Consider the following 66,345-nt stretch of genomic DNA (forward strand, 5'->3'; position numbering starts at 1 on the left):
GAACTTTGTCCCTCATTGGTGAGGGACAACTACATTTGTGTGTATAAATATAGGATCACTTCTTAGAGCTCTTAAAAGGAGTTGAAGAGAATGAAGCCTCGCGCCGTCGTCGTCGCTCGGCTCGGCTTCGGCTTCGGATTTGGATTTGAATTTGGATTTATCAAATGATCGATCGATGAGATTAATTTTTTGATAAAGTTTATTTAATTAATTATTTAGAATTAATTAAGTGCCAGTTAGTTCATTAACAGAATTAACTGGAATCCAAAACGCTAAGTACCAGTCAGTTCATTAACGGAATTATGAACGTTGGTTTTCCCTTTTGAACAAACACCTTCCTTTCTAATATCTGTTCATATTATGAACAGACACACCTCTTCCGACAATTGCCTATAAATTCCGAGGCATGGATTCCTTTTCATACACCGAAAAATACAGAACTTCCTTCCTTTTGAAACTCTTGCATTCTACTTCGTAGTTTCTCTTTCAAATTCGTAAGTGTGATTTTGCGCCGTTCTTTGAGTTCGTTGGTATCCTGCAGTTTGTATTGCCACTGCTGCAGGAAGGTTTATTCCGTTTCATCCTGGGAGGATTTAATCCATTACCTTGGCAACTTGTGAGGGGGTTAAAATTCCTTAAGGACGCACAAGAAAATTGTGGACTCGGAATACTTCTTATCATTTACAACTTTTTAATTTCTTCTAACAGTTTTTTCTAATTTCTGTTTTAACACAGTAGCGACAACAAGCTTAAGGATTTTTAATTAACGTTTCTGTGTTGAAATCTGTTTTAATTTCTATATACTGCTTTGGAGACTAAAGCCTTGGTGCTTTCTACTCCGATATATTTTTTACTTCGGTTTAAAGAACATAAAAACTTTACCGGGGTATTAAATTTGAATACGGTTTGAAGAATATAATAAACTTCACCGTTTATATTTTGAATGTTTGGTTTTGTATTCAGTTTGAAGATATAGAACCTTCACTGATTTTGAAAGTTCTGTTTGTTGCCAACTTTACAGAAAAAAATGGCAAATGAGGACCAAACTAATGCTAATGGAACGGGTGCTACTGTTACGAGTGCTGCTGCCTCGTCGAGCCGTTCAACTCCTGCTCATGCTATGGCACCAGCAGAAAAACCCGGAAAGTTTTCCGGTATTGACTTCAAACGTTGGCAAATGAAGATGCTCTTCTATCTAACTACGTTGAGTTTGCAGCGATTCATTAAGGAGGATCCTCCAGTCGTGGCTGAAGGTACACCGGATGACGAACGAATTGTTGTAAGTGAAGCATGGAAACATTCTGATTTCTTGTGCAAAAACTACATTTTGAGTTTTTTGGAAGATAGCTTGTACAATGTCTATAGTGTCACTGAAACTTCAAAAGCGTTATGGAATGCGCTTGAGAAGAAGTACAAGACTGAGGATGCCGGACTTAAGAAGTTCGTGGCTGCAAGGTTTTTGGATGGTTGACACCAGGTCGGTCATAACTCAAGTCCAAGAATTACAAGTCATTGTGCATGATCTCCTTGCTGAAGGTATGACCCAAATCAATAATTTTATTAATAAGATTTATCTTGTTATTAATTAGGAATTTATTATTGAAGGTATGGTCATAAATGAGGCATTTCAAGTCTCCGCTTTCATTGAGAAGTTACCTCCATTGTGGAAGGACTTTAAGAACTATCTAAAACACAAACGTAAGGAGATGACACTTGAAGATTTGATTGTTCGGTTGAGGATAGAAGAAGACAACAAAAATGCTGAAAAGAAGTCACGTGGAAACTCGACAATAATAAGGGCTAATATTGTTGAGGAGGCGCCACAAAATAAGAAGAGAAAGAAGGCTTCTGCACCAAAGAATTACCCAAGCAAGAAAAAGTTCAAGGGTAATTGCCACAACTGTGGAAAATCTGGACATAAGGCCGTGGACTGTCGTGCACCAAAGAATGATGTACAAAAGAAGAAGAAGAAGAATCAAGCTAACATGGTTGAAAATGTTGACAAAATGGAGGACTTGTGTGCCATGTTGTCTGAATGCAACTTGGTAGGAAATCCTAAAGAATGGTGGATAGATTCTGGAGCCACCCGCCAGTTTGTGCTAATAAGGAGTTATTTTCTTCTTATGTCCCCGCAGGACTCGACGAGACAATTTTCATGGGAAATTCGTCTACAGCCAAAATTGAAGGAGTTGGCAAGATTGCGTTGAAGATGACGTCGGGAAAAATTGTGACTCTAAACAAAGTTCTCCATGTTCCAGAAATTCGCAAGAATCTTGTGTCTACCTCACTTCTTGTCAAGAATGGATTCAAATGTATTTTTGTTTCTAATAGTGTTGTACTAAATAAGAATGATGTGTATGTAGGAAAAGGTTACCTGAATGAGGGCCTTTTTAGGCTAAATGTAATAGCAGTTCCTATCAATAAAGTTAATGCTTCTTCTTACTTACTTGAGTCAAACACTTTATAGCATGCACGCCTAGGTCACATCAACTTCAAAACATTGTGAAAAATGATAAATTTAGAAGTATTGCCAAAATTTGATTGCATTAATTCCAAATGTCAAATATTTGTGGAATCAAAGTATGCTAAGCATCCTTATAAGTCCGTTGAAAGGAATTCAAGCCCTTTAGACTTAATTCACACAGATATTTGCGACATGAAGTCAACACCATCTCGCGGTGGGAAAAAGTATTTTATTACTTTTATTGACGATAGTACGGATATGCTATGTTTATTTACTTAATAGTAAAGATGAAGCAATTGATGCTTTCAAGCAATACAAGAGTGAAGTTGAAACACAACTAAACAAAAAGATCAAAATGATAAGAAGTGATAGGGGTGGCGAATATGAATCTCCTTTTGAAGAAATATGTTTGGAAAATGGCATTATTCACCAAACAACTGCCCCTTACTCTCCACAATCTAATGGAATTGCGGAGAGAAAGAATCAAACGTTGAAAGAAATGATGAATGCGTTGTTAATAAGTTCTGGTTTACCACAGAACTTGTGGGGGGAAGCTATACTTACAGCTAACCGAATAATCAACCGTGTACCTCATAGTAAAACACAGTCCATTCCTTATGAAAAATGGAAAGGAAGGAAGCCCAGCTTGAAATACTTCAAAGTGTGGGGGTGTTTAGCTAAGGTACAAGTTCCTAAACCTAAAAGGGTTAAGATAGGTCCAAAAACGGTTGATTGTGTATTTATTGGATATGTAACCAATAGCAAGGCATATCGTTTTCTGGTTCATAAATCAGAAAATCCTGAGATTCACGTTAATACGATAATAGAATCAGATAATGCTGAATTCTTTGAAACTATTTATCCGTATAAAAAGGAAAGTGAATTGTCTTACCAAAAGTCAAAACGACCTCGGGAGGAAACAACAGATGGTATGCCTAATGAGGAAAATCCGAGAAGAAGTAAACGTCAAAGAACATCTACTTCATTCGGTCCAGATTTTCTGACTTTCCTGCTAGAAAATGAGCCTCGAACCTTCAAGGAAGCAATGTCTTCCTCAGAAGCACAATATTGGAAAGAGGTTGTCAATAGTGAAATAGAATCCATATTGAGCAACCACACCTGGGAATTGGTTGATCTTCCTCCAGGTAACAAAACTTTGGGTTCTAAATGGATTTTCAAGAAGAAAATGAAAGACGATGGTACTATTGACAAATATAAGGCAAGACTTGTTGTCAAAGGATTTAGACAACGAGAAGGTCTTGACTATTTTGACACATACTCGCCGGTAACAAGAATTACATCCATTCGGATGCTAATAGCGTTAGCCGCCTTGTATGGTCTTCAAATCCATCAAATTGATGTAAAAACCTCCTTCTTAAATGGTGATCTAGAGGAAGAAATTTACATGAACCAACCTGAAGGGTTTGTGGTTCCGGGAAAAGAAAAGAAGGTGTGTCGACTTATTAAGTCCCTTTATGGACTCAAACAAGCACCCGAGCAATGGCATGCGAAATTTGACCAAACAATGTTGTCAAATGGCTTTAAGATTAATGAATGTGATAAATGTGTTTACATTAATAACGTTCCAAATCATATAGTCATTGTTTGCTTATATGTTGATGATATGCTAATAATGAGCAAAGACATTGCCGACATTCAAGCTACAAAGCATATGCTTGCTAGTAAGTTTGATATGAAAGACTTAGGAGTTGCCGATGTAATTCTGGAAATTAAAATCCAGAGGACTCCTCAAGGTTTGGCTTTGTCTCAATCACATTACGTGAAAATGGTACTTGAAAAATTCAAACACTTGGAATTTAGAAGTGCAAGAACTCCAATTGACTTAAACCATCATCTTGAAATGAATAAAGGTGAAAGCACGTCTCAATTGGATTATGCTCGTGTGTTGGGAAGCTTAATGTATATCATGAACTGTACACGTCCTGATATAGCTTGTGCAATAAGTAAACTTAGTCGATTCACAAGTAATCCCAACAAACATCACTGGGTGGCAATGAAACGAGTTCTGGGATATTTGGAATATACCCAAGACTACGCTTTGCACGACAATAAGTATCCTGTGGTTATTGAAGGATATAGTGATGCAAATTGGATAACCGGCTCAACAGAAACAAAGTCCACAAGTGGATATGTTTTTACTGTTGGTGGAGGAGTAGTATCTTGGAAGTCTTCCAAACAGACGTGCATCGCTCGCTCTACAATGGAATCAGAGTTTATAGCTTTAGATAAGGCCGGCAAAGAAGCTGAATGGCTTCGGAATTTCTTAGAAGACATTCCGTTCTGGCCAAAACTTTTGGCTCCTATATGCATACATTGCGATAGTGAGGCTGCAATAGGACGGGCAGGGAGCGTTATGTATAACGGAAAGTCTCGTCATATACGACGAAGACATAAAACCGTTACACAACTACTTTCTAGTGGAATTATCACTATTGATTATGTAAGATCAAAGGATAATGTGGCGGATCTGCTTACAAAAGGCCTAACTAGAGAGGGAGTTGAGAAATTGTCACGACCCAAACTGGAGAGCCATGACTAGCACCCGGCCATACTTACCGAGCACCAACATACATTTTATCTAACCTTCTTTATTATCTTTTAGGGCTGACGAGATCAATATAAATGGTAGACATGGGTCGTGGACAACCAACAATAAAATATGATGGCATGAACATACATAACATGGGATGACTAGACAACCAAGAAACTATATATAAGGTACGAGCTACCACGCTACCATGAGAGACTATACAACAAAAACCAGCCGACAAGGCCTACCAAACTATATATGAGTCGACACCAGTCTATGAGCCTCTAAAGGAACATAAGTGTTGCAACATAGCCGGAACAGGGCCCCGACATACCCATAATGTCTATAACAAAAATGCATACCAAGACCACGGCAAGTCCGAAGAAGGGATCTCGCCAATCATCGCTGAACTGGACAGCCTACTTTTGGTGGGGGAGATGCGCCTGCCTGTCTATCAGGACCTGCAGCACGACATGCAACGTCCACAAATAAAAGGACGTCAGTACGAATAAAGTACTGAGTATGTAAGGCAGGGAAGCATAAGTACGAACAGTAATGTAAGCAGGGATAGAGAATAAACAACCTGTAACATCTAGGTACCTCTGAGGGCTACTAACATGAAATGCGTGATACATATATATATATACATAAACTTTTAAAACATACGCCTCTGTGGGCATCATCATCATCATATCGTACCCGGCCGTAATAGGCTCGGTAAAAACGTACCCGGCCATCATAAGGCTCGGTACCCGGCCATCATAAGGCTCGGTAGAATCGTACCCGGCCACGTGGAGCTTGGTAAAACCCAACTGATCAGTGGTTGCACAATAGGTGCCATACCCGGCCGTCTATAGCGCGGCTCGGTAGAGTAAAATAGATACATATATATAATGCATGCTCGACTCATGGACTCACGTTCTAAACCTTTCGGAGTGACGTAAGGTCGGTATCCTGTGTACACGTTATTAGGACTAACTCTTCACCATGAACCTTATAAGAATCAGGAAGTACCAATAACATTGATAACATAAGAATAAGAGAAGCAACATCAACATCAATCGTTCCATAAGAGGGGAAACAATGTAAGTACTGCTAGCTTCTATGAGTAGAGTATCTTTGGAAGCTCGTTCATTACATTATGTACAATCAGAGTCGTGCAAAGGAAGGAAAGGGATAGCCTCACATACCTTGTATATACTGCCCCAATCTCAATCTATGCAATTTTCACGACTCCTTAGTCTACAATAAGAGAAACGATACTATAGTTATCATTCAAGCGTCATAACTATTATGTATCGACCACAACCTATTTTACGATGAAACGGACAGCACCTCCCCTATATATATGACTTCACACAATTCCAAACAATCACCAAACAGCCTAAACAACATCAATAATAATCATATTGAGCCTCCCAAAACAGTCCACGCACAACCTAATCACTTCATACATACGACGGCCACCGTAGTCGTGTCAAACGACCCGGAAATGTTACGAAGAACTACCAGCCCACAACCCTACATCTATATGGTGTTTCTCCACACCCTTCCTCCTCCAAAACTCCACAAAACAGTAGTAAAACACGCAGCCCAACAGCAACACAAAACAGTCCACAAAACAGTCTGCTACAAGTGAATAACTCGAACTCACGGCTTCCGATCACCGTCCCGTGAGTTCTTACATGTATAGAACGAATTACCATGAATTCACAGCAGAATAAATGTATGAAAGATAGCAGTAAACTCACCTTACTTGTTGGATAACTCAGCCCTTATCTTGGTTCTTCAAACTCTAGGGTTTACCCCCAATTTGAACTTGAAAGAGAGGGAAAATCAATTAGGGTTTGTGGATAATTTTTGGGAGGAAGTTTGCAGGGGTTTAGGTCTGGTTATTTGTGAAATATAATGAGGGATATATTGCAGGAGATAAGCCTTTTAATGGGCTCTTTGTCTGACCCGAAATTGCCTCTTTTTGGGCTATCATTTAACCAAGTAAGTGACCCACCTACTTGTCACCTAGCAGCTTGTGCAGTCCCTCAAAAATGTCTATATCTCTCTACTCCAATGTCGTATTGATAAAAGGTTTAATGCGTTGGAAACTAGACTCATATATATTCAATTTGGTGGGTAGATCACCCCATAATTCCAAGTATATTGGGAGAAAAGCTTAATAACATTTGACCTAAAGTTTAAGTAAAACTATGAACCTAAGTTGCAACAACTCTTGTCGACTTTTGTTTCATAACTCGTTTGACTTCAAGACTATGATACGGATATTTTATGATTCATATACCTTAAAATACGACCTCTTGAGAGTATTAAGCACCCCTAGGTTTACCCAAAAATACGGCTGACAACATCCTTGATTCGTTTAACTTCTAATACTTGTTAACCACCCTTATACACCTTTGTATCATTTAAGACCAATAGGATTAACCTCTTATCATCTTAAAGATAATCTCTTCATGGATTTACGTCGACAACCTTATGGCATGAACTAACGTACGTGAATATGGGTTGTAACAGAAATTATCTAAGGGAATGGGACTATGGCCGAGGACAAGTCATCATGGCGGTAACTCTACCTAGAATTTTGGATATCACGAGATCTAGGTTCAAGGAGCTCAAACAAAGTTGTGATTGACCGGTTCAACATTGTCAAAGTAAAATCTTTGGTCCCTTCTTGTGATGAAGACAATGTTCATTAACAAGGATAGAACTTTACACGTTCTTTAATGATTACCTAAGTTTGATGTGGTATTTATCGAATAGTGTCAATCTAAAGGATTACACGTTTAGGAATCACCTATGTAAGTGTGAAGTGGAAGCCGCTTTAATGAGAATTCTGTAAGGCCAATTCTCTATGCACTTATGAAACCAGGCGGTGTTCATAGCTAAAACGAACACAACAATGAGAACCAAAAGACGGTTAAGGGTTGGTTGTGTGACATATGGTTGTGTAGGTATACACTAAAGTTCGACGGTTCAAAGATATCAAATCTACTGATTGACCGAGTATATCCGACATATGCTCACTACGGAAAGTTCAAAGGGAAACCTACTTATCCAGATGCAATTAATCCTTACTTGCAAATCACACAGCTTTCATCTAAGTTCATTCTTGTTACAGTCATTCCCATTCATGTGGGGGATTGTTGGACTTTAAGCCATTAGGCTTTAAAGATTAGAAGTGTGAATTGGGAATTGGTGGGAAATAAAATGGAGGGAAATGAAAATTTGGAAAATTTGAATCAAGTGAGCTTTGTCAAATGAACTTTGTTCCTCATTGGTGAGGGACAACTACATTTGTGTGTATAAATATAGGATCACTTCTTAGAGCTCTTAAAAGGAGTTAAAGAGAATGAAGCCTCGCGCTGTCGTCGTCGCTCGGCTCGGCTTCGGCTTCGGATTTGGATTTGGATTTGTCAAATGATCGATCGATGAGATTAATTTTTTCACAAAGTTTATTTAATTAATTATTTAAGAATTAATTAAGTGCCAGTTAGTTCATTAACAGAATTAACTGGAATCCAAAACGCTAAGTACCACTCAGTTCATTAACGGAATTATGAACGTTGGTTTTCCCTTTTGAACAGACACCTCTTCTTTTCAAATATCTGTTCACATTATGACAAGACACACATCTTCCGACAATTTCCTATAAATTCCGAGGCATGGCTTCCTTTTCATACACCAAAAGATACAGAACTTCCTTCCTTCTGAAACTCTTGCATTCTACTTCGTAGTTTCTCTTTCAAATTCGTAAGTGTGATTTTGCGCCGTTCTTTGAGTTCGTTGGTATCCTGCAGTTTGTATTGCCACTGTTGTAGGAAGGTTTATTCCGTTTCATCCTGGGAGGATTTAATCCATTACCTTGGCAACTTGTGAGGGGGTTAAAATTCCTTAACGACGCACAAGAAAATTGTGGACTCGGAATACTTCTTATCATTTACAGCTTTTTAATTTCTTCTAACAGTTTTTTCTAATTTCTGTTTTAACACAGTAGCGACAACATGAATCACTAAGTTAAACACAAAGATTCAATAAATTAAAAGTAGCTAAAATTTCCCAAAATAGCTGAAATTATGAAACCACGAGCGCAGCTCTTAACTGAATCTATCTGCCTTACCTAAAATGGAAAAGAAGCTATTTATACTAAGCTGACAATTCTGGACAAAAATACCCCTGCAGGGTTAGTGCGGACCGCACAAAATAGACCGCGATCCGCACAAGGGCTTTGGACTTGAAAAACTGCTCTCTGAACCTTGGCATCGCGAACCGCAGAGAATGGACTGTGGCCGCGAAGGCTTCTAGTGCGGTCCGCATAAAAAGGACCGCGGACCGCATTGGCGTGACATCTTGAAATACAGCTCTCTGATTCTCCTCACTGCGGACCGCAGAGAATGGACTGCGGCCGCGTTGATCTCAGTGCGGACCGCATAAAATGGTAGTGCGGCCGCACTGCCTCTTGGCCTGAAAATCCACCTCTTTGAATCTCCCAGTGCGGACTGCACAGAATGTAGTGCGGCTGCACTGGCCTTATTTAGCCTGAGCTTTGTCTTGTCTTTGGCGCTTGTGCAAGTTTCACTCCTTTTGAGCTGATTTTTGACATCTTGTCACTTTGTTGATCAAACCTGCAATCAAGCACAACTTGTGAGCCTTTTGGGACTATTTTGTATGAATTTCTAATCAAAGCATAAGCAAGAAGGAGTATAAGATGCGTCAAAATCCCTAGTTATCACTAGGCTGCAAATTTGGTTGAGTAACTAATGATCTGGTGAGGGAGGATTGGTTGGTTTGAGAAGAGCTAGGCTGCAAATTTGGTATGGAGTAAATATATTGCTTAAGATGTGAGGGATTTGTATGAGTTCTGGAGGATCTTTTCAAATGTGGAAGGTCTGATTGGTCAGTGAGGGTGGAATCATCATACTGTTGTTGTGTATGCCTTTTAGGTGAGGTAGTATCCTGACTTGTAGTGGTTGGGCTTTCAAAGGGTGAACTAGTAAAGGTAGGTGAATTGTTAGGTGAGTCAGTGGTGACAGAATCAAAAGGGTGTGCATTCCTATCAGACAGATGACTATCTCTTGAACTACAAGGATCAGAATCAATGCATGTAGGAGTGGAGTCTGGGAATGACCTAGGGAACCTAGAAGGACTTGACTCAGAATTAGTGGCAAAAGAAAATATATTTTCATGAAACTGGACATCCCTGGAAACATGTATTCTCTTAATGGCTATGTCTAGGACCTTTTACCCCTTTGTCCCAAAGGGATCCTATGAACACATGAGGTATGGATCTTGGTTCAAACTTATCCTTGTGACTTTTCAAGGTAGTGGGATAACACAGGCAACCAAAACTTTTAAGGTGTGAATAATTTGGTTTACTGTCATATAGAATTTCAAAAGGACATTTATTTTTAAGAGTTGTGGAAGGCAGTCTGTTTATCAGATATGTGGCAGTGAGGATGCACTCCCCCCAATGCCTCATGGGCAATTTGGACTGGTATAGTAAAGCCCTGGCTTTCTCAAGTAGATATTTATGTTTTCTCTCCACCATACCATTTTGCCGTGGTTGGTATGGACATGTTTTCTGGTGAACAATTCCTTTAGTTTGGAAGTATGACATTGACTCATTATTGATAAATTCTAGGCCATTGTCAGACCTAATGATCTTGACTGTGGTTTTTGTAGCACCCGTACATTCAGACTAGGTGTGGATGTGTTAAATGGGTATTAATCTGATATTATAGACATATGAAGTCCTAGCAGGATGAGTATGGGTGAAAATAGTTGTTTCAAAATCAAGATGGAAAGTGAGGTGCATAAGATTCGACAAAATCGACTAAGTTTGCAGAAGTTCCGTCTTCTAGCAGGGTTTAGTGAAAATGTGTAAGGCATTTGGGAAAACTCAAAGCACGAAAGTTTCAGGCCTTTGAAATAGATTTCCAACGATATATTGTGGAGCCGAAATGGAGCTCTGTGTAAAACGTTATGCCCGTTTTACAGAACAGTGTGCAACCACCGCGCCCGGACCGCTTTGTCACGCCCCGAACCTGGGCCTGGACGTAACACGACACTCAGTGCCTGACTACATGTCACCTAGCGAACCAACTAGTTGGATGAATCAACATGTGATATCATAACATAATGAATGCGGAAGATAAACTAACACATGCAGATATACTGAAAGTCTAAATGATATAAATCAAAGTGCAAAAATACTAATACAATTATGGAATATATTTGTAGCCAACATAGCTTAATATGAAAATCCGGCGACTCTGTCTAGCTGTTACTCTAGTCTATGAAGCCTCTAATGAAATACTGAAAACACTGACTGTCTGAAAATACTAAAGATTATAAGGTAATGATAATGCCCCGGAAGAACTAGGGATCACCAAATAGCTGGTACGAGAATCCTAGCGCTCTGAATCGTCAATCTGTAAATCATTACCTGCATCGTGAGATGCAGGCCCCAGGCAAAAGGGAAGTCAGTACATTTGAATTGCACTGGTATGTAAAGCAACTGAAAGAAAGAATTATAAATGCTGAAACTGAAACTAAGCTGATAACTGAGAATTGATAATTGATAACTGAAATGATAACTGATAACTGATAACTGAAATGATAACTGAACTGAAACTGATAACTGAACTGAACAAAGGAAGTAAGGATATGAATACCCTCTCTTTTGAATGATGAACAACCTGTTTATTTGAATAAGCTATGGCCTCGGGCCCAATATAAATGTGCACAAGCTACGGCCTCAAGCCCAAGTATACGTATACATAACTACGGCCTCAGGCCCGAAAATGCATAAAGCATAAACTATGGCCTCAGGCCCAAACATGCATAAAGCATAAACTACGACCTCAGGCCCAAGTATGCATAAAGCATATAAATCACGGCCTCAGGCCCAAATACAGGTGTTCAACATTCCGGAACTAAGAATCATACTAAAATATATGATACTGAAATATTGAACCATACTGAGTTACATGATACTTGAATGCTGAATAGAGCTAGACTGAGACATGTGTTCATGAACTGATTATGAAAATTGAAACTTCCACTGTTTATGACATGCTGAGTAATCTAGACTGAGACTCAAAGGCATCAAACCCAAGTCTATATTGATTACGCACTGATTTCACAATGTTCAGAATGAATGTCATGAATGAGTTACGAAGCTAGAGAATAGAAGTTCTGCAACTATTCAAGGAACTAGGCTTAACTATATTTCTGAGGCAATTGGTAACGTGGTAAAAGAAACATAGTGTAGGGAGAATCATTAACATTCCCAACATAGAGAGTTAGCCTCACATACCTTAACTTCCTGCTCTTGAGCGTAATACAACGTTTGTTAACCCTTTCAACTTTAATCTATAGCAATACAAGTAAAGGATTCCATATTAGCTATGATAGTCGTGTTTTGGTCACATCAGCATTTTCTCAAATACTTGATGACATAAAGCTTCATAGTCCTTATTAATGGTGTTTCAACACCCAACAAGCCATTCTCTTGATCCTATATAAATTCTAAAATCTCAAATTTCTTATAATCAATGTCATTCTTCTTCACCCATAAGATAAACAACACCCTTAACCAATAATCAACAATCAACAAGCCAAACCTATAATTGTTCATATCTCATGAATTTTTAGTCTAAAATCACTAATCCAACGCTATAATCAATTAGAGGGTGAAGATATTACCTTCTTGATGTTCAATCTTCTTCAATTCGAGTTCTAGGGTTCCTTCTCTCAACAATGATGTCCCAATCAAATATCTAATGATATGGAGGGTTTACCCATGTTAATAAGATGTTAGGAAATTGCAATTAACTTAGAATCACCATTAGAACTTACCTTGGGTGGTGGAGGGACCCTTAAGGAGTTAGGTTTTTGAGAGCTTTCCTTTTTAGAGCAAGTTTTTATGTTTTGGGGCTGTGGGGGACGAAATAGGGCGTAAAAAATGACTCCCAAGTCCGCCACTGCGCCCCTGTATGCTTGACCACGGTCCCGACCACGGTAAATAGCAGGAACACTGCCTCACGACGCGGACGCGGTTCGGGCCCGGTGGTTGCCCACTATTCTGTAAAACGGGCATAACTTTTTGCACAGAGCTCCATTTGGGATCTACAATATACCGTTGGAAAGATATTTAAATATCCTGAAACTTTTGTGCTTTGAGTTTTCCCAAGTTCCTTACACATTTTCACTAAACATTGCTGGAATTCGGACCTTCTGCAAACTTAGTCGATTTTGTCGAATCTTATGCACCTCACTTTCCATCTTGATTTTGAAACAACTATTTTCACCCATACTCATCCGCTAGGACTTAATATGTTATAATATCAGATTAATACCCATTTAACACATCCACACCTAGTCCAAATGTACGGGTGTTGCATTATCTCCCCCTTGGGATCATTCGTCCTTGAATGATTGTCCTGACTGTAACTTCTGGTAACTCCGGACCTTAAACGGGTATGGTGGAAATATGAACTTTCATTAACACTTGCATACTAAACGAAATGAATATATGATTACTGAACTTTTGAGATACTGAACTGAATGACTCTGAATATTGGTCTGCCATGGATATGTGAATACTGAACTAACATGGATATATGAATATTAAACTGGCACGAATATTCGAGAGAATTGAACTAACATCAATATCAGAATACTAAGCTAGCAATGAATATCTAAGTATTGGACTGACATGAGTAGCTGAGTATTGAACTGACATGAGCATCTGAGTACTGGAAACTTGAATGTTATAACATGATACGTGAAATACTGGTTGTACCACCGCTAATTCTGGTGGCAAACTCCAACTCATAAGCAATTTGACTGATCTTTTGTAAGATTCTATATGGCCCAATATAGTAGGGACTATGCTTCCCCTTCTTCCCAAATCTCATAACGCATTTCATAGGCGAAACTTTCAGAAACACACCATCATCAGCTTGAAACTCTAGGTCTCTATGCCGCACGCTCGAATAGGACTTTTGGTGGCTCTGAGTCGTCTTCAAATGCTCTTGAATCAACTTAACTTTCTCTATAGTCTGATAGACCAAATTTGGTCCCAACAACTCCCCTTCACCAACTTTGGACCAACCAATTGGCGATCTACACCTTCGCCCATACAGAGTCTCGCACGTGCCATCTCGATACTAGAATGGTAGGTTATTATTAGCAAGGTCAATGAGAGGTATGTGATCATCCCAATTACTTTAACATCAAGGACATATCCTCAACTGTTTGAATAATGCGCTCTGCCTGGCCATCTTTTTGAGGATGAAAAACTTGTGCCTAATCATTTCTGAGAGAACTTCTAAAAGTTCATTTTAAACTGAGCACCACAGTCCGAAATGATGGACAACGGAGTCCCATGCAATTAGGCGATTTCCTGAATGTACAACTTGGTATAATCTTCTACTGAATCTGTAGTTTTTACTGGCAAGAAGTGTGTGACTTGTTAAGTCGATTTACAATCTTCCAATCAAATCATGCTTTTAAAATGAGCAAGATAATCCTGTTATAAATTTCATATTTACCATCTACAATCAAAATATATGTATTATGTGATAAAAACTAGACTTTCTGCTGCTCGACTTTCACTTGCTAGCAATTCGGACAATTGGCCACAAAGTCCGCGACGTTCTTTTTCATGTCGTTCAACCAATAAATCTCCTTGGTCATGATGCATATATGGGGAACCTGGATGGAAAGAATACCTGGAATTATGGGCTTCTAACATGATCTTCCCTCGTTATGTCGAACTATGTCTGGAACACACAATCTGTCTTGGTACCTCAAAGTACCATCATCTCCCCCTTATTCAAAAGCCATCATCTTATACTTGTGAATCTCCTCTTTCAATTGCAACACATAGGGATCATCAAATTGTTTCCCCTTCTCTTTGGCTACTAAGGGGGGACAAGTCCTGTTCTAGACAACAACTCCGTCATCTTCGTAGTCCGAGATCGAACTCCTATCTTGGCTAAGTGTTCTTTCACCATAGTCCTCTTGTCTGCCTCAATCATGAGCTATACTTTCCATTCTTGATTATCTTTTTAAGGTACTTCCTGAAAACACTTATAGCATTGTTGCGAGCTAAGTCTTTGACTTGTGCTCCAAAATTGGAGTCTCATGCAATGGCACTACCCTCGTGATACAAACTTGGGCATGATTTTATAGCTTTCTGTGATCACTTTATCATTAATAACTAAATTCGGTGATCATTCTGCTCACTTTGTGTTTCTTACACATGCTAGACATAATCCCTGTGGTAATTATACAATTTCCCCTCATTAGCGAACTGATTTTCTTTTTCATATCCCATGCTAACTATTCGAGTTTCAAATCTCTAACTGGACTTACTAAAAGTTTTCACATCACCCCTTAGACCAAAGGTCTTATACATGTGGATCCTTCTCTTTCTGTTGGGATCCAAATAACTTCCCTTATTTTCTGTAATTCTTTGCACTCTACGTCAATGACGACTCATCTTCCAACTTACTTCTGAGAAATCTTTCTTACTAGGAAAAACTAAATTATTCACTTAACGGAAAACTAATGTATTCCCAACTATCATACACAATCTTAATAATTTAACTCTACTCACTCTGCCAATCTTGGAGAAACCACATTTCGATGATTCCTAAAGGCTATTCTTCTATAGTTTGCTCTCTCACTGCCTAGCTGATTTTTTTCCCCACTGTCACTGTACTTCAGGTTTAACTTAAACTCTTTGGGTTCTAACACGTATTCGGTATTTAAAATTTCATCCACTCATTAGAGTTAACCTGGCTAAGTGAATCAAATTGTACCTCTACTAGCTCTGCTGAAAGTGCTAATTCACTGTATCAACTCAAAACTTACTTATTATCCTTTTACTAACCACCTGCTAGCATCATATTCTCTTCTCCTTCTTTGAATAACTAAAGTGAAGCATAAGGTTACTCCTAACTTCCCTCATCATCTGACCATATTCTTTTGCCGCACAGTATCATTCTTTTTGAACTATGTACATGGATCACACTTAGGGAAATTTTACCTGTCTTAAACAAAATTGGAATATCTAACCCCTAACTTTCTATATACTTCAAAATCATATAAAATTATAAACATTTGGGGTAACCACTTAGTCACATAAATTAAGGGGAATTGTTGTATCTTTTATCTTACATCAATAGCTGCTTCTTATAGTAACTTACTAACGTGGTACTTCTAGTTCTGATTTGAATAAATCTAAACGACTTAAAATCATTCCCTGAAATTCAATATCAGCAGCTCTTGGTTCTCATTTTGTACAGCATGTCTTCTTAGTCATATACATGAGTCGTACGAAATCATATCTTTGGTAATAACAAACGTTTCTGACTCCTAGGTGTTTTACCCTTAGGCTCTTCTCAATACAAAACTATAGTGACCAATGTTAGGGTCTGACATCTGAACTATCATCATCCAACTTGTGGCTCCATATCCAAAAATTAAATGAAGTTGTTCTATGAGGCAAAACATATACGGATACACTACCACGCATAAACATGTCCTTCAGAGGATATCATTATCTGATAGATCACTTCATGCACCATCCGATGAGTCTTGGGTCTTAATCCAGACTAAAAACATGCGAAGATTTCACTATAATCACTGTTACTTACATTTCCTTTTAGCTACCATAGGCATTACTGTATACTCACCAGTCACCAGAAACTTTGATACACTGAAAACTGGATATCTGGTAAACATGTAACTGAATACCGGCGTAATGAATAACCATAAACTTGCTAACTGAAAGATTGTATAACTAGCAACTGAGGTAAGCTGATAACCATAAGACATGATAATTGCTTTTGTACTTTCTAATAAGGTTATGCTCTAATCTGTACTACTATCCATTGCATCCCACTTTTAACATCCTCTCAAGTCTCATATTTACCAACCTATACTCCATAATTATACCCCAATAGGCAATTATCCTCTCTAGGACCTTAGGTTTCTCCTGCACATTGCTTGGGCATTTAATACATTTGGAATTCGATAGGAAAAGAAGGTTAACTATAGCTCTAAGCTTCATGGCACGATCTAGAGTAGACAGAAATGAGACAATCCTGGATGTCTTGGTAGTTAACCGTTTATATGAGTGGCCGACACACATATATAAAGGAAACTCCGACTCCCTAGGATTCTTGAACCTAGTGCTCTGATACCAAGCTTTGTCACGCCCCGAACCTGGGCCTGGACGTAACACGGCACTAGGTGCCTGACTACATGTGACCGAGCGAACCAACTGGCTGGCTGAATCAACATGTGATATCATAACATAATGAATGCGGAAGATAAACTAACACATGCTGATATACTGAAAGTCTAAATGATATAAATCAAAGTGCGGAAATACTAATACAATTCTAGAATATATTTGTAGCCAGCATAGCTTAATATGAAAAGCCTGTGACTCTGTCTAGCTGTTACTCTAGTCTATGAAGCCTCTAATGAAATATTGAAAATACTGACTGTCTGAAAATACTGAAGACTGTAAGGTAATGATAATGGCCCGAAAGAACTGGGGACAACCAAATAGCTGGTACGAGAATCTTAGCGCTCTGAATCGTCAACCTGTAAATCATTACCTGCATCGGGAGATGTAGGCCCCGGGCAAAAGGGATGTCAGTACATTTGAATTGCACTGGTATGTAAAGCAACTGAAAGAAAGAATTATAAATGCTGAAACTGAAACTAAGCTGATAAATGAGAATTGATAATTGATAACTGAAATGATAACTGATAACTGATAACTGAAATGATAACTGAAATGATAATTGATAACTGAACTGAACAAAGGAAGTAAGGATATGAATACTTCCTCTTCTGAATGGTGAACAACCTGTTTATCTGAATAAGCTACGGCCTCGGGCCCAATATAAATGTTCACAAGCTACGGCCTCAGGCCCAAGTATACGTATACATAACTACGGCCTCAGGCCCAAAAATTCATAAAGCATAAACTACGGCCTCAGGCCCAGACATGCATAAAACATAAACTACGGCCTCAGGCCCAAGTATGCATAAAGCATATAAACCACGGCCTTAGGCCCAAATAAAGGTGTTCAACATTCAGGAACTGAGAATCATCTGAAATACATGATATTGAAATATTGAACCATACTGAGTTACATGATACTTGAATGCTGAATAGAGCTAGACTGAGACACGTGTTCATGAACTGATTATGAAAATTGAAACTTCCACTGCTTATGACATGCTGAGGAATCTAGACTGAGATTCAAAGGCATCAAACCCAAGTCTAACTTGATTAGGCATTGATTTCACAACATTCAGAATGAATGTCATGAATGAGTTACGAAGCTAGAGAATAGAAGTTCTGCAACTATTCATGGAACTAGGCTTAACTATATTTCTGAGGCAATAGGTAACGTGGTAAAAGAAACATAGTGTAGGGAGAATCATTAACATTCCCAAACATAGAGAGTTAGCCTCACATACCTTAACTTCCTGCTTTTGAGCGTAATACAATGTTTGTCAACCCTTTCAACTTTAATCTATAGCAATACAAGTCAAAGGGATTCCATATTAGCTATGATAGTCGTGTTTTGGTCACTTAAGCATTTTCTCAAACACTTGGTGAAATAAAGCTTCATAGTCCTTATTGATGGTGTTTCTACACCCAACAAGCCATTCTCTTGATCCTATATAAATGCTAAAATCTCAAATTTCTTATAATCAGCGTCATTCTTCTTCACCCATAAGACAAACAACGCCCTTAACCAATAATCAACAATCAACAAGCCAAACCTATAATTGTTCATGCTTTTCTATCAAACCCATCAACTCATATCTCATGAATTTGTAGTCTAAAATCACTAATCCAACGCTATAATCAATTAGAGGGTGAAGATATTACCTTCTTGATGTTCAATCTTCTTCAATTCGAGTTCTAGGGTTCCTTCTCTCAACAATAATGTCCCAATCAAATATCTAATGATATGGAGGGTTTACCCATGTTAATAAGATGTTAGGAAATTGAAATTAACTTAGAATCACCATTAGAACTTACCTTGGGTGGTGGAGGGACCCTTAAGGAGTTAGGTTTTTGAGAGCTTTCCTTTCTAGAGCAAGTTTTTATGTTTTGGGGTTGTGGGGGACGAAATAGGGCTTAAAAATGACTCACCAAGTCCGCAACCGCGCCCCTGTAGGCCTGACCGCGGTCCCGACCGCGGTCGCGGTCCGGACGCGGTGGTTGCGCACTATTCTATAAAACAGGCATAACATTTTGCACAGTGCTCCGTTTGGGCTCCATAATATATAGTTGGAAAACTATTTCAAAGGCCTACAACTTTTATGCTTTGAGTTTTCCCAAGTTCCTTACACATTTTAACTAAACTCTGCTGGAAGATGGACCTTCTGTAAACTTAGTCGATTTTGTTGAATCTTATGCACCTCACTTTTCATCTTGATTTTGAAACAACTATTTTCACCCATACTCATCCCGCTAGGACTTCATATGTATATAATATCATATTACTACCCATTTAACACATCTACACCTAGTCCGAATGTACGGGGTGTTACAGTTTTGAACTGATTTTCTATCATGGAAATGAAGGCCTTGATGATCTGGAGGACATTACTTTTACAGCTCAACAAATGAGTCCAGGTTGATCTACTAAAGTCATCAACCAAGGTTAGGAAGTATTTATAATTGTCATGTGTGTTTACATGATAAGGACCCCACAGATCGAAGTGTATTAGTTCAAAGATCTTGGTGGAAGTGGTAGTACTATGGGTAAATGGGAGTCTGGTTTGTCTAGCCATTGGGCAAATCTGGCAAAAGAAAGGCTGCCTGGGAGCAAAAGTGACAGGTATTGTGCACTATTATTCCTTACGTATATTTTCCTAGTTTTGTAAGTTACAATATTCTCTTTACCGGGACTTCATATTCATTTGAGTATTTCCTTCTTCCAGTCAAGAGAGCAGAGAGTCTATATATATAGTATTAAAGTATTTCATTATCATCGAGCGATAATCGATGGGCAGGCCCCTATTGGGCAACCTCTGATCAGATGGTATGTTATATGACGATCCTACTATGGCCGAGCGCATATGAGCGAGCCTAGTTGGTCGAGATACAGAGCCTAGTATGGCCGAGCGCTTATGAGCGAGCCTACTACGGCAGAGCAGATATATATATGTATACCGAGTCTTATAGGGTCGGACAGCTATTTTACTCACTATATTGAGAGAATTGAGTCAGTATCAGCAGATGAGCATATCTTCAGATTTTCTTTGACTCCCAGTTGTTCTCAGTTATTATGTTATTAGTTCCGTTTCAGCTTCAGTATATTGCCTTACATACTCGGTACATTATTTCGTACTGACGTCCCTTTATGGGGGCGCTGTATTTCATGCATGCAGGTTCAGACAGATAGGCGGGTAGACCTCCTCAGTAGGTGCTGCCCGAGATCAGCTTTATCGGTAAGCTCCCCTTCTTTCGGAGTTACCGGGTCTAGCAGTGTAGTATGTATCTTGTGTATATATGTAGATAGGTTATGGGTAGGTCGGGGCCCTCTTCTGATCATAGTACATCTATCAATAGAGGCTTGTAGATATGTCATGTCAGTTAGTACAGTATGTTGGGCTTGTAGGCCCTGTACGTATATTTTGTTCGCTTGTCAGTTGTAGTAATTATGATGGCCTTGCCGGCCCAGCTTTAGGTTGACGGTTAGTCAGCGTTAGTCTCTATTCAGTTTTATATTTTGCATCGCACATTATCTTGCAATGTGGCCCATGGCCAAAAATATGACATTACATGTTCAGAGTCTCTGAGTCACAAGTGATACGCAAGGATAGTTGAAGCACTGAGTGCCCGTCTCACCCCTAGGCGTTCGAATAATTCCTGAAACAGGTATGTTAAGGCTAAGCTCTTCCTTCATTTTGGCATGATCCTGTCATTACACAAGTTTGATAACGAGGTATAAAGAGAAATTCATATTCCATTGAGTATTTCCTTCTTCCAGTCAAGAGAGCAGAGAGTCTATATATATACAGTATTAAAAGTATTTTCATTACCATCGAGCTATAATCGATGGGCAGGCCCCTATTGGGCAACCTCTGATCAGATGGTAAGTTATATGATGATCCTACTGTGGCCGAGCGCATATGAGCGAGCCCAGTTGGTCGAGATACAGAGCCTAGTATGGCCGAGCGCCTATGAGCGAGCCTACTACGGCAGAGCAGTTATATATGTATACCGAGCCTTATAGGGCCGGACAACTATTTTACTTACTATTTTGAGAGAGTTGAGTCAGTATCAGCAGGTAAGCATATCTTCAGATTATCTTTGACTTCCAGCTACTTGCAGTTATTATATTATTAGTTCAGTTTCAGCTTTCAGTATATTGCCTTACATACTCAGTACATTATTTCGTACTGACGTCTTTTTGTTGGGGACGCTGCATTTCATGCCTGCAGGTCCTCATTGACAGTTGGACAGACCCTCCCAGCAGACAGAGTCAATTAGTTGGTAAGCTCCACTTCCTCGGAGTTGCCAGGTCTAGACCTTGGAGTCCATTTTATATATACAGATTTAATGGGTAGGTCGAGGTCCTGTCCCGACCATGGTACAGTTCAGTTATCTCTAGAGGCTTGTAGACGAATCCTGTATAGTTTCTATATCAGTAGATGTTCATGGCGGCCTCGTCAGGCTCTCTCTCTCTCTCTATATATATATATATATATGAGCTTTTGGGTATGTTTACCCCACAGATGAGAGAGATGTTATTTTCAGACGATTCAGAATATGGCCTCATTGGCCTAAGTTGAGGGTTACCCCTCCAGAGTTTACAGTTACAGAGTGGTACGCTCGGACCGAGTATGGCACTGAGTGCCGGCCATGCCTCGTCGAGTTTGGGGCGTGACAAATATCTACAAATGCAGATGTATGAAGGGGATGACTCTCAGCTTTACTTGCAGTATTTACAGATGTAGGAAGACATGAACTAAAGTTCTTGAAAAGATCAAAGTTTAAAGCAGAAATGAAATTTGATTTAGACTCTTGACTGAGGCACACTGAGCAGAGGAAGTATAGACCACTTCTTGCCTTACCAATCTCTAGAGGCCTCTTTATTGAAGGTGCCTGCATCAGATAGAGATATTTATTGAAGTTAACCATACAATTTAGATGCACAGTTAATGAATGAATTCAGATGAGATTAAACCTGAAACTGGGTACATATAATACTCTAAACAAAGTGAGGTTAGGACCAAGGAATGCATCTCCCATTTCTGTCACCTTGACTTTGTATCCATTAGGTAGGGTAACTAAAAAGGGATAGGGTAGTGTTTTAATGTTGGTTAAGAAGGATTTTATATAAGTCATGTAGTTTGAAGCTGCACTATCTAGGATCCATTAGTCAGCAATAGATTTAGAATATTTATAGATAGTTGTTTCTGCAATCTCCTTATAAGTAGAGCAAGCTAAAATACTTGCAAAGTTGGAAACTCCACAAGCAATGTTGTTTGGATTTCCCCCTGTATTTCCAGCTTGAAAAGTCTCGAGCATGTTCAGCAGCTGTCCATATTGTTCTTTTGTCAGACCTGGCACATTGGTTTGGATTCTTGTTCTCTTGTTCTTCAATACTTCCACCAAATGACTCTTCACAGCCTCCGTGAACATTTGCAGATACCCTGCATTTCTGCCCTTAGTGAACTTGAAATCTTGTGGAAATCCATGTATCCTACAACAATTTTCTCTTGTGTGTCCTGGCTTCTTGCAATAATCACAGAAATGTCTTTGACTTATTGTACTATGTGATTTTCATTTCCTCTGAATGAATTGTTCCCTGTACCACGTCTAAGTGGAGCATAGTTGGTTCTGAATGTATTTTGACTAGGTCCATTAACATTGAGTCATGCAAATTCCATGGACAATTGGTTACTCGGCCTGACTTCTCTTTGCTTCTCCTCTTGGATTAAAATGGAGAAGGCTTTTGCAATGCTAGGTAATGGATTCATCATTAAGATGCTACCCCTTAAAACCATATAAACTTCATTAAGTCCTATTACGAACTGAATAAGTCTGTGATCCTGTTCAGCTTTGTGCATGTTTTCCGTGGCTCCACAAGTACATTTACAATTGCATTGTGTATGGGCATTTAGAGTGTTTAGTTCCTCCCAAAGCTTCTTCATTTTTGTATATTATCCTGTTATGTCTAGATCACCTTGACTAAGGTCATTTATCTCCTTATGAAGCTGATAGAGTTTTGCCCCGTTGGTTTGATCGTATCGATCCTCCAATTCCTGCCATAACTCCTTGGCATCATTGACGTATTGCAAACTGTCTGTCAAGTCTTTTTGAGAGTGAATTAAGAATCCACGACGTCACCATGTCATTGCATCGAGGTCACTGGTCAAAGTTCGCATCATCGGTGCCCGGCTTCTTACATTTTCCAGTGATGAATCCGACTTTATTCTTTACAAAAAGTGCTCTGAGAACACCTGATGATAGGCTATAATTACGTATTTTAATCAATTATTACATTCCAATTCACTGCAATTGAGTTGAGTTTGCGCTTTAATCGCTAGTGTTTTGCACTAATTGTGTGTTTTATGCCTTGTAGGAGTGATTCCGAGCTATGTAGATGTTATGGAATGAATTCAAGTGATCTGGAGAATTGAAGTATGAGTAAAAGCCTAAGGAATTAATCCTAGATCGTGTTCGGGGATCAACAGATGATAGTTAAGAACGAACAAAGAATCGAGTAGGCATATTGCGCACTGTCTAGTAAAATGCACATAACTTTTCGCTCAGAATTCCATTTGGGCTCCACAATATATGGTTGGAAAGCTAATTCAAAGGGATAAACTTTTATGTTTTACATTTTTCCAAATTCCAAATGGTCCGCGTTCAGGTCCGCGGTCGATTCCGCGGCCGCGGACAGAACACTACGCAAATCCGCGGTCAGATCTGCGGCCGCGGCCGCCCTGACCTGGAAAAGTGTCTTTTTTCGCGTAGGAGAAGGTATAATAGTTTGGGCCCGACCCTACTTGGTATATATACATGGAAAAATAGTATTTTGAGAACCTTTGACATAATTTAGACCTAAGGAGGCTAAGGAGACGAGAGATTCGACCTAAGGAGGCAACACGCTAGGAGCAAGGCGGAGGATTCTTCTACGAGTTTTTCACTTCCTTCTTCCTATTTTCATTATTGGTTATGAATTCTACAATTGTAGTTATGCATACTATTATGAATAGCTAATTTGTTATCTAGGGTTTTGATGGAACCTATTGGAGGATGATTTTCCTGTTACTTTAATATAGATTTGTTGTAGTATTTTCTCTATTTGTTCAACTACGTTATTATTGTGGTTGGTTGAAGAGCTCTCAATCGACTGTGCCTATTTAGTGTGTATTAGTCGGGATAGAGTGCATATTTAGGTAGTTGTTGAACAACATCACTCCTAACGTATATGAGGGATCAATACGAAAGGTTTAAAGGTGGGATTAGGGATAACGAAACCTTGGGTGCGATCCGCGTGAGCCGTACTTAATACCACCTAGAGTAATTTGGGAGAATATGTCTAGTAGATTGTGGCAATTACTCGGGAGAAAGTTACAACAGTCAGAGCGCTCATGATCGGTAGAGAATACTTAGGAGAATTTATAGAAAACGTAGTGGGAAGGATTCCGACAATAGGGGAAATCATAACTCTAGACCTCCTTAATCTTGTCTCTAACCCTTAGTATCTTTAGTTGTTAATTTACTATTTTAATTTGTTAGTTAATTAGTTAAACACAAGAATCTTAATATTTATAACATAGGAATTATTCGAGCTTGTCTTCTTAGCAATATTGAAAAGCTGTAGCTAAGCCTTACTTCTCTGTGGGATCGACTCCGGACTTGTAAATCGGATTATATTTGCAACGAACGCTTAGTCCTTTTAATAAGTCATAGTTGGGCGTGATCAAATTTTGGCGTCATTGCCGGGGACTTGTAAACCGCATTATATTTGCAACGACTCCGGACTTGTAAATCGGATTATATTTGCATCGACCACTTAGTCCTTTTAATAAGGCATAATTGGGAGTGATCAAATTTTGGTGCCATTGCCGGAGAACTAACGGTGTAGCTGTAGGTGTACATATTGCTAGGTTTCAAGTTTGAACTTTTATTTTTATTTTTTGTATTTGATTTTTTTTATTTTTGTTTTATTTGTTGATTTTAAAAAAACATGGCATCTTGGAATTGTGAGAGTTTTAATGTTGGTAATTCTACTTTTGATCCTCCTCATGCATATTGTGAAGGAAACCACCCATTACAAAATTGTCAAAATATTCCCAAGAGCGAGTTGTGTGCACCAACTCAATCTTATGTGTGGAATATGTGTGATATGTGTGGTGGTCAAGATGGTCACTTTCTTGGTTGTGCTTATAATTCTTATCTTCCCCCTACCCCTTACTTTGATGGTTCTTTTTCTTGTGAGGATAACAGGAACAAAGAACCTTGGGAAGCTGACCGGAAGGAGATCAAAGATATGTTAAAGGGCCTCATGTAACAATATGATGAGAAATTACTGCAAATACAAAGGCAAGAGGCAACTATTCACAATTTGGAGGCTCGAGCGAATAAATTAATTGAACCTTGTAAAGCGCAACAAGTTGACAATGAATTGGCTGCAGAAATTGCCATTATACTGGAGGATTTAAAAAAATACGGGGATAAGCTAGAGGAGAAGGTCAGAGTAGAACACCAACAATCAATCGAACTAGATTTTGAGGATGTCGATGTCGTAGAAGAGATACTAGAGTCAACCAAGGATATTGAGGATACATATTTAGTTGACTCTAGTGTCATTAGTGTTGAGGATGTTGACAATCCCAATGTTTATGTAGTTGAGCGCATTGGTGCACACTCCAAGCATTTTTCCACATTGTGTTTAGATGATGATATGGAAATAGAGTCGTCCGAGCCACTTAAGGAGTCAAGGAGTAAGGAACAAGATGCCTACATTCTGGAATTCTTCGTGCCAGAAAGTCGGGAATACACATCTCATCCAAAGGCCAAGAAGAATACTACATTGTTTTATTAGGCCAGTGAGATTCGTTCTACCACCCCAGGAGCATGATCACAGAGCAGAATCAAAACTTAGGGTCCAATTTATAAGTTCAAAGTGGAGGCAGAAAGTGATTTGCGTCGTGCCGCGTTGTTAAATCAAGCGCTTGTTGGGAGGCAACCCAGCTTTATTGCTTTCTTTTATTTTTTATTAATTGTATTAGTTTTGTAGCGTCGATTTTTTATTTTCTAGGATCATGGAAAGAGAAGCTATTGGAAGGATGCAACAGCAAAACAGATGGTTGGAAGTAAGTGTGAGGTACCCGCACGAAGGACCAAGCCTGGGAGAAGTCTGAGTACCCCGTGAGTTGCTAGTGTTTTGGCTTTTGGCCTACCAGGGAGTTTCTTTTACCCTCTTATTAGTTATGGTGTGCGTTGGGGATAATGCACAATTTTAAGTATGGGGTGAGGAGATTGTCTGGGTGACTTTCTATGCTATTTTACCTGTGTTAGTTTAATTGAATAATGTTTTTTTTAGAAAAAAAAAAGATTGGACTTTTCCCGACGATGGATATCCTAGACAATTTTCTTGAGGGATTTAAGTCTAAAAAGAAAAGATTTTCTTTGTAGGTAGTACAGTAATTCTCCCTTGGTTTTTCTTTGTGTCGCGGTTCTTTTCCAAGGGTTTTGTTTGAACTGAGTGTAGTTAGTTTTTTTTAGGAGTAGGAGCCAGTGTGAGATTAATTGACTTGAAGCAATATCTCTTGACTTTGTTCTTGAGAATATTAAGTACATTAGTTGTGACGCTTAAGCTCAGTTTTTGACTCTTGTATAAGTACCTTAAATTATAAGCTTAACTTTGCTTAACTACTTTGACTAGAGTGTCTTGATGAGTCCAATCCTGAGTGAGTTATGTGCCATGTGTGTGCAAGATTTTGTGATATTCTATGCATTGCATTTGATGTCTAAAACTTGCCCCATGTGTTTGCAGAGCGAAATAGTAGTTTTGTTCAGTCTTGGAAGTGATGTAGGTGTTTCTTTGTTGAGCCATATATATATTTTACCCGCCTAATTGTTATGTATCGTAGTTAACCCCTTTGAGCCTGTAATCCTGTTTCTTTGGCAACTACATTACAAGCCTTACCCATTTTTTTGAATTAACCATCTATTTGAACCTTTTAACCTCTCATGAGCACTTGAATAGTTATGAACTTTGTAAAAGTTAAAGTGTGAGGTGGTTGGTTTGGCTTTTGAGTGGAACTAATGAAATAAGGAGAAAGGTGCACTGTGTTGAAAAGTGAGAACCACTTTAATTGAAAAAAAAATAGTTGTATTGTTGTGGAAAAAAAAATATTCCTTGCTAAGTGGTGGCTCTTGATGTAATTGTGCTTAAAGAAGTATGGAGTTAATATATATTGATGTGAAGGTGGAGTTATGGTTTGACATAAGTATGGGCTTGAATGTTAAAGTATATGTATTAAAGTGATTAGGGAGGTGTAGTCACTCTTATATCTAAATGTATCCTACCCGTCCCGCAGCCTACATTACAACCAAATAAAGTCCTACTTGATCCTAGACTGAATGAGCTCGATTAGTAGAGTAGTACACTACGGGCAAGCCTATGGTGCGTCTTTTGTGGCATATGAATGTTATTTCTGAGAGTGAGTGAATTCTTTCTATCTTGAGTTCCTAAGTGTTCCTAAATTTTATTGTGTGGAACTACTCTCGTTTGTTGTGTGAGGGCACTTGATTCATGAAGGAAAGGTAATGTCAGTGACCTCTACGTTAGAGTAAGTGGGTGAGTTGTGAATAATGCGTGGTACGTGTGAGTCAAATCTTGAGGTGAAGATGTTACCCTTTTGTGCTTATTCTATTTTAAATATTCTTAGTGTGATGAGTTAGGAGAATTGTTTAAAAAGGTCGTGTCTATATAAAGTGTAGTTTGATAGCTCGAGGCGAGCAATGGTTTAAGTGTGGGGTGTTGATGATAGGCTATAATTACGTATTTTAATCGATAATTATATTCCAATTCACTGCACTTTAGTTGAGTTTGTGCTTTAATCGCTAGTGTTTTGCACTAATTGTGTGTTTCATGCCTTGTAGGAGTGATTTCGAGCTATGTAGATGTTATGGAATGAATTTAAGTGATTTGGAGCTTTGAAGTCTGAGTAAAAGCCCAAGGAATTAAGCTGGGATCGTGTTCGGGGATCAACGGATGATAGTTAAGAACGAACGAAGAATCGAGTAGGCATATTGCGCACTGTCTAGTAAAATGCACATAACTTTTCGCTCAGAACTCCATTTGGGCTCCATAATATATGGTTGGAAAGCTAATGCTAAAACTTTCATATTTTACGTTTTTCCAAATTTCAAAGGGCCCACGGTCAGGTCCGCGGCCGCGGACGCCCTGACCTGGAAAAGTGTCCTTTTTCGCGTAGGAGAAGGTATAATTATTTGGGCCCGACCCTACTTGGTATATATACATGGAAAACAGTATTTTGAGAACCTTTGACATAATTTAGACCAAAGGAGACTAAGGAGACGAGAGATTCGACCTAAGGAGGCAAGAACACGCTAGGAGCAAGGCGGAGGATTCTTCTACGAGTTTTTCACTTCCTTCTTCCTATTTTCATTATTGGTAATGAATTCTAGTATTGTAGTTATGCATACTATTATGAATAGCTAATTTGTTATCTAGGGTTTTGATAGAATCTATTGGAGGATGATTTTCCTGTTACGTTAATATAGATTTGCTGTAGTTATCTAGGGTTTTGATGGAACCTATTGGAGGATGATTTTCTTGTTACGTTAATATAGATTTGCTGTAGTATTTTCTCTATTTGTTCAACTACGTTATTATTGTGGTTGGTTAAAGAGCTCTCAATCGACTGTGCCTATTTAGTGTGTATTACTCGGGAGAGAGTGCATATTTAGGTAGTTGTTGAACAACATCACTCCTAACGTATATGAGGGATCAATACGGAAGGTTTAAAGGTGGGATTAGGGATAACGAAACCTTGGGTGCGATCCGCGTGAGCTGTACTTAATGCCACCTAGCATAATTCGGGAGAATATGTCTAGTAAACTGTGGTAATTACTCGGGAGAGAGTTACGACAGTCAGAGCGCTCATGATCGATAGAGAATACTTAGGCGAATTTATAGAAAACGTAGCGGGAAGGATTCCGACAATAGGGGAAATCATAACTCTAGACCTCCTTAATCTTGTCTCTAACCCTTAGTATCTTTAGTTGTTAATTTACTATTTTAATTTGTTAGTTAATTAGTTAAACCCAAGAATCTTAATATTTATAACATAGGAATTATTCGAGCTTGTCTTCTTAGCAATATTGAACAGCTGTAGCTAAGCCTTAGTTCTCTGTGGGATTCGACTCCGGACTTGTAAATCGAATTATATTTGCAAAGACCGTTTAGTCCTTTTAATAAGGCATAGTTGGGCGTGAACAACACCTCTCATCCGGGATCTATAGCCCGTTCTGTCGAAAGCTACTGGTACTAGCACTGTTCCAGCACTCTCAGACGGGTGCATGTAGAGTGGACTAGTTGTGTCCAAACTAGGGTTAGTTGTATTTGAAGCATCATTGTCTCCTGCCATGATTCAGCTCAAATTAGTGAGTAATAGTGATCAATTGAAGAGAATGAGTGAAAAACACTGGATTAACCTGTGAATCTGAAAAAACCCTAAAATCTTGATTTCGCGATTTGGGACTGAGAACGAGAGAGAAACTCCGATTAACAACAGGATGAAGAAGACGAGATAGACGATCTCACACCCAGAGCGTGTGCTCTGATACCATGTTGAACTCATATGTTCCCACAGTGATGAAGTCCGCCATTCACGAATGAGTTGAGAGAGAGAGAGAAGAAAAGGGGAATGTTCTAGAAGAGAGAAAAATAATTTTCTGTATTACTCAAATGTATCAACGCACATACTATATACAACAAATCTAACTATTAGGTGAAAGTACAGAACTGCCCCTAACTAATCTAACTAACTTTGACTACATAATATAAATAAAAATACAACATAAGTCTGAATATAATTTATCCGTTTTTGTATTATCCGTTTTCAACCCGCCCACATCCGATCCGACCGCCTGCTTGCCACCCGTATTTTTGACCATTAAACCGACCCCTAAGGATAATTAATCCAACTTTCATATGAGAGAGTATATATAGAGATTATAATGTTGGTTTTGGATCGCTTGATAGATAATAGCTGCCAAATTAAGTATTTCTCTTTTGTAGTCTGTATAAAAGTGATTAGCTTTCTATTTTTTCCTGGTTTATTAATTTTTATTACTTGAATCTGGATAACGTATCGAAAGTTGTGGTAGGGGTTCTGAAAATACTTTAAATGGCTTGATTATTTTAATACCATTTTAGGTATTTGTTTTCCTTATCTAACTATGGAGTTAGACTTCATTTCTCTAATTTTCCTTTTGGATGCCTCTTTCTTGCTTTTTTTGGCAAAGTTGTTTAACCATTTTTTTTTTTTTATGTTAATGTAGTTGTGGCTGGTGTGCTCAAGAATAGTAGTTAGATTTTATGTGATATTCATTATTTCCAAATAAAGTATATGACAAGTTGACGTTTCAAATACTATATTCTGACAATATTATCACCTATAATCGAAAATAAAACTTGTGGTTGTTATGGTGGCACTGAGTTATTTGTGTCTGTTTAGTTGTACTTACTAATTATATTTTTATTTTACTCAAAATAGCTTTGTTTTATTCATATTTATTTTATTCAAAATAGCCACATATTCAAATAGGTTGACAAAAACTAAAAAATTTCTTAGCATCTTTGCTTCCTCCTCATTCTTATGATTATAAATATAATCATTCAAATTACAATATAGTCTATAATTCAGTCAATTAATTAGCGAATAGAGCATTTACATTACTTATTTTTAATTGATGTCAAATTATGATAACTACTTAGATTAAGGTATCTTCAAGGTGTATGGGGTCGAATTTGACCGACCACGTCCCTAAGCCAGTACGACCGACCGAATATATGTGAGTCCGGCTAGAAGGACGACCTAGGAATAATAAGAGGGACGACTTCATGATCACGTCGGCCCCTCTATAGCATGTACTTTATTTCTGTCTTTTAATATTCAAGTAAGGATCCTCTATTATATAAAGAGGGGTCCGAGCCTTGTAAGGGGGGATTTTCATTATTGAAAATACAATCTCTCTCTCTTATCTCTCTAACATTATCTCTTTCTCTTATCTCTCGAAGATTATCATCCTCTCTCTCTCTCCGATTTGTATTATTGTTGTCTGAACCAATTGCCAAGATCATCCTAGGGTTTATTATCTTCGATTATGATTTACCCCTTCATCTATATTGATAGATTTGCTTAAAAAGTATTAAACAACTTTTGAGTCAAACAATTTGGCGTCGTTTGTGGGGATTTCGGTAGTCGAAATCATAGTTCACATCTAGGATATCGAAAACAACAATCACTGTTCTTCAGACTTCATAGAAACTAACAAATGGCAGATAAAGAATCAAGGCTGAAGATGATAGCAGATGTCTCAACCAACCTCATAGGCCCACTCAACGAAGCCGGTAGAGAAAATACCGCGAATGTAACACCAGGTAGTGTACCGGAGGGGGAGATCTCACCCTCTTCACTCGAAGATCTAACGATTTTGCATGAAAGAGGGACTTCTACATCTGCAGCAAAGGAAACGCCCCCAGTAGTCAAAAAGCTACTAGAGGAATGGTTGACGAACACTCTCAGTAGCATGCTCGAGAAACCACCTCAGGGAAATATCAAAGACTCGTCAATGGCAGAAGTCGCCGCTGCCGCTGGTGAGCCCAGTGTTGTACGAACAGGTAACGCCCACACCGATACCAATGCAAGCGATGATGCGCTCGCAACCATCCTTAAGAAAATGGAAGAAATGGAGAACGAGAATAAAGCGTTTCGTGATCAAATGAAGGAGCACTAGGAAAGGGTAGACAAGATACCTGGTGCCCCTAAGCTACTACTGAAACGCGATGTGGGAAGGTTCGTCGAGCAATCGTATAGTGAGGAAGCTGCTCCTCACCCAATCCCTAAAACCTTCAAGATGCCACCGTACTTGAAAATATACGATGGGACCATGGATCCGGAAGACCATCTGATCCATTATATGACCGTTGTAAAAGGCAATGACCTATCGAAAGAACAGGTGCCATCCGTGTTGCTGAAAAATTTTGGTGAAACTTTGACAGGAGGAGCGATAACATGGTACTCTCAACTGCCAGCCAGATTGATATCGACGTTCGAAGAGATGGCGGACAAGTTCGCCACCGCTCATGTAGGAGCAAAGAAGGCCGAAGCTAGGGTCAACGATATCTTTGCCATCAGGCAAACAACGGGTGAAGGACTCAGGGACTTCCTGGCCCGACTCAACATGGTAAGAATGGGACTGCCAAACGTATCAGAAGGAACGGCGGTCGCAGCTTTCCAAAACGGGTTGAACAGAGACGGATCCAAAGCAACCAAGAAGCTGCTCACCGACTCATGAAGTATCCCCCCACCACGTGGGAAGAGATTCATAATGCCTATTGCGCCGAAGTAAGAGCGGATGAAGACGATCTTAACGGTCCAACCCAACAACTAACGTCAGTACAATCAGAGGTAAGGAGGGATCGACGCAACGACGGGCGACGGGAACCACTCCCACGCTTCAATAGAGAAAGGCATCAGCCTTACGTCAGAACTCCCAATCCGCCTCCTCCAAGATATCCAGATGCCGTGCAGCGACATGCCGCCTCGATTCGGAATGAAAGAGGTATGCCCCCATTATTATCCGCTCATAACTTTTGTGTCTCCCCTTCAGAAATAGTGTACGCACTGGAGAAGCTGGGCACGAAGGTGCAGTGGCCACAAAAAATGAAATCAGATCCTAGTGCAAGGAGGTCGAATGTCCTATGCGAATTCCATCAGGAAAGAGGACATAAGACCGAAGATTGCATAGGTCTACGACATGAGGCAGTCAGAATGCTGAACCAAGGATACCTGAAGGAGCTGCTCAGCGATAAAGGAAGGGCTAATTTCGCCAGAGGACGCGACCAATCCCGAGGACCACCAAAACCACCTTCTCCAGCATGCACCATACAGATGATCGTCGGTGGCGGTGACGACTCGGCAATCAACCATGTGAAGTTCACCACCACACACAAGTTGAAGCGCACGATCGCTCACGAACGGTATGATGACTTCGAAGATAGTATCACCTTCGATAAGTCTGATGCCGATGGTTTGTCTTTCCCTCATTACGATGCTTTAGTTATAACTTTACGCATTGCCGATACTAATGTGAAAAGAATCATGGTAGACGACGGAAGTGGCGCGTGTATTATCCACCCAAGAGTCCTCATGCAAATGAGGCTCGAAGATAAGATAATACCGCGTTGCATAAAACTAACGGGTTTTAACAATGCAGTAGAGCGAACCTCCGGAGAGATATCACTGCTAGTCTTGGCGGGAGGAGTCACGCTGGAAACCACATTCCACATCATGAATCAGGAAACGGCCTACAACGTCATCATAGGGCGTCATGGCCCTTCATAAAGTGGGGAATGGATATAATCGGCCCCCTACCGGCAGGACGAGGAAAGGTACGCTTTCTTTTAGTTTTGACTGACTATTTTTCTAAATGGGTGGAAGCAGGTGCGTACGCACAAATACGCGAGCAAGAGGTCATCGCCTTTATATGGAAAAATATCATATGTCGTTTCGGCATCCCCAAAGAAATCAGATGTGACAACGGGCCCCAGTTCATCGGTAGAAAAACAACCGAATTCTTCGAGAAATGGCACATCAAGCGGATACTCTCCACTCCGTATCATCCCGCTGCCAACGGCCAAGCCGAGTCTTCCAACAAAACAATATTGAATATATTGAAAAAGAAGCTCGAAGAAGCTAAAGGGCTATGGCCCGAATTACTACCTGAAGTATTATGGGCATACCGAACTACGCCCAAATCCAGCACGGGAGAAACACCGTACTCACTGGTCTATGCGACCGATGCAGTCATACCCGTCGAGATCGGAGAACCAAGCCTGAGATATTCCCATACCAGCGGAGCAAACAACGACAAAAGCAGGTTACAAGATCTAGACGAAGCCGAAGAACGAAGAGACATGGCCCATATAAGAATGACAGCCCGAAAACAGCTTATTACAACAAGAAAGCCAAAGTAAGATCGCTCAAAGTTGGCGACTACGTCCTCAAAGCCAAAACACTGGCGTCTTAAGGAAAATTGGGGACCAACTGGGACGGACCATACAAGATCATAGCAGCGACGAACAAATGAGCGTTCCAACTAGAAACGATGGAGGGAAAACCGCTCCAAAACAATTGGAACGTCGCCCACCTGAAATACTTCCACTTCTGAAGGGCATCTCCTAAGTCGCACTCTTTTTCCCTCACCCGAGTATTGTCCCAATTGGGTTTTCTCGGGGGGGTTTTTAACGAGGCGGCAAAGGGGATACCCGGTGGAAAAGGAGCGCAGGTTCACCATATCGGCCAATCGACACGGTCCGCAGGCTAATATAGTGAAGGGACTACACTAGTTATTCTCCATTATATGAACATGTCTCTATTGAATGTACAGAAGTCTCCATTGTATGTACAGAATTCTCCATTGAATGAACAGAAATCTCCATTGAATGAACGGAAATCTCCATTGAATGAACAGAAATCTCCACTGAATGAAATAAGAGTTAATCTCCATTACACGAACAAGAGTTAATCTCCATTACACGAACAAGAGTTAATCTCCATTACACGACGGATACTACTTCGACGACAGTCGAAGCAACATCCTAATGGCCAAGGCCATCGACATCGGTTCGACCTCGCTCGAACCACGACGGATACTACTTCGACGACAGTCGAAGCAACATCCTAATGGCCAAGGCCATCGACATCGGTTCGACCTCGCTCGAACCACGGCACGACCCTTTGACGAACGACAAGAACAACCTCTACGGAGGCTAAGCATTACAAAAGAAAACCCAAGAAAGGGAAGGCACCAAATGGACGAAGCAGCAAAAATAAAATTTATATTACAACAAAAATATATTTACATTCGCCCCCCCGGACGAGCTCCAATACACTATACAAACCAAAAATATACATTGTACGAGTTTATAACTGCCCGTCACCCCCTGGGAGGTAAATGTCATTGTACCAGGAACTGGAGTCGAGCCGGTTGACGTCTTCAGCAGGCCCCTCCCCATCGGGAGAGTCGGGGTAATAACCACAAGCCTCACGAGCAGCGCAAGCCTCGTCTCGCCATGCCTGAACTTCCTCCTCCGTCGCCCGTCCCGCGGCATGAAGCTCTCTATACACGTCGAGCTTAGCCTCCGCAAAAATCCACATTTCATGCGCACTACGACGCGTACTCCGACCAGGCGAGGGACGAGATGAGGAAGGCTGAGAAAGTCCATTGTTCTCGACCATCCCGGCGTCGAGCTCGGCGGTCAGATCCGCCACCCTCCGCTGCAGGTCGATGTTCTCCGCCGCCACCCCACGGCTCAGCTCAAGCTCGTCATCCTTCATCCTGAGAAGCTCCTCCAACTCGCTGTTACGGGCCACGCCCTTCATCAGCTCGCTATCTGCCTCCTCCAGCTCAGCTCCCCTGCGTTCCAACTGGGACTGCCCCCGCTCAACCACCGCTCGGTGCTTAGAGCGATACTTTCGATACTTTTTTAGCATCTTTTTGTAGAGGGCCGTCCGTTTTTGCTCACGGCGTCCCCTCTCACCCCAAAACAAGGGTCTAAAAAGAAAAGCAGAAATAAGCACGCCTCAAGTCAGTCTTACAACACACAGAAGGGAGAAAGGAAATAAGGATTACCTGCAACGCCATGCCGGAAACCCTTCGTGATAGCTCCGCATCCTCCACAGTACTGAGCGTCTTGCTCTCGGAGGCGGCACACAGCAGGGTAAGGGCCGAAGCAGCCTGCTCGCTGTTCAACAGCAAGTTGTAAGCCGCCGGAATCTTAATACGACGGTCGGACCCATCCGTCATCATCTCCACGTGGGTAAGGCCACCCACAAACTCGTCAACATCCTCATGAGCGATGTCAGAGTCCGATTTCTCCGCTCCCTCGCCAGGTCCTTCGATGTTGGTCGATGACCCTCCCTCGACGGCACACGCGGAACTAGCACCGGGAACGGCACTCCTCTGTTGAGCCGACCTCCCAGATAGAATGGCGTCGGCCATGAATGGTCTGTGCGTCGGCCGAGGCACCTCACTTCCTTCGGCTTCGGTGGCCACCTCCTTGCCCTTCTCGAGCCTCCTCCGTTTTCTTTCTAACGATTCCTCGCCATCGGAGGGTTCATCCACGGGTTGCAGAGCCGACGCCAGTGACGCCGACTCCCACATAACCATGGTCATAGATGTAGCCCCCTATAAGGGAGCTGGAGGGAGATCTCCTCGAACAGACTCGATCAGTATATCATGAGTGTCCGAGGCAACGTCGGATCGCTTGAGAGCGGGGACTGGCGCCCTCTTCCTAGAAGCGCCTCGACCTGTCGCCATAGAAATAAGTGAGTAGGGTTGCAGACATTACAAAGCAAAAATCGGAAATCCACCTGAAGAGACTTTGGGGCCATAACACTGCATGAAGGCAGGCCAAGTGCGGGTCTCTTCCGCGTAGGGAAGCAAGCCAGCAACCCATCTCCTAAGGTTGGCAACAGGCCGGGACGGATGAGCCATAGCTGCAACACAAAGGTTAGAATTGTGACAGTCACGGGTAACACGGAATTTGACAAACTGCAAATACTTACGTTTCGAGTTCCACCTCTCTGGGAATCCGGCAGGATTAGAGACCACGTGCTCGGTTCTAATGAAAAAATATTTGTGCCAGAACCCACGACTCGCTCGGTCGTCGGTTTTGACCACCAATCCTTTCGTACCACGGCCTCTCAAATGCACCATGGTCCCTTTTAGATAGCAGGCACTGAACAGTTGTAGGAGGTGATGGACCGTGACTTCACATCCGGCCAACTCCGCGTACTTGGTCAGCAGTCGAAGCACCTTCAGAGTATACGGCGTAAGTTGAGCCGGACACACGTTATAGAACCGAAAGAACTCCTCCGCCAAAGGGAAAAGAGGGAGGCTGTAACCAATCGAAAGGGGTATTCATAAAAGGCACAATACCCTGGCCTATGAACATCCACGTGATCCCTCCCCGCCGGAACCATCTCTACGTGGGCGGGTATGTCGTATTTCACGCGGAGGTCATCCAAGTGATTCTATAACGACTCAAAAAACTCTGGAGCCAGAATGGGAGAGTCCTTACTGAAATCACTTCGAGATAAGATATGCTTTGGCAATAATGCCTCCACAGTAAGAGGACTGACGTCCTCTTCCCTCTCCACTTCTCCACCATCGGAAGATGGCGGCACGTTCAATGGGGCAGCCGCCGGGACCCTCTTGTCGCTTCGGCGAGGTTTAGGCATGATCTCGGTGAAGAAAAAGTTGTGCACAACCCAACAAAGAAAAAAAGAGAGTTTCGATCGAAAGAAAATGCACCAGAATGTGAAAATATACACTGAAGAGTTGGAATGCTCTTACAAATGACCAAAGTTTGAATAGAGTTAAACCCTTCTCCTATTTATAGGGTTGGGTGGCGCCAAAATCGAAGAGATAGACGTCGAATCGGCACGGGAAACCAGGCGCCAAAAGCTTTTGATTTCCTGCCTCGAGAATACGCGCAATGATGATGCATACGAACGCTGACGTCACACGGGGAAAGGCGTTTCGCTTCGACGCTCTGACAGTCATGATTACTGTCTCCTGCCTGTCACGTCACAATTCATTGACAAAGTCAAACTCTCCCAGAACGGAGGTACCGATTCCGCCCATCGAGGACGCATTCACTGCGACCCCGACGAGCGGAGGGACTAACTGTATGGGGTCGAATTTGACCGACCACGTCCCTAAGCCAGCACGACCGACCGAATATATGTGAGTCCGGCTAGAAGGACGACCTAGGAATAATAAGAGGGACGACTTCATGATCACGTCGGCCCCTCTATAGCATGTACTTTATTTCTGTCTTTTAATATTCAAGTAAGGATCCTCTATTATATAAAGAGGGGTCCGAGCCTTGTAAGGGGGGGGGGGGGGGGATTTTCAATATTGGAAATACAATCTCTCTAACATTATCTCTCGAAGATTATCATCCTCTCTCTCCGATTTGTACTATTGTTGTCTGAACCAATTGCCAAGATCATCCTAGGGTTTATTATCTTCGATTATGATTTACCCCTTCATCTATATTGATTGATTTGCTTAAAAAGTGTTAAACAACTTTTGAGTCAAACACAAGGGATATTTTAAGATAAAATCCTGCCCTGCTACTCCAATATTTCCTCAGGAGAGAGGGAGTGAGAAATCATATAGAGAAGTTTGATTTAATCCTCCTAATTTTCTTGATGAACAAATAAGCTCTAAATAATCTTTTTTTTAAAGAAAAATACAAACAATGCCCAAAAGTCATATTGAGAGGAATTTTTAACAGGGGTTGCCTCACAATTTTGATTAGTTTAGGAGATTAATTAGTTTCCTAAATCAAACCCCATATGCATGAACCATGGCCTGCAAATCTTAAAATCCATAAATTAATTGTACTGAGATTTTCAAGTGTCAGAAATTCCTGCAATTTCAACTGCTTTGTAGACTTGTTCAAAGAGTAAAAAAGAATCACTAAAAAATCCACTTTACAAGTGCCATTTTGGTGTAGAATTTTATATATGTAATATTCTGACCATGTAACTATATTAATGATTTGAACGAGTAATATTTTGAAATTTTTGAACTAGTTTGAGAGTCAAGAAAGCAATCATCAAAATTATGTGGAAAATTTCTTGGACAAGACATCATGGCCTTTTTCTCACTTCTTATTGCAATGATGTTCATTACGATTTTATTTTTTCTACTTTTGGTTCATCATTAACATTAATCTTCTTGACTTTTAAAGTAAAAAAAAATATCAATTTTCCTAAATTGGAAAGAGCTTGTTTTTTCACTACAAAAGAGCACACTTATAATTTCTTTTTTTTATTTCCCATTAGGAGAGCTAGGATTTTTTTTCTTTCTTGTTTCTGGATTGAGGCCTCAATATTATGGAGAAAAGTTCTAAGTTGATTGTCAACCTACTGCATATGCATTACTAAAAAAAATAGAAATCAGTAACAGATTAGCAACGAATTATCAAAAATATGTTAGCTACAAGCGATTTAGCGACGAACTTTGTAGCAAAAATCAATTTTTCAATACTGATGGTTTGGGACTCAAAATGTAATCAAACTCAAACAGACAAAGTTGACAGTTCTAATTAGCTTGGGTTTGTGACGTAGTTATTGTTGTTGTCAGGATTGAGGAATTGCTGGAGTAGGAGGCTTCTATGTTTGGATTATCCATTAGGTTGGATAAGTTTAGATGCAAGATTGAAATTAGTGAAAAAATAATAGAGATTAAGCAAGGATATTTTTTTAATTATACCTAACATAAGAAGCAACTAATAAATATTTAGTACTAAGTTCCATGCTTAAGTGACAAGCAATGACTTAATTACTTAACCTGACAAGATTTGTGAAACCATAGAATAATGTCATTAAGATATGATCCAAACCAATCAACTTCCAAAGACAGAGAAGCAAGCTAAGTATAAACAAGTAGCCTATATTTTCAGAGGGATTGTTTAGATATTATCCCAAGGGAAACTCTTATATCTATAAACATTTTCCTTTGAGGTTCATGGAGTTAGAATAAAAAAAGTTATTAGCACTCAATTGCATGCATACCTAATCCATTGGAAATTCTCTCCCTTTTTGGACCCAAACCTTTTTCTTGGTATGTCCAATGATTAGTTTTTAAGAAGGAATTATTGGTAGGGGCACAATAGCTAGCTACAAAAGGTGGTTGATGAATAAAACATTTTATATATTTGTATATTCAAACACCCTCTCCCCACCAAATGAACTTATTGCAAAAATTCTCTTCTCTCTATCCTCAATATGGAGTACCTGCATAATTTGACAACTAATAAAGAATTACAATTAGAGATACAATAAGTACGCTTTAACTTCAAGCAAATTGAGTTCGGTTATATAAATTTTCATTGTTCATATCATGCCATGTGAGCCCGTCTATAAAATCAAGAATTTTCAAAGATACCGTAACTTTTTTATTATCACAAATTTGTCTTGAATATAAATTTAGATGACTAACAATAATGTTATTCAATTTCACAAAGAGTAATGATCAAAGTTGCACCTATTTGAAGGTCAAAACCAAAAAAAAAAAAGTGTTGTCAAAGAACTTACATAATGGAAGAGATCGTGAGAGTACCTGTTGAACCTCCGATTGCACCTTGCTCCGACCTTAGCTATGCAACAACACGATCTCTCTTGATCCTTGTCATATATCGATCTTAGGCTGCAATCCCAAGTGCTTATGTGCCCCTTATTAATGACATATGGTAAATATTATGAGCCGTTAGCTAGTGTTGACACAAAATTTATCTCGAAGGCTCGAACCATGATATGATAAATAATATTCTCCAGTGAACCAGCCTTAGATTTAATATCGAATATCTATCGCTTTTATATTCATTTTTTGGAATAATAGAGGCAAGCGCATTGTAGTCCACACAAGGGACCCTAATTATGAATTATCGATAATACTAAAATGGTAAAGTCCACTCTGCTATGGACTTGTGATCAAGGGAGAGTTGATGAAACAAATTTCTAATAAGGGAAAAGGATCTTGGTGTGGCATGGTTTTAGGAGATGACAGGGTTTAGATGTTGACCTATCAACAAAAAGGATAATACCAAACAAATCCATTTCAAACCCTTGATTAATTAATTATAGAACACAAGTTGCAGTGCCTTCTCCATTTAACAAGATTTGGTTTAATTAGCTAAATCCAAAAATTAAAATTTCCCCTCCATTCTGTGAAGAAGGTAGAGGTATGCCGGGACCAATTATCCACCAAGTTACGAATAGTAAGTTATTGACCCTCTATGATTTCTCGATTATCAAAACTCTTACACATTCTTTCGTAAGGGCATTACTCCCAACCGTTCATAAAGTTTAAAGATATGTTTTGCAAAAACTAAGGACCCGGTTGGCCATAAAAAAAAAATTCACTTTTTTTCGAGATCAGTGTTTGGCCATAAATTTTTAATTTTCACTTGGAGATGAATTTCAGAGTTTGTCAAAAATTTGAAAAACTCCAAAAAGTTGTTTTTCAAAATTTTCACTTAAGATCACTCACAAATTTAAAAACAGCCCAAAATTATTTTCATATCCAAACATAACTCTAATTTTCAAATACTATTTTCACTTGAAAAAAAATTATTTTTTTTCAGAATTGTATAATTCTTATTTCCAAACGCCCACTAAAGTTTCATAAAATGTTAATATAGAAAAAAATCAGTTTTTACAGACTCAAATTTTTCACTTCACTTCACATTAGCCTTATGTTACTATATTAGAAGTCAATATATATGCACTACATTTAAAGCAAGGGAACAACTGTAAACCTTCTTCTCCAGCTTTATTATCATACTTTTTGTGAAAGAAAACTTTGTCTCATTCTTATTCAAAATAATACAAACAGATTTTGGTTGTAAAAAATATTTTATTCTTTTTTATGTGGCTAGTACTTGCAACTCTGAAGGGTTCTTACAAAAGGGGCCAATAAGAAAACACAGGCGGTTAGAGAGAGAGAGAGAGTGGAGTTGAAGTCACTGATTCTAGTGGGTTCCTGCCAAAGTCCCTACCCCCATTTTCTTGTTTTTTTTTTCTTCATGTACAAAATGTTGTTTTTTATATGAAATAAAATATTATTATTTTTTTATATATTTTTTCCAACCCCACAAAAGGCCTGAGAGAGAGAGAGGTTTGCAGTAGCAAAGTACAAGAGATATTATTGTACCAATAGGTGAGTTTCAAAATTTGATACAATAATTACTTGTGTGATAACAACAGGAGGGAGATATCATAAAAAGGCAACACCCCTACCATCAAACAGAATAATCAGACAGTTCTCTTCTTGGAAGTAGAGAAAAGAAATCTGATTTCTTAGATAAAGACCCCATGAAAGAAATACTATCAAAAAGTGCCTAGCTTTGCCATATCCACAACAAGAGAGATACAAATAGCAACACAAACTTAGTAAAGAAAAACACATGTTTTGAGAAATATACTTTGGACCCTCTTTTTGTTGTGGCTTCATATAGCTACATATATATATGCTTTGACTAGAAAAGGCTTTGATCTTTATAGCTTCTTTCTTTACCCTTTAGTCTCTTGTTTCTGAAGAAAGAGTTGGTCTTTTTAAAAAGATCCTTAAAACTGAGGTGAAACAGGTAATTTTCTTGTTTTACTTTTTCATTTTTTCAAAGCTATAATCTAATATGTGTATTATCAAATGATATGTTGTAGTTTTTTTTCCTTTTGATCAGGAAGCTGAAGAATGGTCTGAAAGTTGTTTGCATGGAGAGTCAAAAAATAGGAGAGAGTGGTAGTTTGTCAGCTGAATCTGGACCTTCACACCACCATCACAATATGTCTTATGCACTTTTTCGTGGCCTAAATCCTCCTAATACAAGTTTCATGTATCATTCCACTCCAAAGTAAGAATCTTTTTTTTAGCTCTTGAAAATTCTGTATTTTCCTCTTTGTATATGAGGTATTTCTTATCTTTCTTGAGCCGAGTGTCTATCGAAAACAGGCTCGATTTCTACCTTCCCAAGGTAGGGTAAGGCCGCGCCTGTGTAGTTGTTGTTGTTGCCTCTTTGTATATGAGGATTTTTCTTGCAATTTGTAACATGGGGTTCTTTTTTGTTTTTTTGACAATTCATGTGTAGTAATCAAGAACCGCCAGCTTTTGATTTTGGGGAGTTAGAGGAAGCTATTGTGTTACAAGGAGTTAAGATGAGCAATGATGAAGCAGCTAAAGCATGTATGCTTTTTTTCTCTCTTTCTTTTGTTTTCTGACGTTTGCAAAGTGTAACCAACTCCTTATGCTAAAAAAAGCAGAGAGAGAGAGAGAGAGAGCGCAATGAAAGAGTAGTGTTGTTTGAATATGTCCTCTGTAAGAAGCTTACTATTTCCAATACAGTAATCATTCATATGTCAAATAGTTGAATGGCGTGGGGTTAAATATAAGGAAACTTGAACTCTTTGCATGATTTACTGACTCCATAACTGCTGCTACCAAAAGAAAAGAAAAAAAAAAGGAAGTCTTTTTGTTACTTTCTCTTTAATTTGTTTGTTTTTATTTTTCATTGTGCTGATGTTGAGAGATTTCGCTTTTGTGATTCTGTGCAGCTTTATATGCAGCTACAAACAGACCTGCTGCAACTCTGGAGATGTTCCCTTCTTGGCCTACGAGATTCCATCACACCCCAAGAGTATATCTATACACCCCCCAATTAATTCCTCTTGGCCATTTTTACCGTACTATTATAGCCTCAACTTTTAACCATAATAGGAAACTCTTTTTTAACTTCTCTTTCTCATCAAACTTATTGATTTTTCATTTCAGTTGATTTTGGAAGGTTGGTAATGGAGCTTCTGAGATTTTCAAAGCTAACTTAAGTTATATAGCCTGAAACTGTAATATTTTTTTACTGAATCAGTGTAGTTTAATATGTAAGTTAATGTCACATGGGAAGCTACATGTCTTATAGGTAAAATATTAGATTTTAGAGATAAATATCATATTGTCGATACATTTTTTTGCTTCTTTCAAAATTGAGGAAATTCCTGATTCACCACTGATTAAAGTTTTTATTAAGTTACTAATGACAATTTATTATATTGATAAATGACATGATTATATGAATATCTTTTGCATCGTGAGTACATACAACTTAAATTCGTCTTTGCGTACAGGGAAGCTCAAAATCAGGAGGAGAAGAGAGTAGTGATTCAGGTTCAGCACTAAACGCTTTTTCAAGCAGAGGTGAACCTCATTTGGAACCAGAATCTCCTATCAGTGGAAAACCATCTTCAGCTTACCAGTCCCTTGAACAGAAACTTCAGATACCACATCAACAACAACAACTTCAAGAAATGGCAAGTGATAGTCCAAGAACAGTAGTTTCACATACTGAGCCAGCTTCAAAACCCAACTATGAAAAGGTTCTTTTTTTTCCCTTCAAAATGAGAAATAGCTAGGGGGCCTTAATTTTAACTGTTTTTCTATATAATAAAAAATCAGAAATTCCAACAAGTGCCAAGAAAACAAACTAAAGGGCAGAGTTTTCTGATTTATATTCTGACAAGAGATAAGGGAAAAAGAGTATCTTCACAGTAACAACAACTTTTTTTCTTTTAAAAAACAAATGGTTTTTCTATGACTAACTTTTAGAACTGTAGTTTAAGTTATACTAGTTCATAATGGTCATCTATTACCATCCCCAGAACTGTAGTTAACTCCTTGTCCTTTAATCTTTCTTGGGAGTAGAGAAACCAAATCCAGAAGAATGCCAGGTAATTTAATGGATTTGCTCATGTTAACATCATCAGATATATATATATTTTATTCTTTTCCGGAAACAAAATATAGTATATGTGACTACAGTCTGAACAATTTATTTATATAATTACAAATTGATTTTAGTCAAATATCATAAAGTCTTCCAAAAGATACCTGCCATTTTTGACACGTTATACCTCTTATTTAATTTCTAAGAATATAAAAAAGGTGAAGATAAGGAGAAAAATTCTAACTTCACGCAATTGCAGAAATTTTCTGTTAGAAGTGTTTACTTTTCATGTTAATCCACTACATTAATTTACATAATATAATTTTTTTTAATTTTTTTTTAATTTTTTTTTTTTTTTTGGCAGAGAAAGGGTGTTGGTTCAACCTCAGATAGGGTGGTTGATGCAAAGGTGGTGCCACCATTATATTATCCATCTTTAATTTATCTTGTTCCCTCAGTGGACCCTTTATTATGTTATTATTAATTAGTAGTATTATTATTACTATTATTATGTTTTAATAATTTTAATTTAATTGTTTAGTAATAGATTTCTTAAAGTTATGTTAATTTTGTTCACTGCAGACTTTGAGACGTTTAGCTCAAAATAGAGAAGCAGCAAGGAAAAGCAGACTAAGAAAAAAGGTAAAAATAAATTACCCTTCCTTTCAGCTATGAAATCTGAAGCTGCTCTGCATATTATTATATTTTACATAGTTAAATTTGGGTATGTGCAGGCTTATGTACAACAGCTAGAAACAAGTAGGATAAGACTTGCTCAGCTAGAACAAGAACTTCAGAGGGCTAGATCTCAGGTTGAAAATGACTCACTCTTTCTTTACCGAATATGGATGTGTTTGGTATGACGAAAATTATCAAAAGTATTTTCACGAGAAAATTATTTTTCTAATATTTGATTAAATTATTTTTGTCTGACTAAACATATCCTAAATTCAAGTGGGAATTTAATTAATAGATTTTTTCATGTTGATTGGTTGTGTCAACCAGGGGCTTTTCATGGGAGGTGGTGCGGCTGCTGGTGCTAATATCAGCTCTGGTAAAGTTTAAACTTTTTTAATCGCCTCGGCAAACTATTTTTGGTTTTTTTTGGGTGTATAGAAGTTGTGCTACTCTCTTATTCTATACTCCTATTAAACAAAATATAAATATAAACTTGTGGTGGGTGGCAGTTCGTATACGGTAGATATAGAGTTAATATATTAATGCTATGAAACAAAGAGATGAAATTGGTCAATCTTGATAGTGACATCTAAGATAAAGTTTTTACAGTTTTGACAATAGGCAGCACCCAAAATCTGAATTTTCAGAACTGCAAGTTTCAGTCAATAGAGCCATTTTTTCAGGTCAAAGCTTGTAATTCTTGGTTTCTGAATTGGACTGAAGAAAAAAGTACTCTATCCTTTGACCACAGCAAATTATCTGTTTTAGGTATAATAACGTGTCAAGATTTATTAGCAAGTACATTTGTTTTCAAAATTGTTAAACATGTCCTAATATCAACTAAATTTTGCAAAAAAGGCTTACTTTCAATCCTGAGCTTGTTCGTGTTATCTTTTTCAATGCTTTTGCAATAGTGTACATTCTAACAAAATGAAATATTAAAATAAAAAAGACCAAGACACATAGGGTGTATCTAGGTCTTAAGATATGGGTTCACGTGAACCTATGTTCCTCAATAATGTTATATTTTTTCAAATTTACTTAAATATATGTGTGTGCATCCATGCACAAGGATTGCTCTGGCATGGGCGAAGCTACATGTTGCTCGGTAAACTACATTGCCTATATAGAGAAAATATTAGATTTTAGAGGTATATAACATATATTGAACACTCTTTCTCAGAGAAGTTTTTCACTTCTTTCAAGTTTGAATACCCCTGAGTAAATTCCTGGCTTCGCTACGGTGCAATATTGGGTGCACCTATAAAATGAGAAAAATTAATACTACTATATGATAAGGGTAAATATGACAATAGACTTGTAAAATGGCATCTTAGTATTTGCATGCTAATATACACTGCATGGGACAATATGTGTTCCTTAAAATAACTATAGTGACAAAGTATTTATAGCAGGTGCTGCAATATTTGACATGGAATATTCAAGATGGTTAGATGATGATCAAAGGCACATTTCCGAGCTTCGAACTGCATTGCAAGCACATTTAGGAGATGGTGATCTTAGAATAATTGTAGATGGATATATTGCTCATTACGATGAAATATTCCAACTCAAAGGAGTTGCAGCTAAATCTGATGTATTTCATCTCATCACTGGAATGTGGACTACCCCAGCTGAACGTTGCTTCCTTTGGATGGGTGGTTTCAGACCCTCTGAGCTGATCAAGGTAAGGATTTCAGTATTTCATGTTTAAGATGGAGGATGTTTTACATATAGTTTGAACATATCTACGACGGAAGTATTAAAACAATTACGCTATTACTGTAATAATAGGAGTATATTGTAATAGAACCGGTAGAGTTACTGTCATGTGACCAGAAGGTCACGTGTTCGAACCGTAGAAATAGCCTCTTGCAAAAATGCAGGATAAGGCCGCGTACAATAGACCTTTGTGGTCCAGCCCTTCCCCGGACCCCGCGCACAGCGGGAGTTTAGTGCATTGAGCTGCCATTTTCTTTATATTGTAGCAGACAGTTTGCCTTATCTTCAAGGTTACTAGTCTCGTCTTCTATGACAATTGTTACGTGTAATTATATTATAAATGACTTGATAGTGTAAAAATTCTTACAAACATCAGTATATAAAATTATAATCTTTATATATGGGGTTAATTATATTTTTAAATTACGGGAAGGGTGTAACTTATATGCTCTGAAAATGTTAAAAAAAACTATGCTATCAACGCAATTTAACTTGCTATAGAAGGGTAATAGTCTTATTTTACCTATTACTAATTTCGGTTATATTATGAGAATTTTTTATAATTATCTTATAAATGACCTGATTGTGTCAAAAAAAAATTTATATGGTAAGAGTATAGAAGTTATTAACTCTAGCTGGAAAACCAAATTTGCTCTGCTTGTTGCAAGCTAAAGATATGATCTTTGATCAGATGTTGATAGCACAATTGGACCCGTTAACGCAGCAGCAAGTTGTTGGAATTTACAGTCTGCAGCAATCATCCCAACAGGCAGAAGAAGCACTTTCACAGGGTTTGGAACAATTACAACAATCTCTAATTGAAACTGTTGCCAATGGTTCTCTCAATGATGGTATGCATCATATGGCTCTTGCCTTAGGCAAGCTTGCCAATCTCGAAGGCTTCGTTCGCCAGGTAAAATTATGTACAACGTCTTTCTTACTTTCTTAAATTTTGTGCACAATTAATTAAATATCGTTATATAAAATGGAATGGAACGGAGTATATGGTATGATCAAAAGTAAAAAGGGTCTTGGCTGTGTAAGTGCAGTACTAATATGAAGCTCGTATTCCACTGTCACATGATCCTTTAATTTATTTCACTGTCATACAAACTTTCTATAAAATGTTAAGGTGGTATTCAAATATACACTTTTTTTGTAGCCTTTTGAATAAAGAAAATGGTAAATTTAGGTATAGCAGTTTATAAAGCAATGTACAAAACTGGTATGATATAAATAACCATCCACCTAATTAAACTGATGAAAGGCAATTTTCTTATAGAATCGTAAGCTTTCTCTCTTTTTATCACCTTGGTCTCCCACTAGAAAGTTTAAACTTATGCCAATGTCTATTCTCATTGAGTTATTTTTGTGCCTTATTTGATGGGGGATGGGGAAAAAAGAAATTAAGATGAGGAAAGGACTAGGACAAGACAATTTATTTCTGTTTTAATCCTTTTTTTTGGTTATATATAGATATCATCACTTTAAAATCTTTTCACTTTGCTTTGTTTCATAGTATGGCTAAAGATTCCAAAAGTACTTTGTAGGTGGTCATGTCAATGAACAATTTGTGGTCTATATATAAAACGTCTATAATTAGGTTTTCTCACTTTTGAAACCGTGATAACTTGACCATTTGATTGGGATTTCATTTGAAAAAAGTAGAATCTAAATGCCCTTTTTAATCTTGATTCTATAATATATAAAGGATGATTAAAAAAAAATATTCCATTGGTAGGGACATTTTTCTCTTTGCAGGACTACCTTTTTACCTACTAGAAAAGAGAGGAATCCTTCTCGGAGCACTTGTCTTGAAGCAATAGGATTTAAGTTATATATACGCTGATAAAAAAAAATTATAATACCAATATAATTTTATCTACTATACTATATTATTACTCTATTAATTCGTGTTATTTATCATCCTTGTTTTCTTATTAGTTACTGTTAGATCTACTTAATCTGATCGTTATAATAAATTTATATACCGTCGTCATTGCGCAAAAATTAAACTCAATTGAAAATGACCTCTACTTTATATAAGATCTATTTGGTTGTTGTCAAAACAATGTCTTGTAGTTCCACTAAAAGGTGCTTGATTAAATTCCTAATACATTGGTCCCCACTATAACAATAATTGGCAATTTAATGCATTTAAAGATGCCCCTCCCTTGAATTATGGCTTTGTTGTTTTGCTATTACTTATGTTTTTCATATATACTTCTAAGGAAATACCTTCATATTTTTAACATAGTGAGCAAATAATGGAAGAGTATGGATTAGTTTTAGATACACTATTTTTTCTCTTGGTCCGCTTTAATAATCATTATAATATAGCATTGCTTGATTTGTCATAGTTATTATCTTAATTAATACTCCATATTACATTTTATTTGGATATGTTCCGATCTGAAAATGATGGATGTGCAAATAAATGCCCTTGCATGAGCTATCAGCAAAATTTTATAATCACGTTAACAAATTAGTCCAAATCATGGAAAGAAACATTACTACTAACCAAATAATTAGAATAATCCAAAAATCTCAGACAAAGACATCTTATATGATTTCAAAAATTCAACCAATTTGAAACTTTTATTTAAAGATTAGGCCCTCCTTGCCTGATATTTAGGGGGTCCATCTCTAACTTTTAATTGATTATTTTGGTTTGATTAAGATGTTTCTACTAATAATATTTTTCTTGTCTCTAGCTATATATCTTAATGAATATAGGATTTTGACTTCTTCTTTTTTGTTCATTTGAATTTAATTTCAGGCTGATAATTTGAGACAACAAACGCTTCATCAATTGCATAGAATATTGACAGTTAGACAAGCAGCAAGGTGTTTCTTGGTGATAGGGGAATATTATGGTCGATTACGAGCCTTAAGTTCCCTATGGGCATCACGTCCGAGAGAGTAAGTTCAAAAACATATTATCCGTTGTTGCTCGGATTTTTCAAAATATTATCGTATGTATGTCGATTGTATTTAAAAATATATTATTTTTTGAGAATTTGTGTCGAATCCAACATAATAATATTTTTGAAGAGTCATATATATATATATATATATATATATGCACATGAAACTTTTTATGGTCCCTTTTGTTAATCATGCTTACAATTACATACAAAACGAGCAAGCTAAAAAGGAAAAGAGCGAGAAAGGAAGAAAGAACCAATAGTAAATGCTTACCCTTACTATGTAAAAGTCTTATAATCTGATATTATAGAAAAAAATTATTTTGAACAATATACTCCTGTTTTCATTTTATATGGTTGTACATTTTATTAGGCACGCTGTTTAAAAAAAAGAAAATTATGTTTCGTACGTACCAAAATTAGTATTCTTAAAATTATGGTCTTAAACCAAAAGTACTCTTAGAATTTGTGATTTCGAACATATTATGACATTTTTTTCACTACAGGACCATGATGGCAGATGATAACTCTTGTCAAACAACAACAGAGTTGCAGATGATACAACCCTCCCAACACCATTTCTCAAATATGTGATCATGTCACTCTTAGCCCGAACAAATGTCCATTCCTCCTTTGATGACTTCCAGTAAAGAAAGTCTAAATTTTTTGACGTGTGGATTGAAAGGAATTTGAGAATGGACACGGATTTCTTGATGATGATCAAGTTGTCGCATTATAGTTCTGCGAGCAACGTATTTAGATGAGATAAGATAGGATTTTTTTTCTTTTTTATTTATTTGATGTAGTTTCTTGATATCTCTATATTATTACTCTTGTTCTTGTAAATGTATAAATCAATTTTATTCTACACGAGGAAGCTTCTCACTAGGGTAATGAAATAATATTAAAAATAGCAACAAATAAATGTTAAATATATGAAGATGAATTATCTTTGAGCACCTTCTTCTTTGGGAAAGAAAGAATGAGACAAGGGGCGTGGTTTGTTTTGGCGGTGGGTTGATAGAAATTAAATTGAGGACAAAAATAGGTTTAATAAATTGTTGTTTAGTTCATTATGTGAAGTGGTTGAGAAGATTATTTTAAAACAAAAGGGACAAATTAGAAATGGGAAGATAAGTTGGGTTTCCATTGTCTTTTTGCAAATGAAAAATACAATTGGCTTTGCTTTTGGTGTGCATGAAAAGGTTATCATTGTATATATTTTAATGGAGAGGCTAATTGGCTCTTCAATTAATATATTACTATTATTAGCTATACTATATATAATACTCCATTCTTTTCTTTTTAGTTGTTATGTTTCTCTTTTTTAGAGTTAATTTAATTAACCTACGAAGTTAAATTAAATTAGATTAATTTAATATTTTAAAATTAAAATTAGATATTCAAATATTACAAAAAAAAAAAAAAAAACTACGAGTAACAATTCTTCTCATGTTTTTTTGATTCTTTTTTAACAATTCTTTTCATGTTAATTTAGAAATAATATTTTAAATTAATTAAAAATTAGATAATTTTGATTTCGAAAAATGAGAGCAACAAATAATTTGAATATAGAGGGAGTACATAGAAGTGTGTGGTAGCTGCCTGCACGCAGTGGCGAATTTAGAGTATTGTATATGGATTTTTTGAAACCCAGTTTGTATAACTGTTAATCCAATTATTATTATATAATAATATGAGATTACAGTAACCTATAAACTTCATATTTTTATTCTCCCTACGTTTCGCGGATGCATATGCCTGTGTGGCTTGATACCAACTTGTCACTATCCTAGTTCTCTCTCTGTGAACCGTCGTGACGGCACCTAGTCTCTACGACTAGGTAAGCCTAACATTTGCGGAAAAAGGAGCGAAAAAATAAAAGTTATCAACTAATAAGTAAATTTAAACAAGAAATGCGATGCCGCTCGACATATACAATAATCATTGCCGAACAGTACGTAAAGTCTCCCAAAACCCGGAATGTCATAAGTCACAAGCTAAAGAAAGACACGGTACTCCCATACTCCAGAGTCTAATGCAAAAAGAAAATTCAAGAAGTTTTTAACTAGAGGAAGAGTAGATAGGGATTCCTAGGACTGCGGACGCGACATATACCTCGAAGTCTCTACAGTCGTCTCGCCTCACTGATAATGCAACTGATGTGAGGTACCTGGATCTGCACACGAAAAACATGTGCAGGAAAGGGCATGAGTACACCATAGCGGTGCCCAGTATATACTAAGCCTAACCTCGGTCGAATAGTGACGAGATCAGGTCAGGGCCCTACTGGTATATATATAACAAAATAATACAGAATGAAATATCGCAGTAAAGATAGATACTAAAATTTAACGAGAATGAATCACAGAAAAACAACAGCTCAGTACACAGAGATAACAACAGGGGATCTCCCGGGATACCATCCCGTAGTCCCAAACGTAAATGTGCAGGGGGATCTCCCGGATACCGTCTCGTAGTCCTAAACGTAAATGTGCAGGGGGATCTCCCAGAATACCGTTCCATAGTCCCAAAGTAAATATACAGTATAGGGGGATCTACCGAGATACCGTCCCGTAGTCCCAAACGTAAACGTGCAGGGGGATCTCCCGAAATACCGTTCCGTAGTCCCAAAGTAAATATGCAACTCAATCAACATAAACAACAGTTTCAACAAGGAATTCTACAGTTTAGACTAAGTTCATATCAAAGAAGGCAGGTAATTTTCACTAAGCATGGTGCACAAAGTTCAGATAGGCAGTTAAGACAGTTAAGGCACGTAGGCATGCTTTCCTAAGCTAAACAGGATAGTTACATATACTAGTGTTGCTCAATTAAAGGAAAACATATATTTGCTTAATAAAAACGGGGTTTTCAACAAATAGACCGTGTACGCACTCGTCACCTCACGTACACGGCGCTCATATATCAAACAGTACCAAATTCTAAGGGGAGTTCCCCCACACAAGGTTAGGCAAGCCACTTACCTCGAACCAAGCTCAAATCAGTCCGAAATCATGCTCTTGCCACGAGTATCCAACTCTGAGTGGCCCAAATCTAATCAAATCAATTACATAATGTAAATATAGCTACAAGCAACTAATTTAGCTAATGAAATCAAAGCTAAGGCAAGAAATTAGAAAAACGCCCAAAAATCCTCTCCGGGCCCACGTCTCGGAATCGGATAAAAATCACAAATTATGAACACTCATTCACTCACGAGATCACTCGTGCAAAAATCATCCAAATCTGACGCCTAAATCCCACTCAAATCTCAGATTTTTGGTTGGGGAACTTTTCCCCCAATTTCCCAACTTCCTCGCTCCAATTCCTTAATTTAATGAAGAAAACAACTATGGATTAATGAAACATGATCAAAATAGGATTATGAATCGTTACCCAATGATTTCCTCTGAAAAACTCTCGAAAAAATCGCCTTCCAGCGATTTTCGCTTCTGCAAGCCCAGGACCGCACCTGCGGTCCTGCTTCTGCGACTGGGACTCCGCATATGCGAGTTTTCATTAAAATCCAGAGTCCGCACCTGCGCTCCTTCGTTCGCATATGCGGATGCACTTTTGCGGCTAAGATGTCAGCTTCTGCGACCTGCCACCGCTTCTGCGATTCCCTATCCGCTGGTGCGATTCCGCTTCTGCGGTGCCTTCACCGCACCTGCGACCCCTGGCTACCCAGACCAGGGCCGCATCTGCGGCCTCATCTTCGCTTCTGCGAGGCCGCACCTGCGGACCATCCACCGCAGGTGCGGAAATACCAGATGACTGATCCCTTCAGCAACAACTCAACTTCAAGATTTGATCCGTTAAACACCCGAAACTCACCCGAGGCCCCTGGTACCTCAACCAAACATACCAACCAATCCTAAAGCACCATACGAACTTAGTCGAGACTTCAAATCACCTCCAAACTTAATGAAATTGAAACTTCAAATTTCCACACCCGATGCCTAAACCTATCAAACCACATCCGATTAACCTTAAATTTTGCACACAAGTCATATTTAACACTACGGAATCAAAAAATTCCATTACCGGCCTAAAACTCCTAAAATTCGACTTTCGCCATTTCAAGCCTAAATAAGCTACAGACCTCCAAAATACAATTCAGACACGCCCGTAAGCCCAAAATCATCCAACGGAGCTAGGAATCGACGGAATTTCATTTCGGAGTCGTCTTCACACTATTCTGACTACGGTCCAAATTCTAAGACCTACGCTCTCATTTAGGGAGTAAGTGTCCTAAAACACTCCAAACTCAAAACGAATCACCCCAGCAAGTCACAATAGAAGAAATAGATATGGGGGAAGCAGTTAATAGGAGATCGGGGCATTAATTCTCAAAACGACCGGCCAGGTCGTTACACTACTTCATGCACTCCCATGACTTTGAGGAAGTTGGTTATGGATTTTCTTTTTTTGGGTAAAGTTGCAGCACAATCTATCTATTATTAAAAGAAAGAAAGTCATCCATCATCGCGACCCGAAATTCCTACCGTCGGGACCGTAATGGCGCCTAAAATTTTACTTTCTAGGCAAGCCAAACGTTAGATGATTTTAATGCCAACTTAGCCAATTTCAATAACAAGAACAATTAAGCTAACAGAAGCTAAAACTAATTTGCAGAATAACATAAAACCCATAATATCTGTTACATTTACGATCTGGAGTCACAACTCACGAGCTACTGTGATTTACTACAAACAGAGTCTGAAAGGAAATACATTGTTCTGAAATAAAAGAAACAGTAAAACAATAAGACTGGGAAGGGTCTGCGGACGTCAACAGATATACCTTGGGTCTCCTATCAAGCAATCCAGCTGCTAACCTCACGATCAGCTAGGGCCGATACCAAAATCTGCACAATGAGTGCAGAGTGTAACATCAGTACAACCGACCCCATGTACTGGTAGGTGTCGAGCCTAACCTCGGCGAAGTAGTGACGAGGCTATGACAAGACACCTACATAATAAACCTGTGCAATGTAACAGTATATGTACCAAAATAACAACAAATAGAAACTGGACAAGTAGTAACGGGAGGGGGACATACAGAGGGAAAATGTCATGACCTCGGTTCGACCTCCGTGAACCATCGTGACGGCACCTAGTATCTACGACTAGGTAAGCCTAAAATGCGGAAAAATAAACCAATTTTGCGGAAGAAATATAAGTTAAAACAGAGATAGAGTAAATAAACAACGTTTAAGAGTGCCGCCTGGCATACACAACGTTAACTCTCAAAACTAATACATGTTCCCAAAACTCGGAAACCCATGAATCACAAGCTATGAATATAGTAAAATGCTCTAACTCCGGAAAGTCTACATCAACAGTAAAGATAGAAGGGCTAATCACTATAAGAGAGAATGAAGAGAGACTCCTCGGTCTGCGGACGCGGCAGATATACCTCGAAGTCTCCGTAAAATCGCCTCGCCTCAAGGATGGTAAGTCTGAGTAGAGGTACCTGGATCTGCACATGACAAAACATGCGCAGGAAGGGCATGAGTACACCACAGCGGTACTCAGTAAGTGCCAAGCCTAACCTCGGTCGGGTAGTGACGAGGAAGGTCAGGGCCCTATTGAGATTAAATAATAATATAAAGTTCGACAGTGTAGATAAGGGCAATATAAAAAAGTGCAACAGTAAAAATATCACAGGATATAAGACAACTACAACTGATACAGAGGCAAACAATCACAAGGATAATAACCGGGGATCTCTCAGTATCCCGAGGATCTCTTAGTATCCTCAACATGTATATCCGGGGATCTCTTGGTATCCCGAGGATCTCTGGGTATCCTCAATATATGCTAGGGATCTCTTGGTATCCCGAGGATCTCTTGGTATCCTCAATATACATATCAGGGATCTCTTGGTATCCCGGGGATCTCTTAGTATCCTCAGTATATGTGCCAGGGATCTGTCGGTATCCCGCACCTCAGCTCGATCATAAATACGTACAGGGGATCTCCCGGGATGCCTTCCCTAGCCCAAAATAAACGCACAACAATAGCAAAAAGGAATTACTCAAATTAAGCTCAACTTCATAACATGGCAAAACAGATAATTCTAACCTAGCATGCTTCACGTAATACAAATAAGGCAGTTAAGGCAAATAGAGCAATTTAGTCAATTAGACATGCTTCTCTAGACTAACAGCAGGCTAAATTCCCAAATAGTGTAAGCAAGAAAAAGGAAGAACACAATTTAAGGCTATTTTTAATGAAAAACCGGATTTCCAACAATTTGCACATTTACGCACTCGTCACTTCACGTACAAGACATTTCAATTATCACAATATCAATCCTAAGGGGAAATGTCCCCCACACAAGGTTAGACAAGCCACTTACCTCGAACCGACTCAATTATCACCCGAAACCACATTCTTGCCACGAGTATTCGACTCCAAATGGCCCAAATCTATTCAATTAAATTTCATAATGTAAATAACACTTCAAGTAACTGATTATACAAAGAAATTCTAAGCTAATACGCGAAATTAGGTAAAATGACCAAAACGTCCCTCGGTCCCACGCCTCGGAATCGGGTAAAATTTATATTTCCGGAATTCTCACACTCTCACGAGTTTATTCATACCAAAGGTACCAAAATCGGACCTCAATTGGTCCCTCAAATCATCACTCAAAGGCCTCTAATTAGTCAAGCCCTAACCCATGAACTACGACTGATTTTCCTTAATTTTTCATGCTTAGGATGATAAGAATCACTATAATAACGAGTTTAGGGACCAAAGACCTTACCCCAATGGACTCCTCTGAAAATCCCTCTTCAAAAATGCTCCAAAAGCTTCTTCCCGTTTGAAAAGAGGTGAAAAATAGCTAAATTTCGCGAAGGCAAGTATTTATGTTCTGCCCAGCGATTTCCGCTTCTACGGCCCTGGGACCGCACCTACGGTCCCGCTTCTGTGAGGACTTCGTCGCATCTGCGGCTTTCACTTAAAGACCAATTTCCGCACCTGCGATTCCAATTCCGCAGGTGCGGTATCGCTTCTGCGGTGAATTACCCGCATCTGCGGAACCTGCTGGTCCATTCCCAAATCCGCAGTGCGCTTATTCCGCCGCTTCTGCGGCTCCGCACCTGCGAAACCCAAACCGCAGGTGCGGTTATGATAGAAAACCAGTTGAAGCTGCAACTCAAACTCCAAATTCCCTTCCGTCCCCACCCGAAATCATTCCGAGGCCCCCGGGACCTCAACCAAAGGCACCAACAAGTCTAATACCACTGTCCAAACTTGTACCAATCCTTAAAACACCTAAAACAACATCGAAACCTCAAATTAACCATGGATTCAAGCCTAAGAACTCCAAATTTCTCAAATACGCTTTTGATCAAAAGTCTATCAAACCTCGTCCGAATGACCTAAAATTTTTCACACACGTCACATTCAACACTACTGAGCTACTCCAACTTCCGGAATTCCATTCCGACTCTCGGATCAAAATCTCACTATCGAACCGGAAACTTCAAAAATCCATCTTTCGGCATTTCAAGCCTAAATTAGCTACGGACCTCCAAAACACAATCCGAACACGCCCCTAAGCCCGAAATCACCCGACGGAGCTAACGGAACCATCGAATTTTCATTCCGAGGCCGTCTTCACACTGTTCCGACTATAGTCAAATTTCCAAGACTTAAGCTCTCATTTAGGGACTAAGTGTCCCAAAAATCTCCGAAATTCAAAAGTCGAACATCCCGGCAAAGTCAAAATAGCAGAAATAAACACGAGGAAAGCAGTTAATAGGGGGTCGGGGGAAAGCAGTTAATAGGGGGTCGGGCGTGAATTCTAAAAACGACCGGCCGGGCCGTTACATCCTCCCACACTTAAACATTCGTTCGTCCTCGAAAAGCATAGAGACATACCTGAAGTAGAGGAAAGGTGAGGGTAACGGCTGTGCATATCCTGCTCGGTCTCCAGGTCGCCTCCTCGACCGGATGACCCCGCCACTGAACCTTCACTGATGCACTGTTCTTTGACCTCAGCTTCCTAACCTGCCTGTCCAATATTGCCACTGGCTCCTCAACATATGATAGATCCTTTTTCAACTGGACTGAGCTGAAATCCAACATGTGCGACGGATCACTGTGATACCTCCGGAGCATTGAAACATGAAATACCGTATGAACTCCTGCCAAGCCGGGAGGTAAGGCAAGCTCGTAAGCAACCTCCCCAACACGCCTCAATATCTCAAAAGGGCTAATAAACCTCGGACTCAACTTCGCCTTCTTCCCAAATCTCATAACGCCCTTCATAGGCGAAACCCGAAGCAGAACCCGCTCTCCAACCATGTAGGAAACATCACGAACCTTCCGGTCCGCATAACTCTTCTGTCTGGACTGGGCTGTACGGAGTCTATCCTGAATCACCTTGACTCTCTCCAAAGCATCCTGAACCAAGTGTGTGCCCAATAATCTAGCCTCACCCGGCTCGAACCAACCCACCGGAGATCTACATCGCCTACCATATAAGGCCTCGTACGGTGCCATCTGAATGTTGGACTGATAATTGTTGTTGTAGGAAAACTCCGCCAAGGGAAAGAACTGATCCCAAGAACCTCCAAACTCAATCACACACGCACGGAGCATATCCTCAAGAATATGAATAGTGCGCTCGGACTGTCCGTACGTCTGAGGGTGAAAGGCTGTGCTCAACTCCACCCGAGTACCCAACCCTGCTGTACGGCTCTCCAAAATTGCGATGTGAACTGAGTACCTCTGTCTGAAATGATGGAAACTAGAATACCATACAGACGGACAATCTCCCGGATATAAAGCTCCGCCAACCGCTCCGAAGAATAGGTGGTGCACACAGGGATGAAATGCGCGGACTTGGTCAGCCGATCCACAATAACCCAAATGGCATCGAACTTCCTCAAAGTCCGTGGGAGCGCAGATACAAAGTCCATGGTGATCCGCTCCCACTTCCACTCCGGAATCTCTATCTGCTGAAGCAATCCAACCGGTCTCTGGTGCTCATACTTCACCTGCTGACAATTAAGGCACCGAGCTACAAACCCAACTATATCATTCTTCATCCGCCTCCACCAGTAGTGCTGCCTCAAATCCTGATACATCTTCGCGGCACCCGGATGAATGGAATACCGCGAACTATGGGCCTCCTCTAGAATCAACTCCCGAAGCCCATCAACATTGGGTACACAAACTCGACCCTACATCCTCAATACTCCGTCATCACCAATAGTCACATCTTGAGCATCGCCATGCAACACTTTGTCCTTGAGGACAAGCAAATGAGGGTCATCAAACTGCTGCTCCCGGATACGATCAAACAAGGAAGACCAAGAGACCACGCAAGCTAGAACCTGACTGGGCTCCGAAAGATCCAATTTCACAAACTGGCTGGCTAAGGCCTGAACATCCATCGCCATAGGCCTCTCCGCCGCTGGTAAATAAGCCAAACACCCCAAACTCTCTGCACGACGGCTTAAAGCATCGGCCACCACATTGGCCTTGCCCGGGTGATACAAGATAGTGATGTCATAATTCTTCAACAACTCTAGCCATCTCCTCTGATGCAAATTAAGGTCCTTCTGCTTGAACAGATGCTGCAAACTCCGGTGATCAGTATATATCTCATAAGGCACGCCGTACAAATAATGGCGCCAGATCTTCAAGGCTTGAACAATGGCAGCTAACTCAAGATCATGGACAGGATAATTCTTCCCATGTATCTTCAACTGTCTGGATGCGTAGGCAATCACCCTACCGTCCTGCATCAATACCGCTCCAACGCCAACTCTCGAGGCATCAAAATAGACAGTATAAGACCCCGAACCGGTAGGCAATATCAAGACTAGGGTTGTAGTCAAAGCTGTCTTGAGATTCTGAAAGCTCTCCTTGCACTCTTCCGTCCATTGGAACGGAGCACCCTTCTGGGTCAGTCTGGTCATAGGTGCTGCAATAGATGAAAACCCCTGAACGAATCGACGATAATAACTTGCCAAGCCAAGAAAACTGCGGATATCTATAGCTGAGGATGGTCTGGGCCAACTCTGCACGGCCTCTACTTTCTTCGGATCCACCTGAATACCCTCTCTCGAGACCACGTGACCCAAGAATGCCACGGAATCCAACCAAAACTCACATTTCGAGAACATAGCATACAACTTCTTTTCTCTCAAGGTCTGGAGCACTGTCCTAAGGTGCTGCTCATGATCCTCCCGACTCTGGGAGTATACCAGAATGTCATCAATAAAAACAATCACAAAGGAATCAAGATATGGCCGGAAAACACTGTGTATCAGGTGCATAAAGGCTGTTGGGGCATTAGTCAGCCCAAATGACATAACAAGGAACTCGTAATGACCATACCGAGTCCTGAAGGCAGTCTTCAAGATATCTGGCTCCCGAATCTTCAACTGATGATAGCCTGAACGCAAGTCAATCTTAGAAAACACACAAGCACCCTGTAACTCATCAAACAGGTCATCAATACGAGGCAAAGGATAACGGTTCTTCACTGTCACCTTGTTCAACTGGCGATAATCAATACACATACGCATAGAAACATCCTTCTTCTTCACAAATAAGACAGGAGCACCCCAAGGTGATACACTGGGCCGAATGAGACCCTTATCAAGTAATTCCTGCAACTGCTCCTTCAACTCCTTCAACTCAGGAGGAGCCATACGGTACGGAGGTATAGAAATGGGCTGAGTGCCCGGCAACAGATCAATGCCAAAATCAATGTCTCTATCGGGCGGCATGCCCGGAAGATCAGCTGGAAACACATCAGGGAAATCCCGTACTACTGGGACTGAATCAACAGAAGGAGTATCCATACTGATATCTATCACATATGCTAGATACGCATCACAACCTTTCTCAACCATACGCTGAGCCTTAAGGAAAGAAATAACTCTACTGGGAGTGTGACCTAAAGCACCCCTCCACTCAACAAGCGGTACACCTGGCATGGCCAGTGTTACGGTTTTGGCGTGACAATCAAGAATAGCATAATGGGGCGACAACCAGTCCATGCCCAAGATAATATCAAAATCAACCATGCTGAGAAATAATAAATCGGCTCTGGTATCAAAACCACTAAGAACAACCAAACATGACCGATAAACGCGGTCCACAACAAGAGAATCTCCCACAGGAGTAGAAACATAAATTGGGAAACTCAAAGAATCCCGAGATATACCCAAATGCGGAGCAAAATAAGAAGGCACATAAGAATAAGTGGAGCCTGGATTGAATAGAACCGATGCATCTCTATGACAGACCAAGATAGTACCTGTGATGACAGAATCGGAGGCGACAGCCTCAGTACGGGCAGGAAAAGCATAGTATCTGGCCTGGACTCCCCCTCGAGGGCGACCTCTACCATCCCGACCTCCACCTCTAGTTGGCTGGGCCGGTGGGGTGGAAACTGGGGCTGGGATCATAGCTTGAGAACTCTGCGGGGTGCGCTGTGGCTGAGGAGTCTAGGGAGGTGCAGCCCTCCCAAGTCTAGGGCAATCCCTCACCACATGACGGGTGTCACCACACTCAAAACAAGCTCTGGGAGGACGTGGCGGCTGTGACTGGCTCGGGCTAGGTCTGCTGGACTGACCACTGGAAGTACCCCGCGCAGGAGGCGCACTAGACACTGGAGGTGCATAATAAGGCTCCTGAGGCCTAGGTGGGGCTGGAACACCACTGGCTGCTGGAAGAGCTGAATGAACGGGGTGACTCATATGACCCTTACCATGATGACCTGCAGCTGGGGCACGGGCACCAGAATAATGGCCCGACTCTCGAGACCTCTTGGCCTCCCTCTCCTCTCTATCCCTAGCATGCATACCCTCAATCCTCCTAGCAATGCTCACCACTTGCTGATACGATATATCCATCTCTAACTCACGAGCCATGCTAGACCTGATGCTGGGAATAAGACCCTCAATAAATCGGCAAACCTTCTCGCGAACCGTAGAAACCAAAGCTGGTGCATGCCTAGCCAAGTCGATGTAACGGACAGCATACTCCGAGACAGTCATAGTACCCTAGCGCAAATGCTCAAACTCCGCGCGCCAGGCGTCCCTAAGACTCTGGGGGACATACTCCCTCGTGAACAATCTGAAAACTGGGCCCAAGTCAGGGAAGCTGCCTCATCCGGACTGTCTAACTCATAGGCACGCCACCACTGATAGGCTGCTCCTCGAAGCTGGAAGGTAGTGAAGGAAACCCCGCTCAATCCTGATATACCCATAGTACGGAGGATACGATAGCACTCCTCAAGAAATCCAAGGGCATCCTTTGAGGCTAGTCCGCTAAAAGTCGGAGGCTGATACTTCTTGAACCTCTCAAGCCTCTTCTGCTCCTCCTCTGAAGCTACTGCCCTCTCCTCGGGCTGAGCTGGGGCTACCGGTTGTACAGGAATAGCCTCTGGAACCTGATCAATATGCATTTGCTGCTCAGGAGTGCGGGCGGCGGGAGTCTGTGCTCCTCCCCCGGCCTGGGATGTAGCTACAGCAAGGGGAAGCAACCCTGCCTGAGCTAGAGTGGTGTACATAGTCATAAACTGTGCCAAAGTCTCCTGGAGTGCTGGAGTAGTAGTAGCAAACGCATCAGTCTCCGGGCCCGCTTGGTCCAAACCCGAAATTCAGACCAAAACTCGATTATCCATTCACTCCCGAGCCCGGTTATATAATTTTTTTTGGAATCCGACCTCAATTTGAGGTCTAAATCCCCAATTTACGAAAATCCCTAATTCTACCCCAGAACCCCCAATTTCCACCATGAAAACACAAGATTTTTAGTTAAAATCTTAGGAAATATAGTGGGAGATTGAAATACACTAGTTTATAATCACTTACCAATGATTTGGGGAACACAAGTTCTTTGGAAAATCGCCTCTAGGGCTCTTGAGTTTGAAAATTTGAAGAATGAACCAAAAACCCCGTCTAAGTCATATTTGATCAGGTGCAGATATCGCATTTGCGACCTGGGGTTCGCAAATGCGAGCCCGCAAATGCGAAGAATCCATTGCATATGCGAAGATCATCACACCCCTGCTTTCTTCCCAAATGCGAAGTTTTGTTCGCAAATGTGAACTCTGGCCTCCCCAGCTACTCTTCGCAAATGCAATGAGTAGATCGAAAATACGCACCCAATAGTGGCCGCAAATGCGAAGATTGACCTCATAATTGCAAGGTCTGAGTCCTGCAACAAAATCTGAAACACACCAGCAGTGTTTTAAGTCCAATTTTCACTCAGTAGCCTACCCAAACTCACCCGAGCCCTCGGGGCTCTAAACTAAAAGTGCACACAAGTCTAAAAATATTATACGAACTTGCTCGCACGATCAAATGGCCAAAATAACACCTATAACTACGAATTGAACACCAAATCAAATAAAATTTTTAATAAAACTTTGAAACTTCTATTTTCACAACCGGACGTCCGAATCACGTCAAACCAGCTCCGTTTTTCACCAAATTTCACAGACAAGTCATGAGCATGGTATTGGACCTATACCGGGTTTCGAAACCAAAAATACGGACCCGATACCCAAAAAGTCAAAATTGGTCAAACATTTCAATTTCATTAAGCCTTTAACTTTCAAATTTTAACAAAGTCCGATAACTCGGGCTAGGGACTTTCGAATTTAGTTTCGGGCATATGCCCAAGTCCAAAATCACGATACGGACCCACCCAGATCGTCAAAATATAAATCCGGATCCTTTTACTCCAAAAGTTGATCGAAGTCAATTCAAATAAAAATTTTAGGCAAAATTTTTATTTTCATAAGTTTTTAACATAAAAGCTTTTCAGAAATACGCTCGAACTACGCACGCAAATCGAGAAGTGATATAATAAGGTGTTTAAAGCTTAAAAGCGCAGAATTAGATTCTAAAATATAAAATAACCTTTCGGGTCATCACATCCATGAGATTTTGCCAAGTGTAGTGTCAAGAAACTGCCATGTCATAACTTTAGAACTAAATTAGTTGGTTTGTTAATAATTAGTTATTTTTAATTTGAATTTAAATTATTTAAATATCTACATGGTAGTTATTTGAATTCTGTGGGTAAATTTTGAATTGAGTTAAAAGATAAAACTTTGGATTAAAAATGAAATACAAGTTCAACTAAATTTTCCTTATATCTTCAAATATAAAAAAAAACAAAAAACAAAAAAAAAAAAAACCAACACCTTAAATTTCACTGCAGTTTATCCATGTTATCTCTTCCTAAAACATTTCTCCTAAATTATAGGCACATATTAATACATGTCTCTCCACTCAAAAGAACTAAACAAGCAACTGAAATGCATTCTTTTTTATCTTAACTAGTTAACTAATTGTCACGACCCAATTATCTTATAGGCCGTGATGGCGCCCAGTGCCGCTGGTAGGCAAGCATGCCGTGAACTAACCACGTGATTTTCTGTAATGATCAGACCGATCATTTTGAGCTTTAGGATATCGTTTGGCAGTTTGAGGCCATGAGCAGCTTCACTTCAGGTGTTATGACTTGTACGCGTGGTCGGGATTGAATTTCGGGAAGTTCGGAGTTGAATTGGAAAGAAAATTCTCATTTCGAAAGCTTTAAGTTGGAAGAATTGACTAAGATTAGATTTTAGAGTAAACAACCTCGGAATCAGGATTTGAATGTCCTTGCAGGTTCGTATGATGATTTTGGACTTGGGAGTATGTTCGGATCGGGTTCTATATGACCCGTAAGCGTTACAGCGCCTATTGTAAAAGTTAGCATTTTCGAAGAATCTCAAAAATTTGGGATGAAGTGCATTTCAATGTTATCGATATCCGTTTGGAATTTCGAGTTCGAGAATATCTCCGTATGGTGAGTCCAATATTGGGAGTGCGTCCGGAAGTGGATTTGGAGGTTCGTAGGTCATTTTGGAGTCGTTTGGCGAAAGTTAGAAATTTGAAGGTTTTTGAGAAGTTTGGCCGGAAGTAGACTTTTGATATCAGGGTCGGAATTCGATTCCGAAAGTTTGAGTAGGTCCACAATGTCAAATGTGATTTGTGTGCAAAATATAAGGTCAATCGGGCGTGACTCGATAGGTTTCAGCATCGAATGAGGAAGTTTGAAGTTCTAAAGTTCATAAAGCTTGAATTGGAGTGCGATTCATGGTTTTTGCATTGTTTGATGTGATTTGAGGCCTCGAGCAGGTCCGCATTATATTTTGGAACTGGTTGGTGTGATTGGACGGGGTCCCGGGGCCTCTGGTGGATTCTGGGTGGTTAACGAATCGAAAATGGAATTTAAGGAAGGGCTGAGGCAGCTGGGCATATGGTGTAATCGCACCTGCGTGAAGAGGGCTGCAGGTGCAAGCCCGTAGGTGTTGGAAAAGACTCGCAGAGGCGTATTTTGCTGGGGGAGGCATGGACCGCATATGCGGTCAAATTTCACAGAAGCGAGACCGCACCTGCACGCGTGGAGCCGCAGAAGCGGAGGTGCAGAAGTGGATGGGGGCCGCAGATGCGGAGTTGAGGGGTCTAGTGGAAGACCACAGAAGCGGTAGTTGGGCCGCACCTGCGGAACCGCAGAAGCGGTCAAGTAACCGCAGGTATGAAAGATGGGGTTGGGCAGTGTCTTCTTTAAAACGAGGATTTGGCTCTATCTCCTTTCATTTCTCCCATAGGAGCCGATTTTGGAGCACATTGGAGTGCCACCTTTATCAATCATTAGGGGTAAGTGCTTTCTTCATAATTTTGAGTTAAATACATGAGTTTATATGGATTTGAACATGGAAATTAGTAGAAATTGGGGTTTTGGTGGAAAAACTTAGAATCTTGTATATTTGAATTGGACCACGAATTTTGGACATGGAATTGAGAATAAATTATATATTTGAGTTCTTGATGTCATGGGCAAAGTTTATCTTCGAAAGTTTTGGAATCTGGGCACGTGGGCCCGAGGGTGATTTTATCGACTTTTCAAGTGGATTTGGGAATTGTTGTAAATAGGATTATAATGATTATTTGAGTATATATTAATGGGTTTGCATAATTATGTCACGATCCGGATTTTCCACCCTCGGGAGTCGTGATGGCGCCTACTAATAGGAGCTAGGCAAGCCAATTAGTTTAACATTTCTCTCAACATCATTATCAGTATAAAGAAGAACGAGGCAAATTAATATAAAAAGCGGAAAATCTCGAAAACATAAAATAACAGAAAACCAAGTACGGAAATTCACATACACCTCTACCCAGATCTGGTGTCACTAAACTCATGAACTTCTACTGAAATGCTAAAAAAACAAAGTCTGAAATAAGAAATACAATACTGTCTGATCCGATACAAGGGAAAATCAAAACGAAAAGACAGAGATAAAGAGAGACTCCGGGCC

General features: G+C 39.7%; 1 protein-coding gene across 2 annotated transcripts; it reads left to right on the plus strand.

The window, feature by feature from the left end:
• Positions 42,070 to 50,853, plus strand: LOC109244539 (transcription factor TGA2.2-like). 2 transcript variants are annotated; one of them, XM_019411658.1, is made up of 13 exons: positions 42,070 to 42,529; positions 42,606 to 42,796; positions 43,031 to 43,125; positions 43,494 to 43,576; positions 44,061 to 44,309; positions 45,021 to 45,065; positions 45,239 to 45,298; positions 45,391 to 45,468; positions 45,662 to 45,710; positions 46,750 to 47,021; positions 47,748 to 47,969; positions 49,836 to 49,978; positions 50,490 to 50,853. In XM_019411658.1, the coding sequence occupies exons 2-13, from the start codon at positions 42,657 to 42,659 to the stop codon at positions 50,575 to 50,577; spliced, it is 1,524 nt and encodes a 507-aa protein (XP_019267203.1). In that variant the 5' UTR covers positions 42,070 to 42,529; positions 42,606 to 42,656; the 3' UTR covers positions 50,578 to 50,853. The 2 variants fall into 2 exon arrangements, with proteins under 2 accessions (XP_019267203.1, XP_019267195.1); XM_019411650.1 differs by having other exon boundaries at positions 42,071 to 42,529; positions 42,626 to 42,796.

The sequence above is a fragment of the Nicotiana attenuata genome, chromosome 2, assembly GCF_001879085.1.
Source record: "Nicotiana attenuata strain UT chromosome 2, NIATTr2, whole genome shotgun sequence".
NCBI lineage: Eukaryota > Viridiplantae > Streptophyta > Magnoliopsida > Solanales > Solanaceae > Nicotiana > Nicotiana attenuata.

What these genes read in the sequence shown, in the direction of transcription:
- LOC109244539 (XM_019411658.1), top strand. Translation starts at nt 42,657, where the DNA reads ATGGAGAGTCAAAAAATAGGAGAGAGTGGTAGTTTGTCAGCTGAATCT. An exon ending in CAAAACCCAACTATGAAAAG is followed by an intron (nt 44,310 to 45,020) that starts GTTCTTTTTTTT and finishes TTTTTTTGGCAG; the next exon opens with AGAAAGGGTGTTGGTTCAAC. An exon ending in TTCAGAGGGCTAGATCTCAG is followed by an intron (nt 45,469 to 45,661) that starts GTTGAAAATGAC and finishes TGTGTCAACCAG; the next exon opens with GGGCTTTTCATGGGAGGTGG.